This window comes from Cricetulus griseus, chromosome 10 (genome assembly GCF_003668045.3).
Source record: "Cricetulus griseus strain 17A/GY chromosome 10, alternate assembly CriGri-PICRH-1.0, whole genome shotgun sequence".
In the NCBI taxonomy this organism is placed as follows: domain Eukaryota; kingdom Metazoa; phylum Chordata; class Mammalia; order Rodentia; family Cricetidae; genus Cricetulus; species Cricetulus griseus.
The window spans coordinates 29,143,515-29,196,014 of NC_048603.1; the positions used below are offsets into that span (position 1 = coordinate 29,143,515).

The 52,500-nt window shown below is 46.1% G+C and overlaps 1 protein-coding gene across 4 annotated transcripts; it reads right to left on the reverse strand.

The window, feature by feature from the left end:
• Positions 1 to 12,868: 12,868 nt before the first annotated feature.
• Positions 12,869 to 50,488, reverse strand: LOC103158860 (protein FAM91A1). Of its 4 annotated transcripts, XM_027431640.2 has the most exons (25): positions 50,427 to 50,488; positions 48,449 to 48,458; positions 45,179 to 45,263; positions 43,715 to 43,866; positions 41,823 to 41,880; positions 41,104 to 41,171; positions 40,568 to 40,681; positions 39,343 to 39,433; positions 38,937 to 38,999; positions 37,709 to 37,815; positions 37,589 to 37,627; positions 37,092 to 37,204; positions 36,588 to 36,703; positions 34,754 to 34,866; positions 34,402 to 34,488; positions 32,868 to 33,000; positions 29,275 to 29,423; positions 27,994 to 28,128; positions 27,686 to 27,799; positions 23,472 to 23,544; positions 22,620 to 22,769; positions 20,649 to 20,753; positions 20,047 to 20,170; positions 16,274 to 16,343; positions 12,869 to 15,839 (listed from the first exon to the last, which is right to left on the reverse strand). In XM_027431640.2, exons 1-25 carry the CDS (start codon positions 50,486 to 50,488, stop codon positions 15,654 to 15,656), a joined length of 2,517 nt encoding a protein of 838 aa, XP_027287441.1. In that variant the 3' UTR covers positions 12,869 to 15,653. The 4 variants fall into 4 exon arrangements, with proteins under 4 accessions (XP_027287441.1, XP_027287438.1, XP_027287439.1 ...); XM_027431637.2 differs by lacking the exons at positions 45,179 to 45,263; positions 48,449 to 48,458; positions 50,427 to 50,488 and having other exon boundaries at positions 15,654 to 15,839; positions 41,801 to 41,880; positions 43,715 to 43,850; XM_027431638.2 differs by lacking the exons at positions 12,869 to 15,839; positions 16,274 to 16,343; positions 48,449 to 48,458; positions 50,427 to 50,488 and adding an exon at positions 18,404 to 18,480 and having other exon boundaries at positions 45,179 to 45,257.
• Between the last annotated feature and the right edge of the window lie 2,012 nt (positions 50,489 to 52,500).

A 52,500-nucleotide genomic window follows, 5' to 3' on the forward strand; every position in this document is an offset into this window, starting at 1 on the left:
ATTTCCACTAGTAACATGGGAGTGGCTGTTTTTCATCCTTTCCAGCTTTTAGCGTTGCCTCTAATTTTTGTGCGAGCATTCTAAAAGGTGTGCAGTGCCATTTCCTAGTGGGTTTAATTCGTGCTTCCTCAATGGCCAGTTTTGTTGGATGGGTTCCCACGCAGGTGCTCTGTAAGCATTTGACGGAGAACTGCTTGGTTGAACCTGAGCTATGGGAGTGGTCACCAAGCTCTGTCAGGGTTTCTGAGCTTCAAGATTGATAAAGTGGATTGTAGGGGACACCATAACCACGCCTGCTAGGGGCTGGCTACATGTGTGCCTGACCACACCTTCGTGGTCACCGTGAGGCTTGCTGTACTTATTCAGTGCCCTGCCGGCTGGCTAGGTTGCTCTGTAAGTGAAGCAAATAAATACCCTTATATTTTTATCTGACTCTGTATTGGTAATTCTCCCACTAGGGGGTTAGGGAGCAAATGGACGCATAGAGACTGACACACATTGGTGACCAAATTGTCCCTGTCCTGTCATCGTTAACCCTCCCCACTTTGAAAACAGAGTCTACTACTCAAGACTGATCGGCAATTTGATTGATTGGTTGATTGGTGCCTGAGATTGTTAATTCTAGCTAGAAAATGGCCATAATTTTAGCTTCAGAACATTCTGATTTACATATCTAAAAAGGAAGTCTCTCTTTCTTCCCCCTTTGTTTTCTTTTTAAGCTTCATTTATATAAGGAAGCAGCTGACGGGTGTCACGTTATCAAGCAAACTACTGTTTACTAAAAAACCTGCAAGACATTAGGCAGGGCGGTTTTCCAAGGTGATTTCATGCATTCAATTGCTGTGAGAACTAAAGATGGAGACATTTTTCGATGGCACCAAAGGGTGAGCCACCTTTGCCTGAGAGCTCAGAGCAGCCAGATTTCATGTTATTGTTCTCTTCGCTGGGAAAGTGCTGCGTATCCAGCTGATGAACGGTTTCTGCAAAGCTTTTGTCGAAGGGGGAAACTGCAGGCTTTGCAGGACTGCTGTCCAGGGCTAGAGGCCACAACGGGGCTCAGGGGTCCTCTAGGGTCTGCTGCCGACAACAGACACATGGCTTCATTAAGGCACAATGATGGGCTCTGGGTTCAGACTGGGGGGGTGGATTTCTCTTGGCAGCTTTATCTTTATGTTTCTGTGTCTTGTGAGTTATCTGCAATTGCTTTCATAATCCCAAAAGATATTTGGGTTATTTTTTTTTAATCATGCTTACTTTGCTTAATTAACTAGGATGTGATGTGGGCTAATAAAACCCGCTGCCCTTTCTAACGACTAGAGGTTGAGTCATAAGCATCCAAAGCTAATACTCCTGGCATTTGGGGACAGGAAACAGAGAACTCTGCTAAAAAGAAAGGAATCTGCTTTTCTAATGGAATGTCTTTGCATTTCCTCTCGAAGCCACAAACCTCAGGCATTTTCTGAGAAGTGGGTTGTTTTAAATTTTCTCGGTTGTTTGTTTTTAATGGTAGAAAGTGAGAGTATCAGTTTATTGTTTGTTTGTTTTGTTTTTTGATTTTTGGAGACAGGTTTTCTCTGTATAGCTTTGGAGGCTGTCCTGGAACTCGCTTTTGTAGACCAGGCTGGTCTTGAACTCACAGAGATCCGCCTGCCTCTGCCTCGAGAGTGCTGGGATTAAAGGCGTGCTCCGCCAACACCCATCAAGTTTCAGTTTCTTGTCTCATTGTTGTGATAAAACACCCAGACAAAAGTAACAGAGAAAAGTGTTTGGATTTTGTTGCTGCTGCTGTTTTGGTCCACAGTTCAAGGGCACAGACTATCCCCGCAGGGAAGTCACAACATGGAACACTTGAGGGAGCTGCTCACAGGGCATCCACCGCAGCCAGGAAGCAGAGAGATAAATGCTGACACTCACTTCATGTTCTCATTTTTATGCAGTTCAGGACCTGGCCCATGAAATGTGCCACCCACAGATAGGTTGAGTCTATCCGCCTCAATGAACCTAGTCAAGAAATCCCCACGTCTCCTTTCCTAGGTAATTGTGGGTCCTGTCAAGTTGACAGTCAGTGTAAACCATCACACCGAGCAATTCAGGGTGCCCGAGTAATGTCTGCCTCCAGAGAAACAGATGTTCACCCATGAGCATTGACAGGCTATCACAGCCGCAGTGAGAAGACAAAAGCAATTGTATCCTAAAGGAACTCTACCCAAGCAGCAAACAAAATCCACTCAACGGCGGAAAGAAGGTTTGAATTTTGTCTTGCAAAGATTTGGCCCCATTCACAAGAGCCAAATGCTAGAAAAACCAACAGATGATGGACGGAACAAATGGTGTATAGGCACGTGTAACAGAATGCGTTCATACGCCGTCACGCTGACATCGCTGAACCTAGACACAGTAAAAGTGAAAGAAGCCAACCACGGACATGAAGTCACATACTGCATGACTCCATTTACAAGAAATGCCCAGAACAGACATATCTACTGAGAGAGAAACAGACTCACTGTGGCAGGGGCAAGAGAGGAGGGGAGGAAGAGGGCTGTGGGCACTCCTTTGGGACTGAGGGGAATATTTTAGGACTAGAGAGATGGTGCTTGCACAGCCTTGTAGATGTCCTCAAGGCCACTGAGAAGGGCTGTGTTGATGTTGACAAAAAGCAGATCAAACAAAATATGGGTTACATGCAGAGATCCTAAAATGAAAAGTAACAGACAAGATTGTTCCCTGTCGCTTGGTTCTTTTTGGTTTTTGTTTCTGAAAAAAGAGCTGCGTGGCAAAGCACCCAGTAAAGAAAAATTCCTTGGTTAGCGTCTGACTTTGATGCTACAGACTCAGGTCCTTTGTCTTTTCCCACAATGCAGAAATAGGTAATAAATGTGGCTGTAGCCTGGATTGTATATCTGAGATAATCAGTGTTAGACTGCAGTGATAGGGTTAAATCCTTTAGGACTGGTATCCTTAGGAGAGGGAAAAGCAGATTCTCATCTGTTTATCTATCTGTCTGTCTGTCTGTCTGTCTATCATCTATCTATAGGTCACCTATCTATCCATCATCTATCTATCTGTAATCTATTTATCTATCACTTATCTATCTATAATGTATCTAACATCTACCTACTTATCTATCTCTCTATCTATTATCTATCTGCCATCTATATATGTCTATCTCAAAAGTTATTACTGCATATGCAGTAATACCATAACCCTCTATAACCCTGTAAGAGAGCGTGTACCATCACCATGCTGGTTAAGCTGGGTTCTTTTGTTACAGCAGTCCTAGCAGATTAACACAAATACTGCACTCGTTACCCTAACCACCCTCCCCACAGCCACTTAGAATATTTTAGTATTCAAATCATACTTATTTACAGTCACAATTTGTCGATGAATTGTCCTCTCTTAGTAATTGTCCTAATGCCACCAAGTCCTCATAGGTCAGTGGCTTTCTGTGGTCAAGCAGGTTCGATAGCACTCGTCATCTTCTTCCTGAATCCGTCTACTCATGAGTGTGTGTGAGTTTTAAGTACCTACTATGTGCCAGGCAGGATTTGTATTTACATTCCATAATAGCTTTTCATTGAATTTGTGGTATTTTAATGCAAGCCAATGCTGCACCCCAAACTCTGGCCCACTTTCTCCAGGGCTTTCTGTCTGCCCTTTCCTCCTCCAAACAGTCCCTCTTGCTCCTGCCTGGAGCTTGCATCAGCTCACTGCTTTGCACGCTCAAGCAGTGTCCATGTCCCTTCTTAATGAAGAAGTCTCTGGGATTCTTGGAATTAATGCAGTTTATTTTTTTTCTTAAGCTTCATTATTATGTGACGTATTCGATGTTTTGTCTTATTATGGTATTCCTGAAACAGGTGGACATGAAATCCTCATGCTGACAATTCTTCAATCAACACATTAAGAAACAGATACCAGCAGGCCTGTAAAACCATAAAATCCAATGCAGCAAGCAACATTCATTGCCTGTGACAGACAGCGCTGCTGTGTGAGAATGCACCGCTGGTGGGGGGGTTGGGGGGCTGGGGGTTGCTGCCTGCCCTTTGGGTTATTCAGTTTTGCAGACAGCCGGCTTCCCCACCTTTCACTATGAGCGGATTCCACAGGATCTTTCTGCACAGCCTGGAGGCCAGATGACCTGTTGCTGCCCAGGGAAACATCCTTCTGAGTTCACTTGGCTTCTGTTCTCTGTCCAATTGCAAAGAACATCCCCCGCCTGAGCCATGATTGACCCCATTAAAGGAGCTGTAGTTGGTATCGGCAGCATTGCCACTGAAGTTAAGTTCCTATCGATGGTTATAAAACAAAGGCAGCTGGATGTAAATTTTTAGAGATTGACACCAAAGCAAAAACAGAAGCAACATCAATTCCTGGTTTTTTTGTGGTCCTCAACACTATGCCCATATCCCCATGGAGACAGCAGCTCTCACACTGAAAGACTGTGTGAGCCACACCAACCCCAAGTCTCCATTCTTCTTTCTTGAGAAAGCCTTTCAAAGGATGACATTGTGTGCCCTAGCTTGTTGCTTGGACAGGACAAGCAGGGACCCCACGATCCCTTCATATAAGGGGTTTTGAAGAAACAAATGGTGCCAAACCCCAGCAGTGAGCAGGGCAGGGATCCTGCAGCCGTGCTGATGGAGACAGCAGGCCAGGTTAAAGTGTGAAAGGACTAGAGCTTAATTCAGAATGAGCTTGACTACATGGTCTTCAAGCCTGGCTCTTCTTTCCTAGGTCTCAGTGACATTGGCAATGCTTTGGAGATTTTGCTTTCCTTGGGTTTTGTTGCTTGTGTTAGCCAGGTTTGGCTTCTGCTCCTTGTAGATTTAAAAATCCAGGTAGATTAGCATCAACCCAAATAAGTCTCCATAGCAACAGGGGCAGACAGCTTCTGTGTGGAAGGAGAACTGGGCAACCTGACCATTGGCATGGGCAGGTGGTCAGGGGCTCACCAACTGGGCCTGGGGTTTGTGAGATTCAGGACTGTATTCCTGGTGTATTTACCTCACCAACCAGCCGTCCAAGAAAGAGATGGACGGTGAGCAGGCTGCCTTCCACATCCTTGTTGGGGTCAATCATGGCTCAGGTGGGGGATGCTCGTTAGCGTGTAACACAAGCACCTTCACTGTTGTATGGAACGATGCTTTCATACACAGGAATGTTCTCTTTCTACCTTTCCACACTGTGGTGGTTTGGATAGAAATGCCCCCATAGACGCTGGTCACCAAGGAGGAGCACTATGAGAAGGTCTGGCCCTGTTGGGGTGGGTGTGGCCTTGTTGGAGGAAGTGTGTCACTGGGGGTGGCTTTGGGGTTTCAAAGGCTCGAGCCAGGCCCAGTGTCTCACTTTCTTCCTGCTGCCTTTGGATGCTCTGGAAGTGGAGTTCTCGGCACCCTCTCCGGCACCGTGCTTCTCACCACGACACTAATGGACTAAACGCCTGAACAGTAAGCCAGCCCCCAATTAAATGTTCTCCTTAGTAAGAGTTGCAGCGGCCATGGTGTCTCTTCACAGCAATAAAGCCCCAAGACACACAATAAGTGGCAACAGTTAACATTTATAGTGCACTTGCTGCATGCCAGGCACACTATGCCATTCTGAAAGCAAGTATAGGAATCCAGGTACACATTGGGGAAAAGGAGAAATGGCCAAGTGCCGCATTACAGTTCATTGCCCAAGCTTAGCACAGTCTGTGGAATGCATTGGGAACAAACAACACCAAAGTCAGCAGCTAAGAGAACAAAGGGCCCTCCCTCAAGGCACCCTCCATCAATCCGTCACAGGTTGGTATGGGCTGCAGCCCACAGGGGCTTCACCGGGGGTCACAGGCTGATAGCTATGACGTCTATGAGAGCGACAGACCAAAGGGAGTGAGCAAAGTGTGCCCTGGCAATGAGGTCCTCACTGGTATCATGTGGCCAAGTCTGACCTCAGTGGGTGGGAAGGACAGTAACCAGTAACAGTATTGGGATGCCCAGGGGGAGTGGCAGGGAGGGGTGGGGGTGGACGTCAGAAAGACGCACTGTTTACACGTATGAAATTGCCAAATGACTAAACAATAAGAGGTATTCTATTTGAAAACAAAGGAAAGGAGAAACGGGGATATTGATGGCTGCCCTGACAGAGCCACCACCCAGGATGTGGTCACTCAAGCGTGGGCACTCTCTCCTCCCTCCCTCCCCTCTTCCTTCTCTCCTCCCCCACCCTACTCCACCCCCCTTTCTATCTCTGTACCTATCTCAGTCTCCCTCCCCCCTTCTCTGTGTCCATTTGGCAGCCAAGAAGGCAGAAATCTGGACAACTAAATGACTTGCGAACTGTTCTTAGACTGACGTGAGGGTCACTCTGCTCAAAATGCCATCACAATTCAGTTTTCAAAACCAGTCGTCTCTCTGGGATGAAACATCAAGTTCTTTTAAGTTGGTTTTGCTTTGAAGGCTTCATTGGTCTGGATTAGTTTAGATTTTTAAAATAAATGATGGCTGCTCTGAGCACATTCATTTTACATAATTACATTTCCCAAGCAGAATGCAACAATCTGCTGAAATCCCTATGGGGTGGCTCTATTTGGGGAAAATAGGAACACCTTAATTTTAACCCCAGAAACAGGCAAACAAGCAAACAGTTAAGGACAGATGAGATGACAAACACCACGAGTCCACACATTTCACATGTGGGTGCTCTCGCAGGGAACTCAAGTTTCTTTATTTCTCCAGCATTGCGGGTCCATCCTTGAGAACGTGGTCTCTGGGTTTCCTTCCCTGGCTATGCTTTGCAACTTGAGACCATCGCTTTTGCAAAGGGCAAGCTCTCAGCTGCCTGGCAAGGCCCCTGTAAAACACGGGGTCTCTCCTGGTGCACAGCCCACTGACGGTTTGATAAGCTCTTTCCCAGTTTCCATGACTCTTGCTTGAGTTACAGAGGTTTCAGTTAGTTTCTTTTGTTTCCCAATCATGAGGACTGGAGTCAGGATCCCAGTGGCCACACAAGAAGCCAGGCATCCTGCAAACACTCAGCACTCCAGCTCCATGGTGCAAGGTGCCATCTTCTGGGCTCCAAAGGCATGCACACTAGTGTGCCCCTCCCCCGCCACATGCGTACTCACACACACATAAATAAATGGCATTAATTAAAACACCAGTGGATCCTCGGGAGAGAAAGCAGTCACATAAGTTACCGACTTTGCCACGTGACATTCCAGAAGATAGACAAGGAACTTTGTTCCAGGGATGAACAAGGAGACAGGAATTGCTGACCTCATGGGGCTAAGAGTCTAAGGAGGAGCCAGATAATCCAATTGTGCCCTCCCACTGTGACCCAAATTAAACCAACCCTTCCTTAAGTTGCTTGTCAGGAATTTTGTCCTAGCAGTAGGAAAAAAAAAAAAAAAAACCAAGGCACGGGTTCAGAGCTCTTCAGGTGCTGGGGAGACTGTTCAGTGGGTAAAACACTAACTGACCCCCAAGCCTACCAACTTGAACTTGAGTTTGGATCCCCAGAATCGATGTAAAAGCCAGACTTGGTGCTGTACACATTTGTAATTCCAGCACCGCTACAGGGAGATGGGAGATGGAAACAGGACAGTCTCCAGAAGGTTGGGGTCAGTTAGCCCGATGTACACAGCAGCCAACAAGAGAGGCCCTGCCTCAAACAGTGGAAGGCAAAATGGGATAGTTAAGGTTGTCCTGACCCCCACATACGCTCTGTGGCATGCACTGGCTCACACACACACACACACACACACACACACACACACACACACACACACTTTTTCTTTCTTTCTTTTTGGTTTTTCGAGACAGGGTTTCTCTGTGTAGCTTTGGAGTCTATCCTGGCACTCTCTCTGGAGACCAGGCTGGCCTCGAACTCACAGAAATCCCCCTGCCTCTGCCTCCCGAGTGCTGGGATAAAAGGCGTGCGCCACTACTACCCAGATGCTTTTTGTTGTTGTTGTTTTTAATTGAAAAAAGATTCCATTGGTTCTGATATACCTGTCAATTGCAAGGCCACATGACTCAAAGTAACCAATCCAGTCACCCCCTCACTCTGTCCTATGGTTCAGGTACTCAGGGCCCAAACTTACTTTTTCACTGGAGCTTGTAAGAAAACAGACTTTGCCTTGGGAAGAGAAAACAACACAGACACAGAGGATGAAGCAGGTAGGGAGAAAGACTGGGATTTCTGTCACTTGCCCCCCAAAGGTTGCCAGTTGCATAGCACGAGGCTGTGGGTACAAGAGTCGGGCCACAAAGAGAGCCAGCCCGCAGCCTAGTGAGGTGTACACGCCCACTGAACGCCGCAAGGCCAGGACCACAGCATGCTATGGTCTACCATATGCCTGCACGCCCAGCTCTCCCATATTCCATGGCCCACCCAAAAGCCAGCTGCAGCTGTATGTGCCTGGGACTCTGCCACACTGTCTCCTCCGCAAGGATGCTCGACCTACTGGCAGGACAGGTAGCATTAACACCAGCTGGAGTGGCTCAGACACAAGGAGAGGGCAAAGGTAAGGAAGAAACTGCCGATATCCTGTGACTCCGAGGGACAAGGCTCAGGTGATGCCCTACAGCTTCCCAGTGGGGAATTTGGGGGCCTCCCCCTCATCCACTCTTAATAGCATTTCCGTGCCCCATTTCCCCACCCAACCGTGCATCTTAAAGCCTCCTCCATAATGAGTTATTTCTGCCCAGTCCTTGGCATCTGGGTCTTTTTTGCACATTACACCCCCCCATCAAAGTATATCTTCAGACTGTAACTAAAACATAAGACATCAAATTGGGATGGCACCCCTCCACTTGACCTCACAAAATCAAGAAGCAACTCCCGACATGTGACCTGGGCTGAGGTTCAAATGGATGGAATCCTAGAGCACATGTGGGAGGCAGGCTTGCTAGGAGACCCAACAGTGCGAGCCACCTCCCTCACGGCCTCCCAGACACATTCAAGCTGTCTTCTGAGAGGGCTGTGTTGTCTTCCATGCCTTGGCTCCTGGAAATGTAGTCAGGACCCACCTAGGGAATGAAGTCCTAATGTTCTCAATGTGGTTTTCCAAGTGAACACAACAGAAGTTAACAAGAGCAGGGGTGGGGAATCAAAGAGCCGTGTGACCCAATCCTGCTTACTCTCTTTAAAAGAGAACAGGCTATTTCCTCTTAGAAACAAGGATAGAAAAGCAGCGAAACACTGCCACCCAGCGGCAGAGAAGAGACTGCCTCAGAAGGCACAGCCTGCAGAACTCCCCAAGGTCACAGCAGCTAGCGCCGGGGAAGGTGAGCAACCTATCAAAACACTGAGAGATGTAGTAAAAGGGGGGTGTCCCCGGGTTGCCATATCCTCTGGCATCTGGTTTTACTGCAGCGATGTGCAAAGGACGGAGAGCAAAAATTGCAGGAACAGATGTCGCTCGCTGTTTGGTGATTCTGCCTGGGGCAAAGTGGAAGCCTTTTTGGGAAGTGAAAAGCACTCGTGGCAAAACAAGCAAAAGCAGCAAGATACGTGAAAGGACACCTAAAATGTAACGACGCTCTGCCCTTTTCTCACACCAACAGAAAAGCCGCAGGTGTCACAGCTCTCGCCGGTATGGGATCCAAACAGGCTCAACGGGATGTCAAAGCTTGCGCTCTATGGATAGGCTTCCACGACAGTGCTGGCTGGTTTTAGCTGTCAACTTGACCCAGTCTGAAATGACTTGAGAAACTTAATGCAGTATTGTCTAGACGAGGTTGGCCTGTGGGAGTATCTGGGGATGACTGTCTTGATTGTATTAACTGGTATAGAAAGACCCAGCCCTCTGTGGGCAGCCCCATCCCCTGGCTTTGGATCCTTCATTGTGTCATTCTTGAATTCTAGAGGTGGAGGTGGGGGCCAGCCTGGACCACAGGACAGGACTTTGTCTCAGAAATAAATAAATATTCAAACTGTAGCCGATCATAATTTCGTCTGGTGGTTTGGTTTGGGTTGTTCACCTGTGAGCTTAATTTCCAAACAGGTAACTTTCGTTTTATTGCCTCCCTATTGGTCTGTCACTAAAGATTTTTATTAAGATCTTTGGAGACAATTTGTTTGCCCGAGGCTCACCAACTACCCAGGGACATGACTGAATTTCCTATAAAGTGCATTTTCAGAGCACATATTAGATACATGAAAACATTCCTTAAGTCTTTTAACTGCATTCTTTAATTCCATGAAATGAAAAGCAGCAGGAACCCAAGCTCACACAAACTACAGTTCTGAGTGCTGAGGTGCATCCAGGTTTTCAGGTGTACACACACACACACACACACACACACACACACACACACACAGAGAGAGAGAGAGAGAGAGAGAGAGAGAGAGAGAGAGAGAGAGAGAGAGAGATTAAAAATACACATTTAAAGAAAAAGACTAGAAGAGAGGACATTAAAAGTTTGCACTGTGTCAGGGGTGTCCCAGAGACCAGGCTATTGCCATTGCTCTTAGTAGTCTCCCAGAACTTGATGGTAAGGTCCTATTGCTAAAACGTCACATACCAGAAGTGCTATCCAGGGTGCGGGAGAACCCTCATCAGCAGTCTTAGCCAGCGGTGAACATGTGACCAGCCTGTCAAAGACGCACACTAGGGAGCAATGGTGGCACAGACCTCATGGAGATAATAAACCACTTTGTGGTTGATTTAAGGCCCACTCCACAGGAGGAAACTCATATCTGATACTGTAAATCAGACCAAAAAAAATCCATGGCCAGGGAACTCATACGCCCCAAGAATGAACCATTATCTTGCTAAGTGAACATAGTATCAAGCTATCCTCTAAATACGCATCTCTGTACCATAGATCATTGTGTCTCCCGGCAGTCATCAGAGAAGCTTCTCTGTGAGTGGGTGGTGGTCAACACAGAAACGCACTGGTCAAGGGCAGGGAATAAAGGTCTATGGAGTGCTCCTCCATAAATAGAACATCTCTCTCTCTCTCTCTCTCTCTCTCTCTCTCTCTCTCTCTCTCTCTCTCTCACACACACACACACACACACACACACACACACACACACACACACACACACACACACGATATTATGGAAGAAGAGGGTGTTAAGATTCTAAGAGCCAGACAGAAGACAGGACCAAAACTGTCTTCAGGACATGATAGGACCCACTACACTATAAACTAGCAACGGCTGTAGTTGCCTGCCTAAGACCAACATAGGATCAAGCCAGGTAACCTTCCAGCATGGAGAGAGAGGTGTCCACACCCCCCACCCCCAGCTGAGAGTTAAGGCCAGTTGAGGGTTGGCTGCTAAGGGAAGGGCAGTCCATTTCCTTTAGGGCTACAGCCCCCAGCATGCCAGTCATGAGCCAACTGATGGCCTCACACCATGAGTATGTGAGCAACACAAATTGAGCCCAGTGGGGCATTATTAAAAGAGAGTAGAGTGTTAGGGGGTGGAACTGGGAGGTGTAGGGAGTAAATCTGAACAAAATACATTGTATGTATGTGTGCATATATATAAAAAACTCTCAAGGAGTTTAAAAATACCTTTAAAAACACCTCTGCACAGCCTCTCCCCCCAAAACTTTTACCATGATGCTTAAGACTGATGTTAGGTTCCACATACACACTGGGTAATGTCCACAAATAGCAACACACTAAATGCCATTCCATTAGTATGCATGTTTCACATGTAGTTTTTTTTCATTATGTTCCTAAGACACGCTGTAGCTAAGTCATTCCCCTTCTTTGCATTCTCCTAGTTCACAAACATATCTGATAATTTAAAATTTTCACATCCCTTTTTAATGTGGCTATCTCTTATTTGATGCTGCAGACCAATTTTTACCAGCTTTTAATTCTAGCTGTCAGCAGTGGTGGCTTAGTGGGGTGCATGGCTGCAGGAACTATTGTCTCCAGTAATTCATGGTTAACAGTCTAAGTTATGGAACTGATTGTATGGCATCCAGGCCTTTACCTTACCTATTGAGAGGGGATTGAGTTGTGTGTGCACATAAATACATATACTTTGTCTACATGAACCAAGAGGGCTAAACACTGACCGTGGTCAAAGTGAATGAGTGTTCTCTCCACTTTTGTGTACGCCAACTTAATAAAAATACAAGGCTGGAAGGTTCCGCCTGAAAAACAACGGATTTGTGTTCATGGCAAGGAGCCACTAGAACCACAGAGATGAGAAACAAATAATCCATGATAAAATTAAGAGGCTTTGTAACCCAAACCATACGACAAGATGAAACATTATTCGAAAATGCAGATGGTTTTGCCGGGGGGGGGGGGGGGGGGGGGGTCTGGCAGTAAGTACTATCCCAAACCAGGGAAACTGAACCAGAGCCTGGAACTTTTGTAACTTTAAACGTTTGTATTAGTTGCGAATATCATGTGTTTTAATCATGCTCACTCTGCCAACCCTTCTCAGATCTTTGCTATAGAGAGCAGGCCAAGCAAGTTTCAAGGAGTAAGCCAGTGAGCAGCACTACTCCCTAACTCTGCATCAGTTCCTGCCTCCAATTCCTGCCTTCTAAGACTTCCTTCCCTGACTTCCCTCAGAGATGGCCTGTGTTGGCAAAGCAGCCAGGACCACCAAGCCAGGGTGGCACCACCCACAGTGAGCTGGGTCTACTACATGCACCACTAAATGTCCCCCACAGACTTGCTGAAGGCCAACCTGGGGAGGGGGTGGCATTTTCTCAATTGAGGTTCCCTGGCCCAATTGACAGAGACAAGAACACCCATGGCCTAACCTGGCAAATTATCCCGAAAATCTGTTATTAGGACAAAATTCAAGAGTTAGTTGAAAAGGTACAGGAAAGTCAGGCTGACAAGAACAAGTGTATTTAATATTAACAACGTTAAGTCTCAGAAAATTAGACACTCTCCACTGCAACTTGATCAACACCATAGTTTATTTGTAAACATGTTATTTGTGTCAATAATCAAATTGACAACACTTTATACAATTTCATTGTATAATATTAACATCATGACAGAAAACAATGCACTGTTCTGAGTTACAGTTTTGGTACTTTAAAATCCTTGAATACAAAGTATATTTGAAACACTGAACATTAAAAAAATGAATGTGAATGGCAGCAAAAACAGAACAGCCAGTAAGAGAAATCAACTTCCCTCAAACAAATACAGAAGCATCTGGTTACGTATTTGAAACAAGAAAGGCCCCAGAGCAGTGGTTCTCACCCTTCCTAACGCTGCGGCCGGCTACTGTAGTTCCTCATGCTGGTCACCCACAACCATAAAATCATTTTCGTTGCTACTTCAGAACCGTAATGTTGCTGTTATGAATTACAACGTAACTATCTGATATGCAGGATATCTGATATGCGGCCTCTGAAAGGGCTCATTTGACCCCTCCAGGTTGAGAACCTCTGCTCTAAGAACCAAACAACCCTAACTTCTTGACTGACTAAGGTATGCTGTTTAGGTGCATCTGTGAGGTGAAGCTCGACCCCTACTAACCTGTGTGCCCTTTCTGATGTTAATAGCTCTTGTTTCCCTGGTGTCTAAATGTTTGCTCACAATGGGTCAAGCTACAGTAAGGGTGCGGGGGAAGGAATGAGGACAGTGCACAGCCAAACGGAACCAAACATTTGCAAAGGAACTGGATACGACTTCTATCAATTCTCTTTGGCAAAGAACAAAGTCTATGTTTGTTTGTTTGTTTGTTTATTTCTAAGCGACTTAACAGAGGCATCTCTGCATGAGCTCACATGAGTGGAACAGGCCACATTCATAAAGCAAAGCACAAACACCCACATCACCTTCTCTGATGCAGACGGTCCTCCTAAGACCGGGCACATTCGCTGGGCGTCTGGCGGCCCCACTCCCCACTCACACAAGAAACCAGAGATGAAACGTGTCCCTGAAGTTCACCATCGTGGTTAGGTTCCATCTCTTCCTTCAGTGTTTTGCAAAGGAATTATAGCAGCAAATCACTCCCATATTTTAAGCTATAAAGTCAGCAATAACTGGACTCACTGTTGTAACTACAACTGTTCAATTCTTTATTAGTGTACATGTCGTTAGAGTTGGTGCTCAACTGCTAATACAAGGATAAATACCACAGTTAACTCAAACAAAGCAAAATAAAGTGAGATTAAAGAGCCCTGATCAAATGAAATACAACTTTCAGTGGGAGCTGTAAAGTTAAACACACACACAGCCAGCAGCCCTGGGAATGCACTAATGAGTGTTTCACAGTCACAGAGATCGTTTAATGTTACTACGTACTTTTCCTTTACAGACAAACCTGACATACACACCTTATACAAGACAAAGTACAAAACTAAACATTACTGCATTTACCCCAAACACAGCACTAACTGTGTTACAAGTAACCTGGTCCAAAATCCTCAGTTCTACAGATAGGCCATGGGTATTAAATGCATGGCCACTAGAATGGTTCCAAGAAAGGCATATACTTCCAGAAGTTTGTTAAATACACAAATATCAGCTGCATAAATAACAAAGGCCATCAGCAAAACTGTTAGGCTCAACCACTGTCAAACAGCCTGAAGCCAGACCTGTTAGCTCGGTTAGTTTCACACTAGCAAGCCATTGCCCTCTAAGGGGAGCTAATCTAACCCTGCACAATCCCCCAAGGGAGGTGACCTGAAATGCCTCTGTGTGGTTCCACAAAGCCTGACATCTGAGACGAGAAAGAACGACCTCCCGAAGCAGCGCGTGAGGCCAGCCAGTGCTTTCCCACTGCCCCTCAGAGCTGTGTGCCAGGCTTTGTCCAGGTGCTGTGTATGCACAGTCAATTGCCTTACCATGGAGCTGAGTCCAAAGACCGCCCTGACGCTGCGACTGGGCAGCTCCCAACCACAATCCTTGCTTGGAAACCAAAGTCAACTGTCCTAACAGTTCACTGGTAACGCTACAAGACAAAATGAGACACGCGACAGCCTCAAGTACAAGTAGAAAATAAATTCTACTTTTCCATAAAGACTCTATGAAAATATAAAGCCCAAAGTTGAGTTGACAGCAGAAGCCCACATACAAACATCATTTAAAAATAGAATGTTTTCCAAAGCTTTTTTCACGAGATGTCAATGAATAGTCAGTTGAGACCTTACAAACCAAGGTGAAGCTTACACACCGTGCTGACTGACATTTCCCCAATCCTGTTCACTTGGCATACATAATTCACAGACATCCACAGGAACCCTTAATGCCCTGGTACAGACCTCTCACTGCTGGACACTTGCCACTTTCCAGCGGGACTACCTGTCGGAGGAAGAGTTCCATCTCCTCCTGGGATCCCCTTAGTGTAGATAACAAAATATAAAATTAAACCAGGTTTATGTCTGAGAAACTAACCTAGAAAACTACACTGCAATATTCAGAGTGACTGCTTATAAACCTAACAGTCACCTAGAACCTATAAAGTACATCCTTAGTTTTAGAAAAGAAATGCAGATTGTCTCAAGGTAAAAACGCGGTGCTGGCTGCTGAAGAGCACTGGGCTGCACTGCAGTAAGACGTGCAACACTACGGCTTCCTTCGGAAAACCGGCAGGCTCTGAGCACTTCCTATAGCGAGCACGGGCGGCACCGCAGCAGAGGATGCTCTTGGTGGCTGACACTGTAAAGCCAATGTCAAGAAAGAAAAAGGCAGAACGTGTGAGCAATCAATGGTGTAATCAAATTACTGCAGGTGGAGATTCGCAAGGAGAAAGGAGGAAGGCGAGCGTCCACTCCACTCTGACAAGAGGCCGTCTTTGAACATCAGGTTTTTGGCAGGAAGCGGAACTCCCGTGTCGGCCCAGGACGACTGGGAAAGCACACTGGGAAAGCCGGGCTCCGTGTGAAGATCCAGAGTTGAAGCACCTTCCTAAAGACCAAGGAACAAGAGAGCTAGCTCACTTTTAGTCTCAGAGAGTGTTCACAGCATGCAAAGTCCTACGGGAGACACAGTGACGCGTGCAAAAATGACAAAAATGACAAGCACTCACAGTAAGTGCTTTGAAACCACCAGGGATGGCCTACAGAACGGCGGGGTAAGAGTCGTACTCAGCAGACTCCAGACTGGCCTCCACACTAGCACGCAGGACACACAACACACAACATAAGAGTCAAGCATATTCGGCTCAATGAACTCTTGCACAGAACAAGGCCAGCTCAGTGAAATGTGCAAGTCAGTTAACGTTTGGACCGTGATGATTACATATCTTGCTATTGGGGAGGACTCAGAATCAAACACAAAGAGAGCCTTTCACATATTATGAAGCTCTATATAACACCATTTGCATGTTTTGGGTGTGTTACCTGGAATGAGTGAACAAAGTTAAGGACTTGTAGAGAGAGTTTTCTACTGGAATGTAAGAGGCTTTGAAGGCTGAAAAGAAAAATGGGGGAATATTATTAACTAAATATAATGGTAAAAAGTAAAGTCTTACAAGTTAAATTTTATCATTTCAAATTATATATGAGTATGCAACATAATAAAACAGAAAATTCTTTAATTAATGCAATTGCTTTGTATCGAAGCTTTTTACCCGTTCTAACAGTATACAAAAAGGCTAACAATATACAAAAAGGAGGCCACTTTGAAATAAAATATCAAAACTTAAATATAAGATAAAATATAAGTTTCTGTGGTAGTTTGACTAAGAATGGCTTCCACAGGCTCATATATTTGAATGCTTCACCAGGAGTGGCATTATTTGAAAGGATTAGAAGGATTAAGAGGCCTGGCCTTGTGAAAGTGTGTGTGTGTGGGGGGGGGGGCTTTGAGGTTTCAAAAGCCTATGCCAGGCCCAGGTGCCCTGCCCCAGCCTCTGCCTGTCTGTAACTCTCAACTATTTTTCCAGCACTATGGCGAGCTACCATGCTCCCTGCTCAGACAATGGACTAAGCTTCTGAAACTGTAAGCGAGCCCTGAATTAAATGCTTTCCTTTATTAGAGTTGTCATGGTCATGGGTCTCTTCACAGCAATAGAACAGAGACTAAGACAGAAGTTGGTAACAGGGAGTAGGGGGTGCCGTGATTGGTCGGACCATGCTGTTTGTCGGCAGAATGTGGACTTTGGAACTTTGGATTAGGAAAGCAGTTGACAGCTTTAAGCAGGACTTACTGGGCCATACTAGTGGGAGCATGGGAGACACTGGTGCTAGATACAATGTAAACTGAGACTTCCTGGATCAAAAGGTTTTAGAGGGGCTAGTTGCTTAGAGACCATTCTTGTGATATTTTGAAAAAAAAAAAAAAAAAAGAAAAAGAAAAAATACAGCTGCTTTTTGTGCTTGTCCTAAAAAGTTTCCTGAGACTAAATTGAAATTTCAGATTAACAGCACTGACAGAGGGTCCAGACAGCCTAGTCTTAACCTGGTCGTGTGGTCATCAGTAACAACTCTACAGATCTGTAATGAAAGGGAGCAAACAGGACAAAGAGAAATACAAAACGTACAGTGTGAGGAGAAAAGGATCACCAGGAAGTGTACTGGCGCTAAGCCCAGGGCTCAAGGAGATAAGAGGTTTAAAGACAAGCCTGACGCTAAATGGAATAAAGGGAGTGGTGACCTCGGGCAAGACCCCACCCAGCTAAGCTTCTCACTTCTGAAAAGGACTAAAGGAGAAGCTTGGGCAGTGAAGGAAAGCTGAGGCAATGAACTGAACAAGGGCAACTTCCAACTCATCAAACAGCAGAACTTGGCACTTGGGCCGTGGCTCTGGATTTACAGTCTTGTGGGTTACCTGCCAAGAGAGCCACAGACCCGGCATGGGACCAGCTAGAGAGAGAAGTGTGTGTGTAGTCTACAAAGCCGAAAGCAATCGGAGGCCCAAAGAGTGCTTTGACATCAGACATGGCCATGTATCTAGAATGTGGAGTTTGCCCCGGGGGCTAAGAAACTCCCATGAGTCTTAGAGACTTTGGACTTTTAAACAATGTTGAGACTGTGATGGACTTTGGGGACTTCTGAAGATGGACTGAAAGCAATTTTGCATTATGATGTGGCTAGGAGCAGAGTGTGGTGGTTTGAGTAAGAACGGCCCCCACGGGCTCATATATCTGAATGCTCAGTTACCAGGCAGTGGCACTATTTGTGTCAGAACAAGATCCAAGAATGAAGTCTTGTCCTAGGAGTCACGCAAGCAGAATTCTGAGTGCTTATGAGAGAATGATCTCTGTTTCCTCAAACACACACAACTGTTTCTGGAATGTGCTCTCGGGCCCCTCCCAGATGTGGCCGACAGCAATACGTTTACTACAGATCATTTATTCTAGATGGCTAGTGCCGCCTTCTTCAACTCTGCCCGAACCTTCAGAGCATCCCTGTCACTATAAATCTGGTCAAAAACCATGGCAGAAGAAAGCATAGGCCTTAGAGAAGAGTGAATACTGTTTAGCAAACTGACAGTGTCAAGATGCTCTTAATATTTAAGCTTATACCCACAGACATATGTTGCACCCGGTCTTAAAAATCACAGAAGCTTCATTCCCAGGAACAGTAGTGCATGCCAAGATTCATGGCTGCAGCGAGTACAAAGAATAAGTAATGGACAGATGTCAGTCCCACGCTAGTACTTGTACTTTCCTATACTTTTATTTTTACATGCTGTTTCAGAGAATGTTTGTTGACATTATCAGCAGAACACTTTTCTAGCTAAACTTCATTAAGTCAACTGATCTAAGTTTATCTGCTAGCCAACTTTGTTTTTCTAAGCTTATACAAAGGGGACTCTGTGGATATCTCTCTTCCAAACCACCCTTTGTAACAACCAGGTTCAGTGACTCTTTCCTGCATTGCCTCTGAGCAGCCACTCTCTAAGGATTAGAGCTGCCGTGAGGTCACACATGCCTGTCATCTCTGAGAAGCAGAACATAAATTTCTAAAAATATACAAGACGGAGTAGGCGTGGCCTTGTGGAGTAGGTGTGGCCTTGTTGGAGTAGGCGTGGCCTTGTTGGAGTAGGCGTGGCTTTGTTGGAGTAGGTGTGGCTTTGTTGGAGTAGGTGTGGCCTTGTTGGAGTAGGTGTGGCCTTGTTGGAGTAGGCGTGGCTTTGTTGGAGTAGGTGTGGCCTTGTTGGAGTAGGTGTGGCCTTGTTGGAGTAGGTGTGGCTTTGTTGGAGTAGGTGTGGCCTTGTTGGAGTAGGTGTGGCCTTGTTGGAGTAGGCGTGGCCTTGTTGGAGTAGGTGTGGTCTTGTTGGAGTAGGCGTGGCCTTGTGGAGTAGGTGTGGCCTTGTTGGAGTAGGTGTGGTCTTGTTGGAGTAGGTGTGGCCTTGTTGGAGTAGGTGTGGCTTTGTTGGAGTAGGTGTGGCCTTGTTGGAGTAGGTGTGGCCTTGTTGGAGTAGGTGTGGCCTTGTTGGAGTAGGTGTGGCTTTGTTGGAGTAGGTGTGGCTTTGTTGGAGTAGGCGTGGCTTTGTTGGAGTAGGTGTGGCTTTGTTGGAGTAGGTGTGGCTTTGTTGGAGTAGGTGTGGCTTTGTTGGAGTAGGTGTGGCTTTGTTGGAGTAGGCGTGGCTTTGTTGGAGTAGGCGTGGCCTTGTTGGAGTAGGTGTGGCCTTGTTGGAGTAGGTGTGGCTTTGTTGGAGTAGGTGTGGCTTTGTTGGAGTAGGCGTGGCCTTGTTGGAGTAGGTGTGGCTTTGTTGGAGTAGGTGTGGCTTTGTTGGAGTAGGTGTGGCCTTGTTGGAGTAGGTGTGGCCTTGTTGGAGTAGGCGTGGCCTTGTTGAGTAGGTGTGGCCTTGTTGGAGGAAGTGTGTCACTGTAGGGGTGGGCTTTGAGGTCTCCCATGCTCAAGCTCCACCCAGTGGCATAGACTAGTTCCAGTCACCTGCATCTAAAGATGGAGAACTCTCAACTCCTCCTCCAGCACCATGACCACCTGCTCACCCTCCTGGCCCAGCATGACGACAATGGACTAAACCTCTGAACTGTGAACCAGCCCCAATTACATGTTTTCCTTTGTAAGAGTCACTATAGTCATGGTGTCTCTTCTCAGAAATAGGAACCCTAAGACAATGTGTGAATTTACAAAGATTATATATAGAGAGCAACAGTGATGACAGATTAAAAACCGAGACGAAGAACACAAGCTCTTACCTCTCTCTGCTGCAAAGGCCATGTGTAGCTATTTTCTGACACACTTTCCGGTTTAATTCAGAACTGAACAAAGGAATTCCAAAACACAGCTCAAGAGGAACCCAGTCTGCTTCCGCTGTGGCCCCTGGAAAGAACACATACAGCTTGAAACTCTATATGAGCAGCAAGGTCTTCCAAACTAAGCCCCTCGAGCCCTCCCACCCTCGTGGTACCCACTAGTGAGTTCAACCAGGGCTAGACTTAAACAGGGCCATCAATCTCAAAGTGGAAGAGCATGTCTTCTGACTATGCGCCTATGTCTGGAGAAAAGATACTCAGCTTCTCACTGAATGTTCAGGAAATCATAGCTCAGAAAGGGTGGAAGAGAGATTCTGCAAGATGACAAGATGAACCCACGATTCATCATACAAACAATGAAATTATTTTCAGTTACAACTTCATATGATTTCAGTTATTCTAAGTGCACGAACATGTTTCTTGGAGGAATAATATCAACACAAAATTTCACTAAAAACAATAAGACAACATGCAAACAGCTGAACAATAAAGTTATGCCCCAGAAAGGAATCTAATAAAGCTGCAAAACATTCTTAACATCTTACCAGAGTTTTGTTTTATTGCCGAGTCTGTAGTGGCTTCCTCAATGACCATTTCAAATGACTCTGTACTCCCATTTACATCTGAGCCAGACGCCAAGTCAGGCTCGCCTAATGATTTAAAGGACATAAAACACTGTGAGGATGCTAGCGCCCAGCAGAAGTCATCAATAAGTCTTAGCACAAAGAGGACTTCGGGAAACATGATGGCAGAAAAATCAATTATCAAACAATAAAAAAGTAAAATTAAAAGGCGAAAAGGAAAGATCTGTTAAGGGCAGTCTAAGATACAACAGCTCCCCCCAGTCAGCCACACGGCCAAATGCTATTACACCACACCTATGCCTCTTACTTTCTCCCTCCTCGCCAAATGATTTAAAGAACAGGAGACAGGTTAACAGATGTCTGTGCCTGACGCAGTAGAGACCGGTTTGTGAATGTAAAAAGGATGCAACTGATACCCAGCAATATTCAGAGTCTTACCATGTGCATAAAACTTCCCAAGGTCAAAATCAACCATGACCAAAAAAGGAAGAAGTCCAAAGCCATGAGCCACGCACACGTTCAGACTTCCACCTCCGTCATTCCTAAAGCCATGCCCACATCCATGGAAACACGCATGGCAGTCTGAGGAGTCTTCAGAGTCTTTTCCTGAACCCCTGTATCTTCCAGCAACACGAGACCCCCCAGCCACCGTCTCTACTCTGTTTACCTGCAACAATGCCTTTTCTTTTGGCTAAAATGAGCCAAACTATTTTCTGCTTTCTAATTCCCCTTCCAAAAAAAAAAAAAAAAAAAAAAAAAAAAAAAAATTCAGCCATCACCTTTTGACTCACTTCTCACTCTCAAAGTCCAGTTCAAACTCTGCCTTCTTTAGGATGCAATCCCCATGGCTCTCAGGTTAAGACAGCCTTCAGCCTTCTCTGTCTCCCATTCAAGCAGTCCCGCCCCTCTCAGCCTTCAACTCCACAGTCCAGGAAGACTCCTTTATCTTCCCGACCGAGGGTTTACTCTTTGGACTAAAATTGGACTTAAAAATTAAATGCTTCCAGGACTTGAAACAGTTAGTTGTTGTTTCATTTATTTTGTGGAATAAATGACATAGAGAACTAAACTATAGTACTCCTGAAACTCAGAGGGAGCCAAACCCAATCCACTGGCTGACTATGGACCAGGGATTCTTAGGATTTCAAACTGAAAGGATCATGAACTACAGTCAACCAGTGACAGTCACTTGACACTCAGCCTTGGTGGATCAGAGCTAGCACCAGGGCAAGCAAAGCTATACACACCCCACCATGTCAGACAGAAGCAACTGCTAAGCAAGAGCTGGTCTGCTACAGACAATCTAGAGACAGAGGAAGGGAGGCTACACGGGAAACAGTTGTACTGTGTGCTTTAAGGTATCGAGATCCAATACAGAGAGAACTAAGAAAGAAGGGCTGGAGAGATAGGTGAGAAACCCGGTACATATTCACAAGAAAAATGCCAGCTATTAGGATCTGACCTGGGTTCGAGTCTAAGCAACCACATAGACTCACAACTGCCTCTAACTCCAATTCCACAGGGACCAACACCCACTTCTGGCTTCCCCGGAACCCAGCTATCATGTACACATATATGTGCACATAACATAAAAATAACTTGTTTTTAAAAAGAAAGGAGGGGAAGAAATGAATGTGAGTCATTTCCAAAATGTATTCCATGGTATCTGTAATCAGCAGGAAGTCTATTTCGGAAATGTTTTAAAATCATCACTCCTTAAAGCTAGTTTCATTCAAAGCCTATGAACATAAACACAATGGTAAATGGCTGAACCAGCGACAGTTCCAGATTCCACCCAAGGTCATATCATCTCTTCACGATAACTATTAAGTCGCTCAACAGTCCCACTGAGGTTTGCTGTGGTTCACACAAAACGACTGTGCTAGACTCACACCCGGTCATTCCAACCACAAAACCCAAATGGTGACTCACCTCTCTCATCAGACGCGTCACTGAGCTTTCTACTTGCAAGCTGGCTAGAAGCATTCAACATGGTGACATAGCCACAGAAGTGCTGCAAGTCCACTTTGTCCCTCAAGGTCTGCAGTGCTTTGTGAGCACCCATGCTGGCACGGGTAAACGCTAGAGACAGACCAGTAGCAACACACTGATGAAGTTTTAACACATAACACAACACCAAAAACTAATGTGTATTTTACAGTCTTTGAACTACTTCTGCATACTGAGACTAACTCCAATGAAGAAATGTAAGAAGACAGCTCTTCCTTATAAGTAATCCACACGAGCTCCCATTATTCAGTCCTTGTAAAGTGAAAAAATCCTGGTATCAGGGTCTGGCATCTTCAAAATAAGCATTTTGTCCACAGCATTTAGAAAGAAATGGAGGTTAGGGAGCAATGTCACTTGTGCACGCATGCTTGCACACACGCACACACACACACTCACACACGGAACCAAGAGCACATACATCACAAACTGAGCCTTGAGTACTCTGAATTGTTCCTGGTGGCTTGCCCTCCCTCCCAATCTTCAAATAAACCAACAATAAAGAAATGACTAAGAGGCCCCACAGACAGAAAAACACGCACTTACTGTGGTCATCTCTAAAGCACACGGCATTGTTTCAGAGGTTCTAACAGGCTGTCTAACAGTTCACAGGCAGAAACTCACAAACAAAAACTACTTTCTGCCATCTCTTTTAACAGCAAAGTGGTAAAAACACAGAAGTTAAAAATTTTAAAAACTCACTTCTTGTCATTTTCTACCAATTATTGACAGGAATAATGATAAAGTCAAATGGATAAAGTCAAATTCAAAAGGTACCTCCTTGTAGCTCTGCTTCATCAAATGGAAACGGTATGTGGACAGTTTCTCCCACCCCGTGCAACCCATGTCCCTACAACAGAAAGAAATGCAGTGAAAAGGTGTATGAGAAACCGACATTTCCAGCAGCTGAAGACAGTAACAAAGCTGTGCCGTGTCGTGGCGCATTCTACAACAATATTCCATCAAAATGTCTTGGACAATTCTGTCATTTTTTTTTTCAGCAAGGAAACTTACATATTTATTAACTTCTTAGGCAATATTTTTCAAACTGAACATATAAAAAGAAAAAGAAATAGGAAGGGTGACTAATAAGCAAAACAGACAGGCCTGAGCCAAGTGAGGACTGCAGTAAGTTGTAAGAAAAAAAGGAAGGCAAAGAATCTAACTGGAACACAGCACTCAAACTCCTACACGGAAAGGGTACGCTTTCAAAGATATCTGCTAATAATTACATACACCAGAAGCCACCAAAATGCCTCACAACAGAGAACTGGTTAATAAATTACAGTACATATTTTCAGTTCAGCTGCAAAAAACAGAAAGAACCCTATAATGTCAGTTGGATGTCTACTCAACAAACAAAGAAGCCTGGGGAACATCTAGCTTGATCTGCAGACAGCACACAGGTGAAGCTAACATGGATCGTGTTGTTTAAAAAACTGGCAACTAGGTAGAGAGGGTTAAAAGAAAGTGACTTGGCTCTGTGCACCTCTGTCTCCAAACTGTGTGAATGTACTAGTGACTTACACGTTGGAGACTCATTTCCTCTGTTAGGTAGCTGTCCCCCTCATCTCCAGAACCAGGGATGAGTTACTTCTTTCCGAGTTGTTGGCTAATGGACTCCCATAGACCCCCAAGCATAACAAGCTCTTGATGGCGCTCCAGAAACTGGCAGTGAGACCCTATGCTGAAGACACCACTTGCTTGCATCCCCGAGCACTGAGAAAGCAAGTGTGTGCAGACTGAGGCGCTCCAGTGCTACCCTTCACGGTGCGCAGAGTGCTCTGCACCAAAACACCCTCACCCAATGTAAGTTCCATGGGCACACACTGTCACAAGTGTAAGGCGTAACCATCATTTTCTGATGGGGTTTAAGGCTGCTTCAAGACATGGAGCCTATACTTGGCACTGTTAATGTGGCCAAGAGGCCAGGAAGGCCAAAGATCCTAGGAGAGAACCACTGTTCTGTTACATGAGTGCTAGCATTAAAACCACTCCTAATGAGTTAATGCAATGATACCCATAGACAGATCACTGCATCTCCCAACCCGCATCAGAGAAACTCTTGAAGCAGTCGGCAATTCACATGGAGACTATCGACTGGCCAGTGAGAGAGAATAAAGGCTTTGGATTGCTCAGCCCTAAGTGGGATTATATCCTTCCCTTCAAGATTGAGGAATCGATGTAAGAGCTCGAGGTGGTAGATGACTTACTTCAAGAAAACAGTGTTTTCCTTACACAACAGGGCAGTTGCACATAGGAAGTCACAGCAATTGTGACAGCATGCAAGAGACTAGTCAAACTCCAGGAAGACGAAAGTCCTAGCATGAAGGGAGGTAAATGGGCATGAAGCCCCTAGGTAAAGGGCTACTGGCACTTACTCGCTGCTAAGAGAGAGAGTTAGTGTATGGCAGTGTACACCCACACTCCAGAGCAGGCCCATACTGGGAGTAGTTGGGCAACGCAAGCCCAACTCAGTGGGTTAGACAGAAAGAGAAAGAGAATGAGCAAAGAGAGAGAATGAATACGAAGGTGGGGAGGCGGGATGGATCTGAGAGAAGGTTCCAGAGATGAGTATGTTCATAACTATGCGATTCTCAAAGAATAAAAATATGATTTAAAAACCTCATTCCCTCACATTACAAACTATTCATCTACCACATTCAATTAATCTTCATTTAAATTTGTTTCCAATTTTTCTCTTTAGTTCCTAGAGTTTACAGTGGTATAAGAACAATAAACATGAATAATTCAATTTTATGGTCATATATATCCAGTATTATTATACTGGAGAATTTAAGTAAATATTGAGGATATACACATTTTCCACCCTTAAAGGAGACCTGTTACTTAGCTGAAGAAATACTGACATAGTTAGGAGTTGCACTGTGTTTGTTAGTATTTATTACCAACTTGACACAACACAAAGTCACCTAGGAAAAAGGAACCTCAAGTGAGGACAGCCTCCAGGAGACTGGGGCATTCACGAAGGTGACTACTAATTGATGAGGCAGGTCCAGCCCACTGTGGGTGTCTGGGCAGAATAACAAAGCCTGCTGAGCATAAGCCAGTGAACAAGTCAGTACTCAGTGTTCATCCATGGTTCCTGCTTTTGTTCTTGCCCTGACTGCCCTCAATGATGGACCGTGACCTACAAGAGTAACCCAAAGAAACCCTTACCTCCCCCGGTGGCTTTGGTTGGTGTGTTTTATCACAGTAACAGGAAAGTAAACTAGATCCGGTGCATACACCTGTGATCCCAGCATTTGGTAGGCAGAGAAAAGGTTCATATCACCTGGGCTATGTAAGTGAGACCCCCTCAAAAAGATGACTCACAAAGGAAGGGAGTGAAGGACACCCCCCCCCAGGCAAGTGGGCAGGAGAGGGCAAGTCTACAGAGAGTAAGGGGGGTAGGGCTGGTATCTCCAAGAAATCACACTCATTTAGACAGTTCTTTATGTATTTCTGACAAATGTCTCAAATATTCCAGATATTTACGATTTAATCCAAAACTACAAAGCTGTAAATAAAATTGTAGCTTTGTGACAGTTTCTGTCACCTGCCTGACAGGACCTAGGGACAAACTTGTGAGCATGCCAGTGAGGAATGGCAGGGGTGAGGTTAACAGAGGTGGGAAGCCACATTCCAGGGCAGCAAGCACTCACCTCCTAGTACAGGCAATGGGGCCAGCCTCCTGCTCCTGTTACCGCCTGTCCCCCTCTGTGGTGGACTCCCTTCCGCTGTGAGCCAAAGCAAACCTTTCAAGGCCGCATGGCAGGTACTTTGTTACAGCAAAGAGCAAAGTAACTAATAAACCATCTTTTCCTAATCATACTGTATGATACCAAAACAAAAACAACACAATACGCATCACTTGCCCTGACTCATTACCTATTACATGTAGAAGGGACCCTGGCAACCGTCCTCGCTTTACAGGTAAAGTGAGTGGTAACTGCCCACAGCTGCCTCACCTCATCACCACACACGGCATCCTCACAGCCTGCCCTGTGTAGGCACAGTGCAAAGCAACTTATGCCAATATCCATCCCAGCCAAAGTCTTCAACAACCTGAGAAAGACAGGGTTCCATTGTCTCCAACTGACAGCTGAGACACCGGAATTCAAAGAGGTCATTTACCTCGTCTGAGACAGCCATGAGGGTGGGACCGGGATATGCACCTGGACAGTCCACTAAGTCCATGTCCAGCCCACCTCATCCTTTGTCACCTCCCATCACGACCCCTACTACACATTGTTCCTGACAAATTTCATTTTCTCAAGGATTCAACCACCACCCACATGCTGAGGCTGACACTCCAGTCATCTCTCTCCTGCAGCCTCTCATTTGAATTTCAGCATATTTTCAATTGCCTGATCCCCAGCATGTCCAGAATCCAGGACATTGTGGGCCCTATGTATGTATGTATGTATGTATGTATGTGTATATATATACATATATATATATATGTATGTGTGTGTATATGTGTATGTGTGTGTGTGTATATACATATTATACACACAATACAATATACATATTGTCCAGAACAAGCTATGCAAATGTAGAGACTGTATGTTATTTAGGTTTAGGAAGAATGGGGGAGGGGTTAGAGGGAAAGACAGATGAACAGAATAGGGTTCACTTCTGAGCGGAATCAAAAACATTGTAAAGTTGAGTTGGTGACAGCTACACAAATCTGTACATAAACTAAAATCCACTGAATTGTACAATTTAAACTGCTTAATCATACCACGTGAACTACAGATCAGTGCGTTATTTTAACAGTTAACAGTGAGGCTTTGACTAAAGAATGGGTCCGAGTTCACCATCACTTGCTCTACTACTCCCACAAAAATGGTGCTGCAGACCCAAGTCCTTACCACTCAACTGTGAAGTAAATGCCATCTGACTCAATTCAGCTGCACGAACGCGGATGGTGTGATACAAGCACTATAACCCTGAGCTTACTGGGTTGCAAACGAGACAAAACATACCTGAATTAGCACTGCAGAGTGTGTTAACGCATCATTCAGCATCGTGAGCACATTTGACGTAGGAACCACCCCGGGGTCATGGCCCCAAGAGGTTATAAGTAACCGATCATAACCCTAATGGAAAGATGAAAAACACAGGAAACAGCACTTTAAAAGAAGGGGAGAATTAATAAAATGATGTAGTGCTGACCAGCAGTTTCTATTTCCCCTGACAACAGCTCACAGTGCTTGCCCAACATGCATGAGGCCCTGGGTTCAATCCTCAATGGAACAGAATGGAACAGAAGAGAAGAAAACCTCACACACACCTGGAATATGTCTGGCAGTTTCCGCAGTCTTGTACCTTTGGACAGTAAGAGAGATGGCGGTCCTTGCCCAGTGACATGGTAAATGTACAGTTTAAACCACACAGAACTCACTTCTGGGATAGCTGGTCCAATATGCTATAACCAAAAAATAGGTAAGATAAAGCTGTAACACTTAGCTAAAGAGTCAAATTTCACAAGTGACCAAGCACAGTCCTCTAAGTAGCAAGCGCTTCATACATATTTCAATTACTATTATCCTTATGAAGGTAGAAGCTAATTAGTTAATCCGTATACTGCTTCAGAGTGGACTGCCTTGGCCTGAGCCTAGGTTTCATCCCTCCAGCCACATCTCCTCAGCAAAGTTCCTTAAACCCCTCTGTGCCTCATTTGTCCATCACAAAAGCACAAGAATGTGGTACCACATGAAGACACTGTACAGACGCTGAAACTAGTGCCTGGCAAATAAGCTCCACATTACAGGAGCCGTTTTCTTCACCACCACCACCACCACCACCACCACCATCACCAATCACGCACTATTTTTCAAAAGAAAGAAATCTGTGCAGACAGGCCATAGACTCCCACTGTGAGCACACACGGAGTTAAACAGGAGGCGGTGTAGAGGACTACACAAAAGGCTGGTTAAAAGAAAATCTAGGACGATTGCTGATAACACAAGACCACAGTTCTGGCATGGGGATGTGTGACAACCTGAGGCAACTGAAGCACACAGGCAGCAAAAATGAATTTGGTACCAAAACCCCTTCCTCCTTTCCGTGTCATGCAGGCCTGCACTCGTGGGAGCCCGGGCAGGATGGACCCCGGCACAGCAGTGTAACCTCCATCTCTGACAATGTTACCAGTGCGCCTTCCTTGCTGAGTATATAAAGACATGCATCTCATTTATTCTTCACAAGCAAAGACCAGTAGTGGTTCCGAGGAGCTCTACAGTCAACTACAAAGTTCTAGACTGCAAAGCCCGTCGTTTCTTCTCAGCTAAATCAGCACCACAACTCCACTTTTCTGAAACAGCCGATGACATTTTCCTATGTAAATCCATCCAAGCTTTCCTCCTGGAGCACTGAAAATGCTCTCCTACAACACTCACATTAATGCATTCTGAATCGAATGTGTCACCAGTCACTTAATGATCAACAAGCTAAATATACCATTATACTTCACAGCTTGAATGCAGCAGCATCTTACAACAGAAAACTAACTGACCTGTTTCTTTAAGGGAGCAATCACACTCCCGCCTGGAGCCTCCAAGTGAGTCCTTACCTGAGGGGTACAGCTGCTGACTGGCCGGATTTCATTGGTAAGGGGTGCCATGGAAACAAGCAGCGTGTAATTTTTGTTGAGAACTCTGCTACAAGTCGCCGGGTCTAAACCAAGAAGGCTTTCACAGCGTAAGAGATCCAGGGGAAAGCCTAAGTCACAAGAAAGTACACGGGGAACACAGGCTTGACCATGTGAAACAGAAATGTTGAAGATAAACTGCTGATCACTGCCTTAAGACTTACTTCTTCCTTTTATTGAAAATAGATTTCACTCCTTTTACTCCTCCCAATTTTTCCCCAACTCCCATCCAGATCCACTTCCTTTCTGTCTCTCATTAGAAAAGAATGGCCTTCTAAGAGATATTAATAATAAAATATAACAAGATAAAACAAAAACTATCACATCGGAATTAAACAAGACAAAAAGAGCAAAAAGAGCCCAAGAGAAGGCACAGGAATCAAAGAGCACACTCAGGAGTCCCATAAACACACTAAACATGGAGCCATCACACACACACACACACACACACACACACACACACAACACACACACACACACACACACAGGCACACGCGCACGCGCGCACACACACACACACACAGGCACACGCGCACGCGCGCACACACACACGCACGCGCACACACACACGCACACGCGCACGCGCACACACGCACACACACAGGCCCACGCGCACGCGCGCATACACACACACACACACACACGCACACACACACAGTGTGCACGCACACACACTCAAGACCTGGTGTAGACCTACGTGGGCCCTGAGCATGCTGTATCAAGAGTCACTACTTTTTAAAGGTACAATAACTACTACAAACTACCAAATTTTCAACAAAACCACCAAGACATTTTAAGATTTAAAGCTAAGGTTTTTGGTCTAGAAAGACAGCTGTCTTCTAGGCTTCTTCAGACTCTCTTTAAGGAACCATGCTGTTCATTCCAGCCCCACCCCACCCCACTCTACAATATATTCTGAGAGCAAAAACAAGCTGTGTCCTTCTCTCTCCCAGAATGCAATCTTTAGGGCAGCAGGTCTCCATCTGTGGGCCTCAACACCTTTGGGGATTGAATGACCCTTTCACTGGGTCACCTAAGACCATCAGAAAACACAGATATTTACATTACAATTCATAACAGTAGCAAAACTACAGTTATGAAGTAGCAATGAAAATGATTTTACGGTTGGGGGTCACCATAAGAGAAACTGTATCAAAGGGTCACAGTGTGAGGAAGGTTTAGAACCACTGCTCTAGAGAAAGTCCCAGCCCAGATCTGATCCTGGCATACAGTTAGGCATTCCTCAGTTGCCAGCACATGAAACAAGGACTCAGCGTGCATCTTAAGCGCCCACTGCCCTCAGTCCTCTGGAAACACTGCATCCTACTGCCCTCTGGGGCTGGAGAGACAGCGACGCCGATAATGAACAGTACCTGCTGCGGGAGCCTTACTACCGGAGTCTGATCCCAGAGCTCACACAAGAGGATACAGCTAACCCCTGGAAAGCTGTCCTCTGACCTCCATGTGTGCATTCAACACACTCCTGTGCACACTCTGTGTCTCTGTCTGTCTGTCTCTCTGTCTGTCTGTCTCTAAAGAGCATACTTAAGACTGGAAAGAACTTCAGAGGATCAGTGAGCCACTTCCACCTTCAACTAAAGATGCATCTAAGCAAGTGTACAGCCTACTGAAAGCACCAAGATGCTGCAAGCATAGCTGGCACCAGGACCTCAGTCTCTCACACTGCCCAGAAAAAAAAGCCAGCTCCTAGGAAACTGCTTAAAGAATAGAGTAAGATCAGGTTGTGCTGTTTTGCTACAAGGTAAAGTATTACTGGGTGGGGGGGGGGGGGTCATGTCACAAGCAGACAGAAAGCAGTTTGAGGGAGCAATGAGAACCAAAGCACAGAAATAACTGAGTCGCTAATGACTCAAGTCACTGAAAAACTTGTGAAATACGGAGGGGACCCTGGAGTAGGGAACAGGACTAATCTGCAACCACGAGAGCTGAGAAAGAGCCACGCTGACACTAAATCTCAGGGAAACAGACGAGAAGCAGAATGCTTGCAAGGTCCCAGATTTCCTCTCAGCTGAGGAGAAAAGAAATCGCCACAGCATGAAGACATCGAATGACACATTAACTGGGTGACCAAATTAATATCACCCACAGAGGCAGAGGAACAACACCAAATCCTCAGGAAAACCGAGCATCACTTGGCCTAGCATGGCCAAGCCTGGATCTGTCCCTGAAGAGGAAAGAAGCACTGTGAAGGCTATCAACATTGTCAACCAGCAAGCAGGCTGGACACTGACATAGCACAAGTTGCTGTAACCCAACAGCTATCTTTCCAATAAGCCCTCAGTAGCGTGCCAGGGCCATGACTGACGAACAACTAATTCCCAAATTCTGTGCTCAAAGATCATCCTCTCTTGCCACTTTTCAGCAGAGCCTATTCTAAAGAGCCTAAGGTCTGTGACCTAGTGGAGGGACAGAGTGTACTGCCAGGAGGAACAGCACCTGGTCTACACCAGGCAGACAGGAAGGCCGGAGTGCAGTGTCATCAGGAATGCCCACTACCAAGTGACAGTGCCGTAAGTCAGCAGGTGGCTTGGGAAAGGGACTTCTAGAAGGGAGACGGCACCGTTATAACGGCCAAAGAGATTCGTGTTGTATGGTGAGAAACTGTACAAAAGACACAAACGAGAAAAACCCACCAAAAACTTCCGTCTTCATATTTAGGAAAGATTTTGCTGAAAAGGAGCAGAGGTGCAATAGAGAGATTAGCGCTACAGTGAGCCCGGTCTTCACAGAGTGGACTCGCAGGGCAGAAACAAACCACTTTGTGACAAGTGGCGTGAAGAGAACAGTAGACTAGAGAACGGTGCAATGTAAGGTGTGGAGTCTGGACTCGGCAAAGAAGCCTACCACGTTTGCTTAACAAGCCTCGTGTTCTGACTGATCGGACGGGAGGCAATTCAGCCAATCATTTATGAGGCAAAGAAAGAAAACTGAGGGAATCTGTTTCGGCCTTGTCAGACATGAGCAAGGGTGAGACACAGAAATCTCATGTAAGTTGTGTGGGCAAAATATGGTCCTTAAGGTAAGCCATTTTCCAAAACACAAATGGCTGAGGGGCTCCCCACCTTCAGGCAAAGGTCAATGTTACCAATTGTCAACCACAGAATGCACACAGCGGCAGGGACTATACCCAGAGGTCACAGTGGCTGGGATACTTTCTAGGACTTGTACAACTGTGATTGCTCATCTATAAATGCAGTTTCCAAATCTTTCCAAAGCGCTGGCTACCGAGTTACAAATAGTGGATTTGGTGTGTAACTTACACTAATCACATGGAAAGATGTCTCTTTTTTTAATATATATATTTTTTCATTCAATATGTTCTGGTTACAGTTTGCCTACCCACCCAAACTACAACCTTCTCTCTCTCTCATGAGTACATAAACAGGCATCTTAAAACATAATAAGATAAAAACAAACCAGAATAGGATGAAACAAACTAAAAGAAGAAAAAGCACAAGAAACACACAGACACAAACACTTGCTGACTTTCCTACCGTAATTGGGCTGGTCTGGCTGAGACGTCTGAGCAACCAGATCTTTATTATGACGCAGAAAGAGGATCGTGTTCCTCAGAGTGAGCGCGTGATCGAAGTATCTCTGTGCTTCTCCTTCACCAGTGCTCTGAACCTAAGCCAAGAGAAAACAGATTGTTAAAAAAGCACCACTCTCATGCCATTCAATAATCATGCAACCCACTCCAAAAACAAAACAAAAACCCCAAACAGCAACAAAAAAGCAACTCGAAAACTTGCCCAGGAAATACTGAAATAAATTTCCTTAACTAATTTTGAACAAGTTTCTGTGGCAGTTTGAACGTAACTGGCCCCCATAATCTCACAGGGAATGCAAGACTAGAGGGCGTGGCCTTGGAGGAAGTGTGGGGATGGGCTTTGGGGGGTTTCCTGTGCTCAGGGTACCATCTGGTACCTGTTCCTGCAAGATGCAGGACTCAGCTCCTCCTCCAGCACCGTGTCAGCCTGCAGGCCGCCACGCTCCCCGCCATGACAATGGACTGAACTTCTCAACTGTAAAGTGAGCCCCTCAATTCACTTAAAGAGTTGCCATGGTCGTGGTGTCTCTTCACAGAAGAGAAACCCTAACTAAGACAGCTCCTAATGGAGTAGATCCATGAAGAAAACAACTTTAACAGGGAATAAACTGCTGAAGAGCACACTTTATAAGCTCTGTGTCCCGGTATGATTCAAAGAGGGAAAAGTTCTACAGCCACTTCTGCCTCTTCCAAAAACGTTCAAGAGCAATTAGAGGCCAGAGCATAAATGTACAGTGAAACAAAAAATCAGGAACTAGCAACACATCGGAAGAAAAGGCGATAGAGACTGAAAACATGAAACCAATTGCTAAGTAGTATTTCAAAATTTTTGCAGTAATGAATGCAAAAGTCCTACAGAATAGTAAAAAAAAACTATGACATAAAGAAATTATAAAATTCTCTTAATAGAACATTTAATATACAAAATGTAAATCACAAAGCCTACAAAGCTATTAGCCCAGGGTGGGACCTGAGGACAAAGGACAGACTAACCCAGCGGAAAGGAGTACCAACAAAGAGCTCACGAGACGGGGCTTAATCCCAGGGAAAGGGGTTAGGAGCAAACACAGCTGATGTCCTCAAGATGCTAAAGGGGACAGTGACGGCAGACACAAATGTGACTGAAAACAACAGGAGCAAACACTTAGATAAAACCGCCTCAGAGCTTCCCTCAGGCACATCAAATTAAAGAAGGGTTAGAAAAAATTGATCTAAAGCTATTACACACCTTAAGATGTCTATAGCCATTTCTCAATATATCAAATCATACTAGGAGTTAGTCATGTCATCTTACAGCCCAGAACACATTCACTCCTTCACCGTGCTCAAGTCTAGTGAGCACCACAGGATCAGATGGGATAGACAGCAAGAGCAGGGATATTCCACAGCCCCCCCACACACACACACAAGGGGCAGATAATCAGAGCAGGCACCACAGGCAGCAGGAAAAGCGCGGCCGTGCCGCCTGGCGCCCTGACCTTCTCCAGTTCTATGAGGAAGCTGTCCAGGGACTCGTCCGAGAGTTTGCCGACTTCAAACATGGTGACCGCGTGGCTTTTCAAGTTCTGCAAAGGACACAACACCAAATAAAGCTCTCGTTTTCCCTTTGGACGCTAACAACACTTATCACACTTTCTAACATATTTAAACTGAAAGATGGATACGTGAGCAACTGCTTCTTCCAACTACAAGAGCAGTCCCCACTGGGAACTCTCACAGGTGGCTGCTTTCAGGAATAGCTCCCAACTTAAAGACATTCTTACAAAGCACAGCATTATTTTTATGTCGTCTTTAAACACATCATGACACTGAAAGGAGCATCTGACTTACCGGGGAGAGATTCCCCATCATTAAAAACGCAGTGAGCGTGGAGTCAAATAAGAATGCAATACGCTTTGTGTACCCAGTGGACAGACTCAAACTGCTTACACTGGCTGTGTCAGCTGAAAAAAAATAAGAATACAAAGTCAAGTCAATGAAAGTCTTTTTCTTATCACCTGAAATAAGTGTTTTAGCTGACAGCCTGACAAACTTCATTAAATATAAGCAATACTGCAGTCTTACGGCATCCGAGCTCTTTGAGTCAGGGTCTCACTCTGTAGCACAGAGTGACCTTGAATTCCAGCCCTCCTGCCTCCAGCTTCCTGGCACTAAGATTATAGGTGTGTAACTAACATCAGATGAGGGAAATTTTATCTTCAGTTTTAAAAGTCATTTAAATTTTTTGTTGATGTCCTAGTTAGTTTTGTCAAACCAGGAACACTGGAGAAGGAGGAACCTCAATTGAGAAAATGTCTCCATTAGACTAAGGGGGGGGGCATTTTCTTGATTACCCTACTGTGGTGGTACCATCCTGGGTAGCTGGTCCAGGGAAGAATAAGAAAGGCAACTGGACAGGAGCCTGGGGAGTAAACCAGTAAGAAGCATCCCTCCACGGTCTGCACTTGAATGCCCGCCTGCAGACTCCGGCTTGAGTCTCTGCGGTGGCTTGTTGTCGAACACTAATTTGTGTAGAATACTAATACTAAATGTGATACACGTGTTACCTTTGTTTATGCTGTTGAACGTGCATAAACACTGTTTAATGATGCAAACATGTGCTGTATTCTTTTATATTGCATTTGTTTAACTCTGAAGCTGTGTTATTGTGCCTGCCTAAAACACCTGATTCGTTCTTTATTAAAGAACAAAATGGCAATAGCAAGGCAGGAAAAAGGACAGGAGGGGTGGCAGGCAGAGAGAACAAATACACGGAGAAATCTGGGAAGAAAGAAAGAGGAGCAAAAGAAGGAAGCGGACTCAAGGGGCCAGCCACCCAGCCACAGAGCAAGCTATGGAGTAAGAAGTAAAGAAAAATATGAAGAAACAGAGAAAGGTAAAAGCCCAGAGGCAAAAGATAGATGGGATAATTTAGGAAAGCTGGCTAGAAATAAGCCAAGCTAAGGCAGGGCATTTGTAAGAAAGAATAAGCCTCTGTGAGTATTTATTTTGGAGTTACCAAATTAGTAAGCTCACAAAAGAGTAAAAGTAAAAATCAACCAACTACATTGGCTTCCCTTCTTGGTGGACTGTAAGCTGTAAGCAGAATAAACCCTTTCCTCCTCAAATTGCTTTTGATCATGGTATTCTATCAGTGCAACAGAAAAGCAAACTAGCAGTGTTAATTTCCTTGAAAACCAGAAATGAAAATTCTTGATGACTGTCAGATCAGTAAGTATGTGTCTCGGGTAACAGGCAGAACAGCAGAAAGGCCACCCCAGATTCCTATTACCCTCAACTTTAAACCCTGTGTGTCTCCCTTTGGGCTTAGCCTGTACTTTCTCTTAGGCTGAAATCCCCTTGCCTCACTGGCCAGAGAACTCAGACATTCTAACCCATGGCCTCTTCCTGAAGGGAAAGGAGCTTTGTTATTTGTTTTTGTTTTTCCAGTCCAAACACCATGACTGCTTGTTTTGGGAGCTATGCCCCCCACTTTCTCCCTCGACTTAGTTTCTAGAAGGCAGGTGCCATATTCTTACTTATCTTACACCTTCAAGACTTAGCAATGCTGGGAAGGACTCGGACTGCACACAAAATAAGAAATCTAACCAGGAGTTGGAGGGTTGTGTCTGCACAGACGGCAGACCTACAGACCAACCTACAGACGAACCGAGTGGCTGCTAACCTGGGTCTTCTTGACTATTTGTGTCAGTGTCGGTAGCCGAAGAAGCTTCCTGCACAGGGCTCCTGCTTTCCCCGCCGTCCCAGGATAAAAGCATCTTCTGTGGGTCTAAGGTGCTCCTGTTCATGAAGAACACATCCACTTTTCAAAAACCACAGACATGATCTCACATGGAAATCGCTACTGAAGCTGGTCTTTATACCTAGGACAACCCACCAGAACACAGGCCAATACAGAGGCGTGAGAGTGGGATGGCTGCTCACACTGCGCTGGACATGTCCAGAGCATGACAGTTACAGCTCAAGCACAGTTGTTCTAACTTACACAGTTTATAAGATACCGTGTGCACTGTTTCCTAGACAAAGCATTCCCGGTTTTCATCAGATTATACAGAAGAAGGTCTATCCCACCAGATGACTCAAACACTATAGACAGGAGTCAACAGCACAGTGCACAGTTAAACTTTCTGCATGTAAAAATCCTTCTCAAAAGGAATAAATGAATTACTTTAATCTGTTCACAGAGGGAACATTCTTCCATGATGAATGAAGTTGATCCAAGTTTATTACTTGTCCTTTCTTATGGGCAAAACCCAACCGGCAATACATGGAAACAGCATTCTGTAAGGAATGTAAGGGAATTCGCATTACAACAGACATCAGAGCATTTGTAGAGAAAAATACACTGCAAGAGACTAAGCCTCTGCTGACTGCAAGGGTTCCAGACCTCACCTGCAGAGCAGGCCAGCCAGGATCACCTGGCCCTAAACCCCCTTCTAAGGAGGCTAAGGGTGCGGCTGTAACAGCCACTGACCAGCTGCCACATTAACTGAGTGGAAAGAGACTCCGGGCTCCTCGTCTCCCCCTTTCTCTCTGCAACCATCCCTTTACCGTGCAGATTTCCTCAAGCAGCCAATAAGGACCAGCAGTATATCAAGATAAAAGTCAAATAGCAAAATCTACCCAGAACTCACACTACAAAAAAATAGGTAAAGAGTAACATACCTTCACCAGTGACAAGTCTATCTCGAGGACATTTGCCAGCTAGGAAACAAAACTGAGAATCACGGTCCTGCTCGCAGAATTACCAGCACAGTCTTTCAAAAATGCTTTTGCCACGCTTACCTCTGCAACATTAGTGTGCTCATCTATGGACACAAATATCTTATAGAGTAGAGTTTCAAAATAATCTCCTTGTACCCGATTCATTACAAACCCTTCCAGAGGAGGAACTGAAACACACAAAGCAGACTTTTCTTAGCACCAGCTTTCATAAACAACAAAGTATAACTCCTCAGCAGCCCATGCAGAGAGAGAAATCGTTCAGAGACAGAACACAGCTTTTACACATTTCATCCACTCCCGAGCAACCTTTCCAAAGGGCCCAGTCAAGGTCATGCACACCATCCACGTCTAGAGGGCCCACGGTATTGAGGAGGAGGGAATACTAAGAAATACAGGTTTGGGGAAACACATGGCAGCGGGGCTGTGCCTGCTTGTGCTTTCGAGGCCTCACAGGCCAAGGAAGTGAGCAACAGAAGACCGTTCCAGAGTTTCCACTCCTTGGAAACAGTGCAGTCTGCACAAGTCACTGACAAAGACTTCCTTTAACACAGCAGGCAGCCAACCATGGCAGTGTTCGCTCACACTCAGGCCACCTCTCTTGTCCACATGCTTTACCACGTTTTACCAGCACGCTCTGCCTAGCACACAGTAAAGAAGGAGCATGCTTTTGTTTGCTCACATCCTTCCACGTGTACGGTTCCCTTCAAAACACCCTGCAGCAGCCACTGGCAAAATGGCTCACTGGGTGAAGGCACGTGAAGCCAAGCCCAGCAACCTAAGATTAATCACTCCCATGGCAGAAGCAAAGAATCAGACTCCTGAAAGTGGTGCTGTGACTTCCACATGAACAAACACCACACGGCATAGGCATGCGACACATGCTCTCACATACACAAAATAAAATGCAAAAAATAAAATCTCATGCACAGGCTACAGAATATAAAACTTAAAAAAACAGAAATTTCATTTGGGATTTCTTGACATTCTACTATTTTAATATAGTGTGTGTGTGTTTGTATATATATATATATATATATATATATATATATATATATATATATATAAAAATTGTGTGTATAAAATATATAATATTAGAAATAACATAAAAATGAAATAAGAAATTTTAATGAAACCACAATGGGTTAAATGTGAAAATAATGTTCTTTAAAAGAATCTGAGTATCTAAGATTACAGAATGCTTTGTGTTAATTTATCAGGTGATGCACACCATGGAGCTTTTTTTAAGCAGTCATTCAAAACAGAGCGCACAATGTCAGCCCACACTTACCAGCTATACAACTGTCGTCTGATATGGGCACATCCAGATAAATAAAGCCTTTGTTATACAAACCTACAAAGACAAAGCATTGATGTTAGATGGGACACTACACAACAGCATTTTTACCACAAGCCTGGCTGCTGGCTTTCTGTGATGTCTTAAACTGAACACTACATGAAGAAAAAGAAATTAGTGTAAGAGAAAACTAACTACAGTTTTGAAATCTTGACTTCTTACATATTTTTGAACTACAACTCTCTTATCATGCATTTGTGTAGGTCAATAATAATAATTATATCCATACCAGAAAATAAAGACTAAGATCACACTTCAAGCAACATGACTCAGGTGACTCCCTCGGGGCTAGTAAAGCAAGTTTCTGGACTGACCAAGACCATGTCCACTGAGCACTTACTGTGCACCACGTTGTAATCCAGTGACCCGGAGAGCTGTGGGCCTGAGTCGATGAGCTTATCAATAGCGCCCTTCTCGGGAAAAGTGCATATCTAAGAAAAAGAAAAAGATTTCCAATTCACTTCTGTCCTAATTAACTAATCTGCAAGTCTCCTAAGATGTACTCACACTGGAACTCACAACTGATTACATGTATGAGATGAGCCTTATCACTGCCATCTATCAACTTAGAATTTAAACAACAAAACTACGCACACAACCATCACGGGAACTGCCAAACTACGGGGCCAACAGTTTAGATAACTATCACCATAAACAACATCTGCTGGTTAGCAGTAAATGCTCACTGATAAACACACCGGTTTATTCTTTTTCTTTAAAATGGAATCAGATACATGAATCCAAATCCTTACCACAAGTCCACTGAGGAAAAACCCACATGAACAACAATGGTGAAGCTATGACAGCAGCTTATGAGAGCCCAAGAGCTCCATTAGGAAGGGCTTACGGCCAAGCAAAATATCTACAGCTTGCAACTTTAAAATGCGCTCCAGGAGCACACAGACAAATAAACAGATAAGTAGAGTGAAAATGTCACACAGACATTTCCCTCGGTCTCTCCCTTTCTTCAAGCAGCGTCCTCTTCAAGACAGGTGCAGCCTGTATCAGCCCTGGGGACATCATTGTCCTTGGCCTCCGTACGACTGCCCCATGGGGCACCAACCCTACTGCAGTGTCATCCAACAGTGACTTGACCAGAGATTCCAAAGAGACCGCCTGAGTATCCACCAATCCTGGACCCTTCCTTCCTATCATTCCAACCTGAGTCATGTAGTTAACTGCTGTGTGCTCTTTCCGCATCTGTGAACTGGGCTACAAACAATACATTCCCCTGGGGTTGTCATGAGACTTAAGGAGACAAGCACATAGTTACATGAGGGTATAACACATGTGCACAACAAAGTCAGTGTTCAGAAGATATGTCACATTATTATGGCTGCTGGTGTGACCACTAATTTAGACCCCAGATTACTGTCCATGAACCAAAGCATGCCTCCTGAACCATTAAAGAGGGTGTTACAAGCTCCATCTAACCTACTAAGATCATTCTAAATTAGCATGATTTTCCACAAGAAAATCAAATGTTACTTTTTAAAACATTATGTAATGTAATTTAAAATTATAAAGTAAGTTTAAAAGATAAAAACTCTGGTTTTAGTCTGTACCTTGATGTCATCTTCTGTGATGTAGCCAGCCTGCACCACCCACCACGCCTCGATGGCAGTTTCCACTGGCTTCACTGGTAGTAGGTCACGGGCAGTTTTCCTTCTGAAGAATTTCTGCAGTAGTACAACATTTAAGTGCAACCAATCCAAATTACCACTGTCTTCCATCATCATATAAGACATTACAACAGGCTAAACCTCTTCAAACGTTCATGTTTAAAATGGTAACTAGTCTCGATACTGTATTTATTTTAAAATAAATTATTTAAACCTAGACTTCAATCCAGAAACAAATGGAATGAAACCCCAGAGGTTAAAAACTGCATTTGAAAATGTGAGCATTATTTCACCCATTAATACTGGGGCTAAAATGCCCAAAGAACCGTTAACTTGTAAAACTAAATTTATATGCTGTAACTCAGTATACACTTACACTGAAGATCTATCTATCTGTTCACCGCCCCTATGCCATGCATGTTAACTAGGACTCCACCACTCTAAAAGCAGACTCTGGTTGCAATCGAGGGATGACGCACCTTTGAAGATCTACACTGATTCATCAGGTCAATGTACTGGTTTCTTCCTATGCCGAGAAGCCGCAGACCTGCAAGCAAGTTCTCCCTTTACTACATCTTGAAATGCGACAGACAGGAGGAGGAAAAAGCCCCAGGTTATAGTCCCTTCATAACTCACTGGCATGGGCCATCAACATCAAAAAGAATCCATCACACAACACGGATGAAGCCTCAGCTCTGCGAGAGGTGAACTCCAGCTACCACTTTTGACAGTGCTAATGAGGACACGCTGAAAGAGCAGAAGTCCTCCGAGTTTTAAGAAGTGATGCTTTTCACAGGAGCTTCGTGCACACAGAGCTACATGTTCAATGTAAGTCCCACTAAGATCAGCACAGAGAAACGCAGATCATGTTTGTGGACCCCACACGCCATTCAAGAGGAGATGACTGGTGCAGGCTGCCCTCCTTCCAGCCGCAGACACACGGCTATCCCAGCAACAATTTCATCCTCTAGATGAAATGGTCAGTCCTAACTCTCGGATTCCAAAACATTCTTCCCACTGATATCAAGCTCAATCTCACATCTGATTTGTATTATGCAACAAAGTCCTCATTAATAATGAGAACTAGTCTTACTATTTCAATTTTTGCTATTTCAGGTCAGAAACACACACCCTAATAGACAAGGTGTACACACAAAGACACAATCTAAATGTTACCTCTTAACAGCTGGATACTCACAGTCGGCAGCAGTAAAATTAGGCAATGAATCATAACTTTTCTCACTGTTCATGATGTCCTTTGAAGAAAAAAATATAAAATATGAAACATAACTTGCCTTAGATAAAAGCACGTGCACAGACACACACACACACACACACACAGAGACAGAGAGAGAGAGAGACAGAGAGACAGAGACAGAGAGAGAGAGAGAGAGAGAGAGAGAGAGAGAGAGAGAGAGCTCTATTGCCAAACAGAACAACAATTATTATTATAAGAAACAGCGGGTCACAGCTGACACCCTAAAGCATGCATGCACCACTGTGGTACTAAGCCCATTGCCTCAACACAGTAAACGAAGGGTGGGCTTTGGTCTGGGTTTCTTAGAACTCTCTGAGTCCCAGACAGTTGCCCTGTAGGCTCCACTAGAGCTTGAGGTTCCAGTTTTTCCACACTTCATATCAGATCCTACATTCCTACCCTGAGAGAATAAAGTGTCAACTCTAGCAACATTTGTCCAACAAAGAGTCTAAGTACCTCCAAGTCTTTGCCCCATCTCAACTAGTATCAGGCTTTTTTAACCCCAATCTTCTCCAACAATTCCCAACTAATTATTGTTGGATAAGACCCAATTTCAGCCCAGACTTGACAATCATTTAAGAACAAAACCCAGACAACAGTGAGCATGTGAATGTAACTGAGAGGAAAGTTGTTCTACCCCAAACCTGGTGGAAAAAAGAAAAACAACCAAAGAGACAACAGGAAGGAACGATCAGTTACCACTTGGTTACGTTAAACCACCACCACGCTCCTGGACTATCACGTTACACCACCACGCTCTTTCACCATTCTACAGGGACTATCAGAACCCCAAGTGGAGAACTTCAGAAACACAAGACTGTCCAAGTGCCAGGGAAGAGTAACTTAGAGAGCTCATGAAGGGAACTTAGAGTCAAGGGCACTAGCCTCCCTGCCGCTGCAGGCACTCAGCTTTTCTGTATACACGCTTTTCTCTGCTCTTCAAGTGTCTGGAGAGCCCAAAACAGCAGGACTATACAACAGTGAATAAATACTAGATATATACGTCAATCTTTATAGAAAGTTCACTTTTAAAAAAAAGTATAGCATTACTGTAACGTTATTCAACAAGAACCAAGTACAAACCAGCTAAAAGTTAACAATCACACAGACTAACAGCCAGGACAATGGTACAACTCTCCTTCCTGACATGTATTGTATGTATGTATGTGTGTATGTATGCTTTTGTGTGTGTGTGTGTGTGTGTGTGTGTGTGTGTGTGTGTGTGTATGTATGCTTGTATGTATGTATGTGTGTGTGTATGTATGTATGTGGGTCCACACCATCATTGTTTACACAGTGTGAAAAAATAAACTAAGTTTCCCTGATCTTACTGTCCAGGTCTGCAACCCATATTTTCAATCTTATAGATTACAAGCAATAACTGTACCAACTCTTGGTATAAATAACTGATTAGCATCATAACTGCACAAAGGGTAGATACCTTCAAAAACACAGAACACAAGCAGCTGCCTTTCCAGCATAAAAGCATCAATAATGGCAGCCCCGTGTACACGTGTCCCTCAGCTCCCGTGTGACCCCGTGCACACGTGTCCCTCAGCTCCCGTGTGACCCCGTGCACACGTGTGCCTCAGCTCCCGTGTGACCCCGTGCGCACGTGTGCCTCAGCTCCCGTGTGACCCTGTGCACACGTGTCCCTCAGCTCCCGTGTGACCCCGTGCGCACGTGTGCCTCAGCTCCCGTGTGACCCTGTGCACACGTGTCCCTCAGCTCCCGTGTGACCCCGTGCACACGTGTCCCTCAGCTCCCATGTGACCAGCCATCCTTGACACACGCCAACTGCGTGCGAGCTGCGCCTCGCAGCCGACACTGACCTCCATGATGCCGGTGTAGTATGAGAACGGTGTTATCCTCAGACCCTTCACCATAATGTCAGATAAGTGGTAAGGGTACAGCATGAGGTGGTCACGACTGTACTTCAGCAGCTCCTCATAGTATTTGCGCTCGTCTTTCTTGACATGCTTAACTGCAAGAGAAGGAAAATGTATGATTTCTTGCTGCTTCATTGTAACACAGTGAGAAACACACACTTTTTAACTCTTGAAACAGTATACAAACTAGACAAGAACAAATAAACTGCTGTAACAAAGCAACAATTGTATCACACAAAAAAGTCTCTATATGTGTAAGTAAAACCTAAGGCATGTAAGTAGAGAAAAGAATCTTACCAAATCAAATACCAAGCAGAGAATCAACAGACAGAAGCTGTAAGTGTCACCCTGGAGATGAGAACATCACTTCACAGGACAGCCAGGCCACACACTAGTTTTCAGTGAAGCCCATTTTTAAAAAACACTTTTGCTTTTCATTTTTGTTTTGCGTGTTAGGGCACATATCCACCACTACTGAACTGTAACAAACCTAGCTCTGAATTCACTCTGTGGGCCAGAGAGCGTGAACTTGCAATTCTCCCATGTCAGCCTTCCACGGAGCTGAGATTACAGGCCCCCTTATTTGTCTGTCCATGCGTGCGTGAGAGTGTGTGTGTGTGTGTGTGTGTGTGTGTGTGTGTGTGTGTGTGTGCGCGCGTGCATGCGTGCGTGCGTTCATGCGTGGGGGGGGGGCAGAGGTCACCCCCATGTCTCATTCCTCGGTATTATTCACCATGTTCATTTTTTAAATCTACTTAAGTGTGTGTGCACAAACGCAGTCAGAGGGTAACTTAGGGAGCTAGTTCTCTCTCCACCATATAGGTCCTAAGGATGGAATTCAGACATGAGGTCTGGCAACAACTAGACAATCCACAAAGCTCATCTACCCTGTAGGACCTCTACTGACAGGATTTCTCACTGGGACGTAGGGCTGACCACTCAAGTAGGCAAGCTGCCCAGGGAGTCACCACGATCTGCCTGTCTCTGCCTCCTAGGGGCAAAAATGAGAAGCATGCCACTGCCTCTACACAGAACTCAGGTCCCCATATGGTAAGCATGTACCCAAACTGAACTCTCCCTTGTCCCTATGTTCTGTTTTTCAAATGTAGAGAGCCTTCTGACGTCAATGGAGGAGTGTGTCTGTATAGAAACTCTCTGGAGTATTATGCTTAAAATAGAAGTAACACATACGATCATGACAGAAATAACCAAACTAATTTAACAAAATAAATAAGCACTTTAGAAAGAAAACTCTAAATATGAATTGTTATTATGTGGAATGAATCAGTCCCTACATGGAGAAATTTCAGATCTAGGCAGAGCACAGTGCAATCACAAGAGAGATCTGTAAAAATGAAAAAACAGCCACAGCTATCTCCGCCCCAGCCTAAGAACATCCCCACTTACCTAGGTTATTTCTGTAGCGCAGCTGATTGCGGATACTGTACAGGACAACCTGTTTTTCATATTCTCGCTGTGAGTTTCCAAGACTCTAAAAGAAATTACACATGGCCATTAAACAGTTTCCAGGTGGACAACAGTATTTTGTCTACCACTAAATTAAGAACTAACAACAAAAACATGACCCCTAATTTTACCAGGGCATCTCTAATGCCCAGAACTGAATAAGGAGTAAGTTCTATTATGCTAACTTTACTACTATAATATTAAAACAAAATCCCACATGTTCTTTCTAGGGTGCCTTTCTAAAATGATTTACTTAAATTACTCAAAATAGTTACATAAAATAAAAAAGCAGTATAAGAACATAACTACTTGTTAGCAAGGCTGTTAACAAAGATTTTATTCCAGGATATCCCAGACTTAAGTGAGATGAACAGATGGACGGACGGACGGACGGACGGACGGTAAGGGGTTTCTCACACTCACACCTATGTGAATTTAAGAATACAACCAAAGAAGGACATAATGAGCCGTGATTCCCGGAGATTAAGATTTCCACAGAACGTACATTTCAAATGTGCTAAACCTGCTTCTGTAAATGCCAATGCCCTTGTCCTGCTCTAGACAACATGTGGACAACTCTGCCATCTTCTCACACAGCTGTTCACTGGCACCCTGCAGCACTGGTGCCACAACCCTAAGGACACCAAAACCCAGGCAGGCGCCAACCCTCCATAAAATAGTACCGCATGTACACACAACCAGCACGCCCTACCTCTGCCTGCTATTTTCAGTCTTGAGATGACATCGAACATCTACTAACAAGTGCATAGATTACATTGCCTATGGAGCAATGGTAAGAAATAAGTCTGTACGCATTCTGGATAAGCCGTGGTTTTGCAATATTTTCAGTCAGTGATCACTGAATCAGCATTACACATACTACAGACAGAAATACAGAATTAAACATAATAAACTCTCTAGCTGTGCACATAATGTTGCAAGTTCAAAGCTGCAACTATGAAAGCAAAGAGTTAATATGCTTGTAAAGGTAATTTAGTATCTGAATGATCTCTCACTTCCAATTACTAGGTATAGTTTGTTTGTTTGTTTGTTTCCTGGCACACTACCAAGCTAAACTACACATCTTTAATGACAAGAGGATTAGAGGACTGATTCAGTCGTCTGTGTTTTTTACAGGTTCATAAAAGCGGAAGTGAAATGTCCACACGTCCCCTATGGTTTGCCATTGTCAGGCTGCAGTGACTCGGTGTCTGTCTGTCTTCCTGCATCATTAGTCTACCATGCTGGAGGGACCCAGCTATTTCCACCTGTGCCACCACCCCCCCAAGTGCTGCAGGGCAGTGCACCTACCGAAGCTCACTTAGGGGTTCAGAACGCACAGCCTTCTGTCTGCTGCGCGGTCAAAGGCTCTTTTCCAGGAAACACCACACATACATCGTACACAAGTGTGCCACCCTGCTCCAACCACCAAGTTCCAAACCTGAGGTTTTCATCTCTGGTTCAAAGTCAGTCTTTCAAGTTAGCATGACATCTCGGTCAAGTGTCACTGGAGAATGTGAACTCTAGCCCCATGGGAGCTGGAGGATCTGATTAGTGCCCATCAGCCAGCACACGGTATGCACACAAATCCCTAACCACAGCGAGCGCTTTATTCTTCCCTCAAGAAACACATAAATGTCTGTACAGCAACTCTGGCGCTGCCCTTCTCCAAACTCCACCACCGTAAAATGCTGCTGTCACTGCAGGCCCAGGTGACAGAACAGGGAAACAGCCATCTCACTAGGACAGTTTGGCGGCACATGGGAAGGCCTAGCAGGCAGAGATGGGTTCATAAAAGAGGCCTACAGATGAAGCACTGATGTGGAAATGAGCACTGGCTACAGAGCACACGCCCTGTGCACCAGACAACCCTGAAAAAAGGCTTTCTACAACCAAGGCTCCCACAAACCCATGTGTACATGCTAGCAGGCACTCCTCCACCCCATGGGTGGACGGATGGATGGATGATTGGTGATAGAAAGATGACTGACAGACAAAACCACATTTTAAAAACTGATCCATCATAGGACTTCACTTTGAATAAAAGAACTACACATTGTGTCAAACAATGAATGCCTGGCATTAGCTAACTGCAGAAAACCCTGAAAACAGTGGCCTGACTTACATTTTCCCTGCCCTAGAGATGGAAACCAGGGGTCTCTGTACATGCTTGGCCGCCATCTACAACTGTTTAATGAGCCTTCTAAAGTCTGCTGTGACCCACAATAAACCAGATTTTTCCTCATCTCATCCACATTGGAGGAAAAACAAAAACTGGCTTGTAAGATTTTTTTTTTTTTTTAATCTGAGTCTCCTTCCTCCAACTTCCAGGACTGGGAAATGAGTCATTTCCAAACTAAGCCCACCAAATCATCACATCAACAGACGTAGCATTTATAACACCAAAAATACACAGTCTTTCCACACAGAGTAAAGAATCCCCATAATATATTTGGGATTTTTGTAGCTACTTAGGAACTGAATTTCAAGCTGAAGCCTCATTACATCTGACAAATGGCTACTAACAACCAACTGTGCACACAGACCCTGAGGGTACAAAGCCTAACAAAGAATCTAACCAGAAAATGCACCATGGATGAGAAGTAACAGTACAATGGCAACATGGCTGAGGGCAACTATTTCAGAATTAGGGGGCTAGGAAACCTCCCAAGAAATGCCCGAGTGACTGTCTAAAAGAGCTGTGACAGCAAGCGGACAGACGGTGAGACGCCTCAGTCCAGGGTCGTGTGAAGAGGGAGGGGATGGCAAGGTCCTGGGAGACACCGGTCAGAAAGCTGACGAGATCAAAAGCGGAACTTGACTCCAGGAAACCACGGTAGCGCAGGAGAAGGTCTGCGGAAAAACTGTACAAATGAAGGCCACGCTTGGCCTAAATGACGACGAGTGCTTTCACCAGTGACTTCACACACAAAAAATAATCCGTTTTTATTTGGACTTCAGCACTGTCCTATAATTACACTTAATAATATAAGTTGGAGGAGGCTTTGCCAATACAACCTAGAATCAATTATTTCAGTTGGGAATAACCCATTTAAAACTTGGAAAGAAAAGACGATTTATTCTAGCTGTCTTCAGATATGTCTCATACATTTGTCAAAGAACTGTCTGCCAAACCCTCATTCAACCTTAGGAGGAGCTTGTTCCTGAAGGTTTACACTCGTCTTGTCTTTCCGAGTTTCAGAAACTGACTTGTGACATCCTGGAGACCTTAGTCCCCGGAACACACCTTGCCGTCATCGAGGGCTCTGGTGTCTCCAGAGCATCATCTTTGTCACGTGATGGTCACCAGAACCCCTTGACTCATGTCATAGCAATCATCACCACCACTTCCAAAACTACACCCGCTGCCCGTGACCACGAGCAAACAGACATCAACGGAACTAAAAGAAACAGCGGCCAACGACTGCGCCCTCCACGTAGCCACGCAAACTGCTACCTTCCAGAGACGTCAAACCACCTGTGGTGCGTGGTACCCACTCATCAGTGCTTTGCTGTGTGGCGCTGCTAAAGGGTGCTTGGTGGAGGCCGCTGCCAACTGACTGCACCCAACACCAGGCAGGAGCTCCACACACCCCTGCTAAACGCCCCAGTCAACCGCCACTCAACGCCAGCACCAGATCTCAGAAACCTCAGGCCCCCTCCTGGTGGCGCGTCCCTTACAAAGCCATCTGTCTGGGGGACAAAGTCCAACGTCACCACCACACTTCCCCTCCCCAATCAGGTCCTGGCCCCCGCCAGCCTCATGGGCTTTGCCCCTCAGTCACCCAAGATTCCCCCTCACAGTCACCCAAGACTCCCCCCTCAGTCACCCAAGACTCCCCCTCACAGTCACCCAAGACTCCCCCTCACAGTCACCCAAGACTCCCCCTCACAGTCACCCAAGACTCCCCCTCAGTCACCCAAGACTCCCCCTCAGTCACCCAAGACTCCCCCTCAGTCACCCAAGACTCCCCTCACAGTCACCCAAGACTCCCCTCACAGTCACCCAAGACTCCCCCTCACAGTCACCCAAGACTCCCCCTCAGTCACCCAAGACTCCCCCTCAGTCACCCAAGACTCCCCCTCAGTCACCCAAGACTCCCCCTCAGTCACCCAAGACTCTCACAGTCACTCTCCCCTCACAGTCACCCAAGACTCCCCCTCACTCACCCAAGACTCCCCCCTCAGTCACCCAAGACTCCCCCTCAGTCACCAAGACTCCCCCTCAGTCACCCAAGACTCCCCCTCACAGTCACCCAAGACTCCCCCTCAGTCACCCAAGACTCCCCTCACAGTCACCCAAGACTCCCCTCACAGTCACCCAAGACTCCCCCTCACAGTCACCCAAGACTCCCCCTCAGTCACCCAAGACTCCCCCTCAGTCACCCAAGACTCCCCCTCAGTCTGGGGGTGACTTGTCCTCGCTCTCCCTGGAGAGGGTCGGGGGTCCTTGTCTCCCAGGCTCCCTCGAACAAGCCTTCGGATACCCCCAACTGTAGGGCCCCTTCCTCCCTCCCATGCTCGCAGGCTCGCACACGCTCGCAGGCTGGCACGCCGCAGAGGGGCGTGAACTGTCACCCTGCGCCCTGTGCACTGTCCCCACTGTCCCCACCGTTCTCCCGCCACCCTCGGGGTTTGGGGTCGCAGGGGCTTCGCTCCCCCGGTTTGGGCGAGCCCTGAGGCGGGGGGGACGACATCCCTCCGCGGCCCGCTTCTCCCGAGCCCCGGGACCTGGCGAGCGGGGCGGCCAGCGGGAGGGCGAGCGGGAGCAGGAGGGCGAGCGGGAGCAGGAGAGCGAGCGGAGCGGCGAGCGCGGGGCGAGCGGGGCGGAGGGCGATCGGGGCGAGCGGGGCGAGCGGGGCGGCCAGCGGGAGGGTAAGCGGGGCGGGGGCGAGCGGGGCGAGCGGGCGGCCAGCGGAGGGCGAGCGGGGCGACGACCGGGAGCAGGAGGCGAGCGGGGCGGCGACCGGGAGCGGGAGCAGGAGGGCGAGCGGGCGAGCGGGGCGAGCGCTGGGCGAGCGGGGGCGGGGCGATCGGGGCGAGCGGGGCGGCCAGCGGAGGGTAAGCGGGGCGGGGGCGAGCGGGGGCGAGCGGGGCGGCCAGCGGGAGGGCGAGCGGGGCGCGACCGGGAGCGGGAGCAGGAGGGCGAGCGGGGCGAGCGGGGCGGGCGGGGCCGCACCTGCTTGACGTTAGCGGCAGCTTGCTCCAGGGGTAGTTGTGGCGGATGTGGAACTCGACGTCGATGTTCATGGTGCCGGAGCCCGGGCCGGCGGTGGCGGTGGCGGTGGCGGTGGCTGCGGCTCGCCTGCTCGCCCGCTCGCCCTCCGGCTCGCCCGTCAGCGGAGCCCGCGGGGGGCCGCACGCTAGGCCGCCAGCCCGGCGCCGCCCCATCCCAGGGTCCCCACGGGCTCGGTGCTGCCGCGGCGCGACCCGACCGCCGACCCCGACCCCGACCCGGACCCGGACCTCGGCCGCTCCAAGTTTCTTCCTAGTTTCCGCCTGCCGGAAGGGGCTCTGCGGCGACGTCACTTCCGCTCGCCGGCCAGGGGACGGGGGTGGAGCTCCGGTTGTCCGGCCCCGCCCTGGCCCCGCCCCGGGCCCGCCCTCTGCACGTGGTTGAGCCGGGCGAGCCGGGGGACAGTGCGAGCCCGGGGGACAGACAGTGCGAGCTGGAGACCCCGGGAATCCCCGGGGCGATCGCTGAGCTCCTGTGACTCAGTTTCCCCAGTGCGGGTCCCCCGGGCTCCGGACAGGCGGCTGCAGCGTCATCCCCTCCCCAAGCATCGGCTGTGTCCTGGGGAGGGCGAAGGCTGGACTCCTTCCGAGGGCCAAATTCTTAACATGCGGGGATTTGGGGAGCACAAGTTTTTATATTTTTAATTTTTATTTATTTATTTTTACATTCCGACCCCAGTTCCCCCTCCCCCTTTTCCTCCCTCTCCCTCCACTCTCCGTCCTCCCATCTGCGGGACTCCGGTGTTGTCCCCCTCGGCTCCCCGTAAGTCTTGGCATTGGTTTCTTCCAGAGTGTGGTGTTCTAACTAAGTTAGTTCATTGATGGCGCTGGCAGCGCAAGACCCAGGTTTCAGTCTTCACGCGGCTGTGATTTTCATCTTAAAGCAATGGTTTTGGTTTTTGTTTTTTTTTTTTTTTTTTTTTTTTTTTTTTTTTGGTTTTTCGAGACTGGGTTTCTCTGTGTAGCTTTGGAGCCTATCCTGGCACTCGCTCTGGAGACCAGGCTGGCCTCGAACTCACAGAGATCCGCCTGCCTCTGCCTCCCGAGTGTTGGGATTAAAGCAGTGTTTTTAAATCATGTTTCGTTACACGCTATGGATACGAACTGAGAACACTTAACACAATCCGTACCTCAAGAGCCGGCAAGCCTGACTCATACTCATTCTATCTAATTAATTGACACTATTGCCAGGTTCGAGGAGCCCAGAGAATAAATAACCCAAGGAGTCGACACTCTGATGCAAAAGCAAAAGGTTTCTTTTAATTTCAAGTTGGCCAGCTAGGATCTCACTGAGTGGCGGGCAAACGAGATACCAACCAGCCAAAAAGAGGAGCTTTTAAAGGGGTCCCAAATTACAGAGTTTCCATGGTTACATCAGGTCACACAAAGTACAGAGTGACATAAGATGGGCACGGGCCTGCAGGGTCACAGGGTCACAGGGTCTGTCGGTGACCCCACCCCCACCCCCACCCGGCTGGGGGATCTTTATGACCAGCAGTCAGCAAAGGAATGTTAACAGGAGTGGTGGACAGTCGCCCCCCCCTTCTCTGAGAGCAGGGGACCAGGCGCCAGCCATGGCACTCCTGATTTAAGGAGTTAAATTTTCCTTTACCAGTAGACATGCATCCCCTTTTCAGGCTCCAAGTTTTTAAACCTATTTATGGAACTACAAGATGCTAGTGGAAGGACTGGCCTGCCTCCATGTCCCTCGAGGTGACCAGGGAACAAAGCCATTCTGGTCGTTCTTAAACTAACCCGTAAGACCCATGGACCGCTGTGTGGAAACTCCAGGAACAAGGCATCAGGAAGGAAAACGGCAACGCAACAGAAACCAGTGGCTAGCTAGCTAAGTTCCCTGAGCAGCCCTGGTGTCCTCATTGGTCCTCTTTGGGAAACAGTAACATCCGTTCTCTCAGTTCCTGACTTGGTCCTCTGCCTCTTTACTTGGCCTCTGCCTTTGAAATTCTAGAGCGATCTGAAAGCACAGGGTGTTGTTGCTGGACCCACCCCACAAGCTACCTTCCAAA

Bases quoted from the DNA above. Each gene is read 5' to 3' on its own strand.
- LOC103158860 (XM_027431640.2), bottom strand. From the start codon at position 50,488: ATGAACATCGACGTCGAGTTCCACATCCGCCACAACTACCCCTGGAGC. The intron at 39,000-39,342 runs GTAAGTGCTCAG...TTGTCTTTGTAG, and splicing joins GGATTACAACGTGGTGCACA to GTTTGTATAACAAAGGCTTT. The intron at 22,770-23,471 runs GTACCTTTTGAA...GTCTGTCTCTAG, and splicing joins TGAAGCAGAGCTACAAGGAG to CGTTTACCCGTGCCAGCATG.